Source organism: Osmia lignaria, chromosome 2, assembly GCF_051020975.1.
Source record: "Osmia lignaria lignaria isolate PbOS001 chromosome 2, iyOsmLign1, whole genome shotgun sequence".
In the NCBI taxonomy this organism is placed as follows: domain Eukaryota; kingdom Metazoa; phylum Arthropoda; class Insecta; order Hymenoptera; family Megachilidae; genus Osmia; species Osmia lignaria.
The window spans coordinates 1,388,774-1,460,862 of NC_135033.1; the positions used below are offsets into that span (position 1 = coordinate 1,388,774).

The 72,089-nt window shown below is 35.3% G+C and overlaps 5 long non-coding RNA genes across 9 annotated transcripts; 4 read left to right on the forward strand and 1 right to left on the reverse strand.

Annotated features, from left to right (window-relative positions):
* The first annotated feature begins 12,430 nt into the window (after positions 1–12,430).
* On the forward strand, positions 12,431–13,956 carry LOC117611338 (uncharacterized). Of its 4 annotated transcripts, none has more exons than XR_004583156.2 (6): positions 12,431–12,618; positions 12,688–12,866; positions 12,962–13,020; positions 13,086–13,241; positions 13,365–13,543; positions 13,653–13,956. It is a non-coding gene; the product is annotated as an uncharacterized LOC117611338 (long non-coding RNA). The 4 variants fall into 4 exon arrangements; XR_004583159.2 differs by having other exon boundaries at positions 12,962–12,997; XR_004583155.2 differs by lacking the exon at positions 12,962–13,020.
* Positions 13,957–15,414: 1,458 nt separating this feature from the next.
* LOC117611339 (uncharacterized) lies at positions 15,415–17,831 on the reverse strand. The gene is made up of 5 exons (XR_004583160.2): positions 17,133–17,831; positions 16,298–16,448; positions 15,993–16,180; positions 15,732–15,909; positions 15,415–15,618 (listed from the first exon to the last, which is right to left on the reverse strand). It is a non-coding gene; the product is annotated as an uncharacterized LOC117611339 (long non-coding RNA).
* Positions 17,832–21,058: 3,227 nt separating this feature from the next.
* Positions 21,059–25,498, forward strand: LOC143305584 (uncharacterized). The gene is made up of 10 exons (XR_013062617.1): positions 21,059–22,968; positions 23,047–23,092; positions 23,181–23,281; positions 23,448–23,679; positions 23,798–24,006; positions 24,074–24,123; positions 24,205–24,412; positions 24,947–25,114; positions 25,175–25,250; positions 25,335–25,498. It is a non-coding gene; the product is annotated as an uncharacterized LOC143305584 (long non-coding RNA).
* A 268-nt stretch (positions 25,499–25,766) lies between these two features.
* Positions 25,767–29,985, forward strand: LOC117611340 (uncharacterized). Its single transcript, XR_004583161.2, has 9 exons — positions 25,767–26,114; positions 26,186–26,325; positions 26,440–26,607; positions 26,695–27,018; positions 27,084–27,334; positions 27,937–28,095; positions 28,186–28,443; positions 28,698–28,836; positions 28,906–29,985. It is a non-coding gene; the product is annotated as an uncharacterized LOC117611340 (long non-coding RNA).
* A 25,467-nt stretch (positions 29,986–55,452) lies between these two features.
* On the forward strand, positions 55,453–57,302 carry LOC143305841 (uncharacterized). Of its 2 annotated transcripts, XR_013063043.1 has the most exons (4): positions 55,453–55,588; positions 55,919–56,145; positions 56,830–56,980; positions 57,098–57,302. It is a non-coding gene; the product is annotated as an uncharacterized LOC143305841 (long non-coding RNA). The 2 variants fall into 2 exon arrangements; XR_013063042.1 differs by having other exon boundaries at positions 55,453–56,145.
* Positions 57,303–72,089: the final 14,787 nt, after the last annotated feature.

Here is a 72,089-nt window from a genome sequence, read left to right on the forward strand (position 1 = left end):
CATATGACATTACATATCGAATGTGGATATAGTACCAATGATATTGTTATTAAATGTACATTGATCTGTGGGAAGGAATCAGTATATTACATTATATCTAATGTAGATATGGTAATCATGATATTGTCATTAAATGTACATTGATCTGTGGGAATGAATCTGTATATTTCATTATATCGAATGTAGATGTGGTGCTAATGATATTGTTATTATATGTACATTGACCTGTGGGATCGAATCAGTATATTACGTTATATCTAGTGTAGATATGGTAACAATCACATTGGTACTAAATGTAGGTACATTGATCTGTTGGAATGTATCTGCATATGACATTACATATCGAATGTAGATACAGTACTACTGATATTGTTATTAAATGTACATTGATCTGTGGGTAGTAATCAGTATATTGCAATATATCTAATGTAGATATGGTAATAATGATTTTGTTGTTAAATGTACATTACATATCTAATGTAAATATAGTAATAATGATATTGTTACTAAATGCACATTGATCTGTGGGAATGAATCAGTATATTACATTGTCTCTAATGTAGATATGGTAATAATGATATTGATACGAAATGTACATTACATATCTAATGTAGATATAGTACTAATGATATTGTTATTATATGTTCATAGATCTGTGGGAGTGAATCAGTATATCACATTATATGGAGCGTACAAATAGTGCTAATGATATTGTTATTAAATGTACATTGATCTGTGGGTAGCAATCAGTATATGACATTATATCTAATGTAGATATAGTAATAATGATATTGTTAATAATGTACATTGATCTGTTGGAATGAATCTATAAATTACATTGTATCGAATGTAGATATAGTGCTAATGATAATGTTATTAAATGTACATTGATCTGTGGGTAGCAATCAGTATATTACATTATGTCCCATGCAGATATAGTAACAAGATATTGTTATTAAATGTACATTGATCTGTGGGAATGAATCAGTATATTACGTTATATCAAATGTACATATAGCACTAGTGATATTGTTATTATATGTACATTGATCTGTGGGATCGAATCAGTATATTACGTTATATCTAGTGTAGATATGGTAACAATCACATTGGTACTATATGTAGGTACGTAGATCTGTTGGAATGTATCACTATACGACATTATGTCTAATGTAGATATAGTAATAATGATATTGTTATTAAATGTACATCGATCTGTGGGAATGAGTCAGTATATTACATTATATCGAATGTAGATATAGTACTAATGATATTGTTATTAAATGTACATTGATCTGTTGGAATGTATCTGCATATGACATTACATATCGAATGTGGATATAGTACCAATGATATTGTTATTAAATGTACATTGATCTGCGGGAAGGAATCAGTATATTACATTATATCTAATGTAGATATGGTAATAATGATATTGTCATTAAATGTACATTGATCTGTGGGAATGAATCTGTATATTTCATTATATCGAATGTAGATATAGTGGTAATGATATTGTTACTAAATGTACATTGACCTGTGGGTAGCAATCAGTATATTACATTATATCTATTGTATATATGGTAATAATGACATTGGTACTAAATGTAGGTACATTGATCTGCTGGAATGTATTACTATATGACATTATATCTAATGTAGATATAGTACTAATGATATTGTTATTAAATGTACATTGATCTGTTGGAATGTATTTGCATATGACATTACATATCGAATGTGGATATAGTACCAATGATATTGTTATTAAATGTACATTGACCTGTGGGAATGAATCAGTATATTACGTTATATCAAAAGTACATATAGCACTAATGATATTGTTATTATATGTACATTGATCTGTGGGATCGAATCAGTATATTACGTTATATCTAGTGTAGATATGGTAACAATCACATTGGTACTAAATGTAGGTACATAGATCTGTTGGAATGTATCACTATACGACATTATGTCTAATGTGGATATAGTAATAATGATATTGTTATTAAATGTACATTCATCTGTGGGAATGAATCAGTATATTACATTATATCGAATGTAGATATAGTGCTAATGATATTGTTACTAAATGTACATTGACCTGTGGGTAGCAATCAGTATATTACATTATATCTATTGTAGATATGGTAATAATGACATTGGTACTAAATGTAGGTACATTGATCTGCTGGAATGTATTACTATATGACATTATATCTAATGTAGATATAGTAATAACGATATTGTTATTAAATGTACCTTGATCTGTGCGAATCAGTCAGTATATTACATTATATCGAATGTAGATATAGTACTAATGATATTTTTATTACATGTACATTGATCTGTTGGAATGTATCTGCATATGACATTACATATCGAATGTGGATCTAGTACCAATGATATTGTTATTAAATGTACATTGATCTGCGGGAAGGAATCAGTATATTACATTATATCTAATGTAGATACGGTAATAATGATATTGTCATTAAATGTACATTGATCTGTGGGAATGAATCTGTATATGGCATTACACCTAATGTAGATATGGTAATAATGATATTGTTATTGAATGTACACTACATATCTAATGTAGATATAGTACCAATGATATTGTTATTACATGTACCTTGATCTGTGGGAATGAATCAGTATATTACATTATATGGAACGTTGATATGGTAATAATGATTTTGTTGTTAAATATACATTACATATCTAATGTAAATATAGTAATAATGATATTGTTATTAAATGCACATTGATCTGTGGGAATGAATCAGTATATTACATTGTCTCTAATGTAGATATGGTAATAATGATATTGATACGAAATGTACATTACGTATCTAATGTAGATATAGTACTAATGATATTGTTATTATATGTACATAGATCTGTGGGTAGCAATCAGTATATGACATTATATCTAACGTAGATATAGTAATAATGATATGGTCAATAATGTACATTGATCTGTGGGAATGAATCTATAAATTATATTGTATCGAATGTAGATATAGTGCTAATGATATTGTTATTAAATGTACATTGATCTGTGGGATCGAATCAGTATATTACGTTATATCTAGTGTAGATATGGTAACAATCACATTGGTACTAAATGTAGGTACATAGATCTGTTGGAATGTATCACTATACGACATTATGTCTAATGTAGATATAGTAATAATGATATTGTTATTAAATGTACATTGATCTGTGGGAATGAGTCAGTATATTACATTATATCGAATGCAGATATAGTACTAATGATATTGTTATTAAATGTACATTGATCTGTTGGAATGTATCTGCATATGACATTACATATCGAATGTGGATATAGTACCAATGATATTGTTGTTAAATGTACATTGATCTGTGGGTAGTAATCAGTATATTACATTATATCTAATGTAGATATGGTGATAATGATATTGTTATTAAATGTACATTACATACCGAATGTAGATACAGTACTACTGATATTGTTATTAAATGTACATTGATCTGTGGGTAGTAATCAGTATATTGCAATATATCTAATGTAGATATGGTAATAATGATTTTGTTGTTAAATGTACATTACATATCTAATGTAAATATAGTAATAATGATATTGTTACTAAATGCACATTGATCTGTGGGAATGAATCAGGATATTACATTGTCTCTAATGTAGATATGGTAATAATGATATTGATACGAAATGTACATTACATATCTAATGTAGATATAGTACTAATGATATTGTTATTATATGTTCATAGATCTGTGGGAGTGAATCAGTATATCACATTATATGGAGTGTACAAATAGTGCTAATGATATTGTTATTAAATGTACATTGATCTGTGGGTAGCAATCAGTATATGACATTATATCTAATGTAGATATAGTAATAATGATATTGTTAATAATGTACATTGATCTGTTGGAATGAATCTATAAATTACATTGTATCGAATGTAGATATAGTGCTAATGATAATGTTATTAAATGTACATTGATCTGTGGGTAGCAATCAGTATATTACATTATGTCCCATGCAGATATAGTAACAAGATATTGTTATTAAATGTACATTGATCTGTGGGAATGAATCAGTATATTACGTTATATCAAATGTACATATAGCACTAGTGATATTGTTATTATATGTACATTGATCTGTGGGATCGAATCAGTATATTACGTTATATCTAGTGTAGATATGGTAACAATCACATTGGTACTATATGTAGGTACGTAGATCTGTTGGAATGTATCACTATACGACATTATGTCTAATGTAGATATAGTAATAATGATATTGTTATTAAATGTACATTGATCTGTGGGAATGAGTCAGTATATTACATTATATCGAATGTAGATATAGTACTAATGATATTGTTATTAAATGTACATTGATCTGTTGGAATGTATCTGCATATGACATTACATATCGAATGTGGATATAGTACCAATGATATTGTTATTAAATGTACATTGATCTGCGGGAAGGAATCAGTATATTACATTATATCTAATGTAGATATGGTAATAATGATATTGTCATTAAATGTACATTGATCTGTGGGAATGAATCTGTATATTTCATTATATCGAATGTAGATATAGTGGTAATGATATTGTTACTAAATGTACATTGACCTGTGGGTCGCAATCAGTATATTACATTATATCTATTGTATATATGGTAATAATGACATTGGTACTAAATGTAGGTACATTGATCTGCTGGAATGTATTACTATATGACATTATATCTAATGTAGATATAGTACTAATGATATTGTTATTAAATGTACATTGATCTGTTGGAATGTATTTGCATATGACATTACATATCGAATGTGGATATAGTACCAATGATATTGTTATTAAATGTACATTGACCTGTGGGAATGAATCAGTATATTACGTTATATCAAAAGTACATATAGCACTAATGATATTGTTATTATATGTACATTGATCTGTGGGATCGAATCAGTATATTACGTTATATCTAGTGTAGATATGGTAACAATCACATTGGTACTAAATGTAGGTACATAGATCTGTTGGAATGTATCACTATACGACATTATGTCTAATGTGGATATAGTAATAATGATATTGTTATTAAATGTACATTCATCTGTGGGAATGAATCAGTATATTACATTATATCGAATGTAGATATAGTGCTAATGATATTGTTACTAAATGTACATTGACCTGTGGGTAGCAATCAGTATATTACATTATATCTATTGTAGATATGGTAATAATGACATTGGTACTAAATGTAGGTACATTGATCTGCTGGAATGTATTACTATATGACATTATATCTAATGTAGATATAGTAATAACGATATTGTTATTAAATGTACCTTGATCTGTGCGAATCAGTCAGTATATTACATTATATCGAATGTAGATATAGTACTAATGATATTTTTATTACATGTACATTGATCTGTTGGAATGTATCTGCATATGACATTACATATCGAATGTGGATCTAGTACCAATGATATTGTTATTAAATGTACATTGATCTGCGGGAAGGAATCAGTATATTACATTATATCTAATGTAGATACGGTAATAATGATATTGTCATTAAATGTACATTGATCTGTGGGAATGAATCTGTATATGGCATTACACCTAATGTAGATATGGTAATAATGATATTGTTATTGAATGTACACTACATATCTAATGTAGATATAGTACCAATGATATTGTTATTACATGTACCTTGATCTGTGGGAATGAATCAGTATATTACATTATATGGAACGTTGATATGGTAATAATGATTTTGTTGTTAAATGTACATTACATATCTAATGTAAATATAGTAATAATGATATTGTTATTAAATGCACATTGATCTGTGGGAATGAATCAGTATATTACATTGTCTCTAATGTAGATACGGTAATAATGATATTGATACGAAATGTACATTACATATCTAATGTAGATATAGTACTAATGATATTGTTATTATATGTTCATAGATCTGTGGGAATGAATCAGTATATCACATTATATGGAGTGTACAAATAGTGCTAATGATATTGTTATTAAATGTACATTGATCTGTGGGTAGCAATCAGTATATGACATTATATCTAATGTAGATATAGTAATAATGATATTGTTAATAATGTACATTGATCTGTTGGAATGAATCTATAAATTACATTGTATCGAATGTAGATATAGTGCTAATGATAATGTTATTAAATTTACATTGATCTGTGGGTAGCAATCAGTATATTACATTATGTCCCATGCAGATATAGTAACAAGATATTGTTATTAAATGTACATTGATCTGTGGGAATGAATCAGTATATTACGTTATATCAAATGTACATATAGCACTAGTGATATTGTTATTATATGTACATTGATCTGTGGGATCGAATCAGTATATTACGTTATATCTAGTGTAGATATGGTAACAATCACATTGGTACTATATGTAGGTACGTAGATCTGTTGGAATGTATCACTATACGACATTATGTCTAATGTAGATATAGTAATAATGATATTGTTATTAAATGTACATTGATCTGTGGGAATGAGTCAGTATATTACATTATATCGAATGTAGATATAGTACTAATGATATTGTTATTAAATGTACATTGATCTGTTGGAATGTATCTGCATATGACATTACATATCGAATGTGGATATAGTACCAATGATATTGTTATTAAATGTACATTGATCTGCGGGAAGGAATCAGTATATTACATTATATCTAATGTAGATATGGTAATAATGATATTGTCATTAAATGTACATTGATCTGTGGGAATGAATCTGTATATTTCATTATATCGAATGTAGATATAGTGGTAATGATATTGTTACTAAATGTACATTGACCTGTGGGTAGCAATCAGTATATTACATTATATCTATTGTAGATATGGTAATAATGACATTGGTACTAAATGTAGGTACATTGATCTGCTGGAATGTATTACTATATGACATTATATCTAATGTAGATATAGTACTAATGATATTGTTATTAAATGTACATTGATCTGTTGGAATGTATTTGCATATGACATTACATATCGAATGTGGATATAGTACCAATGATATTGCTATTAAATGTACATTGACCTGTGGGAATGAATCAGTATATTACGTTATATCAAAAGTACATATAGCACTAATGATATTATTATTATATGTACATTGATCTGTGGGATCGAATCAGTATATTACGTTATATCTAGTGTAGATATGGTAACAATCACATTGGTACTAAATGTAGGTACATAGATCTGTTGGAATGTATCACTATACGACATTATGTCTAATGTGGATATAGTAATAATGATATTGTTATTAAATGTACATTCATCTGTGGGAATGAATCAGTATATTACATTATATCGAATGTAGATGTAGTGCTAATGATATTGTTACTAAATGTACATTGACCTGTGGGTAGCAATCAGTATATTACATTATATCTATTGTAGATATGGTAATAATGACATTGGTACTAAATGTCGGTACATTGATCTGCTGGAATGTATTACTATATGACATTATATCTAATGTAGATATAGTAATAACGATATTGTTATTAACTGTACCTTGATCTGTGCGAATCAGTCAGTATATTACATTATATCGAATGTAGATATAGTACTAATGATATTGTTATTACATGTACATTGATCTGTTGGAATGTATCTGCATATGACATTACATATCGAATGTGGATCTAGTACCAATGATATTGTTATTAAATGTACATTGATCTGTGGGAATGAATCTGTATATGGCATTACACCTAATGTAGATATGGTAATAATGATATTGTTATTGAATGTACACTACATATCTAATGTAGATATAGTACCAATGATATTGTTATTACATGTACCTTGATCTGTGGGAATGAATCAGTATATTACATTATATGGAACGTTGATATGGTAATAATGATTTTGTTGTTAAATGTACATTACATATCTAATGTAAATATAGTAATAATGATATTGTTATTAAATGCACATTGATCTGTGGGAATGAATCAGTATATTACATTGTCTCTAATGTAGATACGGTAATAATGATATTGATACGAAATGTACATTACATATCTAATGTAGATATAGTACTAATGATATTGTTATTATATGTTCATAGATCTGTGGGAATGAATCAGTATATCACATTATATGGAGTGTACAAATAGTGCTAATGATATTGTTATTAAATGTACATTGATCTGTGGGTAGCAATCAGTATATGACATTATATCTAATGTAGATATAGTAATAATGATATTGTTAATAATGTACATTGATCTGTTGGAATGAATCTATAAATTACATTGTATCGAATGTAGATATAGTGCTAATGATAATGTTATTAAATTTACATTGATCTGTGGGTAGCAATCAGTATATTACATTATGTCCCATGCAGATATAGTAACAAGATATTGTTATTAAATGTACATTGATCTGTGGGAATGAATCAGTATATTACGTTATATCAAATGTACATATAGCACTAGTGATATTGTTATTATATGTACATTGATCTGTGGGATCGAATCAGTATATTACGTTATATCTAGTGTAGATATGGTAACAATCACATTGGTACTATATGTAGGTACGTAGATCTGTTGGAATGTATCACTATACGACATTATGTCTAATGTAGATATAGTAATAATGATATTGTTATTAAATGTACATTGATCTGTGGGAATGAGTCAGTATATTACATTATATCGAATGTAGATATAGTACTAATGATATTGTTATTAAATGTACATTGATCTGTTGGAATGTATCTGCATATGACATTACATATCGAATGTGGATATAGTACCAATGATATTGTTATTAAATGTACATTGATCTGCGGGAAGGAATCAGTATATTACATTATATCTAATGTAGATATGGTAATAATGATATTGTCATTAAATGTACATTGATCTGTGGGAATGAATCTGTATATTTCATTATATCGAATGTAGATATAGTGGTAATGATATTGTTACTAAATGTACATTGACCTGTGGGTAGCAATCAGTATATTACATTATATCTATTGTAGATATGGTAATAATGACATTGGTACTAAATGTAGGTACATTGATCTGCTGGAATGTATTACTATATGACATTATATCTAATGTAGATATAGTACTAATGATATTGTTATTAAATGTACATTGATCTGTTGGAATGTATTTGCATATGACATTACATATCGAATGTGGATATAGTACCAATGATATTGTTATTAAATGTACATTGACCTGTGGGAATGAATCAGTATATTACGTTATATCAAAAGTACATATAGCACTAATGATATTATTATTATATGTACATTGATCTGTGGGATCGAATCAGTATATTACGTTATATCTAGTGTAGATATGGTAACAATCACATTGGTACTAAATGTAGGTACATAGATCTGTTGGAATGTATCACTATACGACATTATGTCTAATGTGGATATAGTAATAATGATATTGTTATTAAATGTACATTCATCTGTGGGAATGAATCAGTATATTACATTATATCGAATGTAGATGTAGTGCTAATGATATTGTTACTAAATGTACATTGACCTGTGGGTAGCAATCAGTATATTACATTATATCTATTGTAGATATGGTAATAATGACATTGGTACTAAATGTCGGTACATTGATCTGCTGGAATGTATTACTATATGACATTATATCTAATGTAGATATAGTAATAACGATATTGTTATTAACTGTACCTTGATCTGTGCGAATCAGTCAGTATATTACATTATATCGAATGTAGATATAGTACTAATGATATTGTTATTACATGTACATTGATCTGTTGGAATGTATCTGCATATGACATTACATATCGAATGTGGATCTAGTACCAATGATATTGTTATTAAATGTACATTGATCTGCGGGAAGGAATCAGTATATTACATTATATCTAATGTAGATACGGTAATAATGATATTGTCGTTAAATGTACATTGATCTGTGGGAATGAATCTGTATATGGCATTACACCTAATGTAGATATGGTAATAATGATATTGTTATTGAATGTACACTACATATCTAATGTAGATATAGTACCAATGATATTGTTATTACATGTACCTTGATCTGTGGGAATGAATCAGTATATTACATTATATGGAACGTTGATATGGTAATAATGATTTTGTTGTTAAATGTACATTACATATCTAATGTAAATATAGTAATAATGATATTGTTATTAAATGCACATTGATCTGTGGGAATGAATCAGTATATTACATTGTCTCTAATGTAGATATGGTAATAATGATATTGATACGAAATGTACATTACATATCTAATGTAGATATAGTACTAATGATATTGTTATTATATGTACATAGATCTGTGGGTAGCAATCAGTATATGACATTATATCTAACGTAGATATAGTAATAATGATATTGTTAATAATGTACATTGATCTGTGGGAATGAATCTATAAATTATATTGTATCGAATGTAGATATAGTGCTAATGATATTGTTATTAAATGTACATTGATCTGTGGGAATGAATCTATAAATTATATTGTATCGAATGTAGATATAGTGCTAATGATATTGTTATTAAATGTACATTGATCTGTGGGATCGAATCAGTATATTACGTTATATCTAGTGTAGATATGGTAATAATGACATTGGTACTAACTGTAGGTACATTGATCTGCTGGAATGTATTACTATATGACATTATATCTAATGTAGATATAGTAATAACGATATTGTTATTAAATGTACATTGATCTGTGGGAATGAGTCAGTATATTACATTATATCGAATGTAGATATAGTACTAATGATATTGTTATTAAATGTACATTGATCTGTTGGAATGTATCTGCATATGATATTACATATCGAATGTGGATATAGTACCAATGATATTGTTATTAAATGTACATTGATCTGCGGGAAGGAATCAGTATATTACATTATATCTAATGTAAATATGGTAATAATGATATTGTTGTTAAATGTACATTGATCTGTGGGTAGTAATCAGTATATTACATTATATCTAATGTAGATATGGTGATAATGATATTGTTATTAAATGTACATTACATATCGAATGTAGATACAGTACTACTGATATTGCTATTAAATGTACATTGATCTGTGGGTAGTAATCAGTATATTGCAATATATCTAATGTAGATATGGTAATAATGATATTGATATGAAATGTACATTACATATCTAATGTAGATATAGTACTAATGATATTGTTATTATATGTTCATAGATCTGTGGGAATGAATCAGTATATCACATTATATGGAATGTACAAATAGTGCTCATGATATTGTTATTAAATGTACATTGATCTGTGGGTAGCAATCAGTATATGACATTATATCTAATTTAGATATAGTAATAACGATATTGCTATTATATGTACATTGAACTGTGGGAAGGGATTAGTATATTACATGGTATGCGATGTAGATATAGTATGAATGATGTTGCTATTAAGTGTTCATTGATCTGGGGGAAGGAATCAGCATATTACATTATATATAATGTGGATAGAGTACTAATGATGTTGTTATTGAATGTAGGTACATTGATCTGTGGGCAGGGATCAATGTATTACATTATATGTAATGTAGATATAGTATGAACGATGTTGGTTTAAATGTATATTGATCTGTGGGAAGGAATCTGTATATTACATTATATGTAAGGTGGATATAGTACTAATGATATTGTTATTAAATGTAGGTACATTGATCTGTGGGCAGGGATCAGTATATTACCTTATATCTAATGTAGATATAGTAATAATGATATTGTTATTAAATGTAGGTACCTTGATCTGTGGGGGGGTGTCGCACTTGGTCGTAGACCGATTGGACGCGTCCCGACTGGACGCGTCCCGATTGGACGCGTTCCTTTTCGATGCCGTGCCTTTTGGACGCGGTGCCGTTTGTACGTCGTCCCATTTGGATTCGTGCCATTTGGACGCCGCATGTTTTAAAATCGTTGCTTATAAGAGTCGACAGATGGTGGTATTGTTCGTCGATATGTGGGTGCTAGGTCCCACGGGAAAGGAATAATGAAATAAGAGCGACACAAATGTACGATAAAAATGTATCTTTTAATTGCACTGCTCCTACGCCGTATTTGTACTCTGGCAGTTACGCTTTGTGAATGCGTGGGACGCTTGCCTTTTTGCGTCTTGCTAAAACGTACAACAAGCTTACCAAACTAACTATATACTAGAAACTAAAACTAACCTAACTTAACCTAGTGACATTCAGAGGGCGCATAAGAGCGCGCCGATGGTCGCTACAGATACAAATTCCTATGCTATTTGAATGAATATGCATGCTTAAGTATGTGATTACATTCATGGTCAAAAATATTAAATTTAGAGGTATTTTAATGTATATGTGCAATTTTTATTGAGTCTTGTGCGCTACATTTTTATATTTTTTAACAAAATAGTGCAAGAAACGAGATGTCCAGTTTTTGACAATCCGACTTAGCACGGTGCGTAGAAAACTTGTTTCATAAAACAACTAATTGTAAGATTCGTAAATTATGTATATCGTTTGACAGGTATAGGTTAGAGTAGAGGAATATTTACAAGGTGGTCATTAAGATACCAGGGGATCATTCATCCACGTATTGCATGTAATAGGACTAAAGATACAATAATATTGCCTAATTACGCAAATGTACTGGTTTGCTTTGTTTCATTAGTAGTGCATGAGTGCTTGACAATACGGCATGACATGGTGCGTATCATTCTCATTGCAAAGTAATATCTATCTATTTACCGCTGTAAGAGGAGCATATAATACAGTTTTATTAATAAATAATTAAATTGCAGCCAAAATCAAATGTTTGATATACTTAACATTATTTGGTAAATAGTTTTGTGTATTAAAGGTATATTACTATCGCTGTGAAATCTATTTACATCTACCATTTCTACAGCCTCCAATTGATTTCAGCGGTTCTCATCACCTTAATTGAATGAAACGAAACAACAATACGCTTGTCTCATAACTAAGGTCAAATAGTTATTTGTAACATTTGACAGGTGATGGTTAGAGAGAAAAATATTTGGAAATTGAATGCAGTTACTTTCTTACAAGACATATCTGGAAGTATGTTTAATGTAACGAAATATTACACCTTATTATCTTCAGTACATTCTTTATTCCAAATTAATGTTATTGAGTACAATGTATCAATATAAAATAATATTATTTCTTTTTCTTTATTTTCAGCATTTATTCAGACATTCATGAGGAAATTAGAAGCAAAAAATTATGGAGCAGAAAAGTTGAATAGATACATTAAAGATATTTTCCAGCATGGAATGAAATAGTAGGACATATAACAAAAACGTACTGTGCAAACAGATACAATTATTTTCTTGCATGATATATCTGGAAATATGTTTAAGGTAAAGAAATATTAAATCTTATGTTCTTGAATACATCCTTTATTTCAAATTAATGTTGTGGCGGTCAATGTATCAATATATAATAATACATCTTTTTCATTATTTTCAGCATTTATTCAGAATGAGGAAATTACAACAAAGAATTTATGGAGTAGAAGAATTTGATAGATATAGTGAACAAATTATCCAAAGAGGATTATAAAATTAGATAAGTTTGTTTTCCAAATCATCGACTATAAAAACAATGTAATGCCAGCATATTTTAAGTAAATAAATTAATAGGATAAAATGAAACTCTTAAATTGTAATTTCCTGTTCCATTTTCCTATAGAATTTAATTCATGGTTCATATTGCCTTTTTGTACTTACAAATAAATACTTTTGTCGTGTCAAAATTCATGAATAAAAAAAAAGTTGTAATATCGCAGTTGTTACTTTACTATTCACTTTCAACTATTTTGTATCACTTGTGTTTACAAATCTCAAATTCAACTCCTACGACTACAACAGTCCAATTGAAATATTCTATTGTTCAGACCAATTGCAAAGTATATTGAAACATATAGAAACAATCTTTTTCAGAGAAGACTTATGAAGAAAAGATAGAAAAGGATATTTAATTACTATCAATTAGTTTTAATTCACCATAGGCAAATATAACCTAAAATCTTAAAATACGCAATTCACTAAATTTCCTGAACAATTGTACTAGATAATATTAATCACATATAGTCCGACAATATATTGTGTCAATTATATTTCCTTTTCCTGGTAATCGCTGATACTTTACAATTTTTTGGTGAAAGATGGACTACATGACAGAATGTAACGCGTTATACAGCTGACGCGATAAGACTATAGAAGTCGATAGAAATCAATGTTCCACTTGTTTTCCACGCATTTTCATGATCAACACTATTTTTGTTGAAAGTCACGAGTGCTTATCAATTTTTTAACGAGGGAAGGTGCTTCTCATGAAAAATAAGTTGCTTTAAATACGATGCAATAAATTAGTAAAAAATCGAAACATCATTATTTCCACTAATTTTCCATGTATTTGCGTGATCGACCACTCTTTTAAAAATTGAAAACCTTTCGCGATTTCCAGTACAAAGTGTGGTCGATCATTCAAATACATGGAAAAATAGTGGAAATAATGATTTTTGCAATTTCTTACTATTTTAATGCGTCGTATTTAAAACAACTTATTTTTCATGATAAGCACCTTTTTTCGCTGAAAAATTGAAAAGTACTCGTGATTTTCGACAGAAAAAAGGGGTTGATCATGAAAATGCGTGGAAAAATAGTGGAATTATCGATTTCGATCGATTTCTACAGTCTTATCGCATCAGCTGTATAACGCGTTACATTCTGTCACGTGCTCCGTGTTTCGCCAAAAAACTGTAAAGTATCGGTGATTGCCAGGAAAAAGAAATGTAATTGACACCATATATTGTCGGACTACATGTGATTAATATTATCTAGTACAATTGTTCAAGAAATTTAGTGAATTGCGCATTGTAAGATTTTAGGTTATATTTGCCTATGGTGACATAAAACTAATTCATAGTAATTAGATATCATTTTCTATCTTTTCCCCATAAGTCTTCGTTGAACAAGATTGTTTCTAAAAGTTTTAATATATTTTCTAATTGGTCTGAACAATAGAATATTTCAATTGGACTGTTGTAGTCGGAGAAGATGAGTTTGAGATTTGTAAACACAAGTGATACAAAGTAACAACTGCGATATTACAACTTTTTTTTTTATTTATGAATTTGGACAAAACAAAAGTATTTATTTGTAAGTAGCAAAAGACAATGTGAACCATGAATTAAATTCTACATTAAGGAAATTGGAACAGGAAATTACAATTTAAGAGTTTCATTTTATCCTATTAATTTATTTACTTAAAATATGCTCGCATTACATTGTTTTTATAGTCCATGATTTGGAAGACAAACTTATCTAATTTTATAATCCTCTTCTTTGGATAATTTGTTCACTGTATCTATCAAATTGTTCTCCTCCATAATTCCTTTATTGTAATTTCCACATCAATGTCTAAATAAATGCTGAAAATAAAGAAAAAGATATTATATTATTATATATTGATACATTGACCGCCACAACATTAATTTGAATTGAAGGATGTATTGAAGAAAATAAGATTCTATATTCCTTTTACCTTAAACATATTTCCAGATATATCTTGCGACAAAGTAATTGCATTTCTTTTCAGAGTATGTTCTTGTTATTTATCTTAGTATTTCACTCTACGCTGGTTAATTTCTTTAATGTATTTATTCAATTTTTGTACTTCATAATTTTTGGTGGTAATTTTCCCATCAATGTCTGAACAGATTCTGAAAATATAGAAAAAGAACAAGAAGTCATATTATTATATATTGATACATTATATTCGACTGCATCTATATTTGGAATCTACCAAATTAATTGCCAAATAATGGCAAATATATCCCCAATTTGATTTTGATTGTCATATTCAATTAGTGAAAAGCTTCTATTATATGCTCTTTTTCTTAATGTGAAAAGCTACATGTATGAAGATATATATATATATATATACTCCATAATATCTCTGTTGCAATTTTCCCCTCCGTGTCTGATCAAACGCTGAAAATAAAGAAGAAGAAATCATATTATTATATATTGATACATTGTACTCAACAACATTAATTTGAAATAAAGGATGTACATATTGAACAAAATAAGGTTTAATATTTCTTTTACCTTCATCATATTTCCAGATATATCTTGCAAGAAAGTAACTGCATTTCTGTTTCGAGAACATACTTCTGTTATTTGTCCTGGTATTTTATTGGAAATTCTGTACATTCTCTCTATCTTCTTTGATTGTAATTTGATTAGATCATGATGATCCCTGTAAAAGTATATAATTACATAGAAATAAGATTACTCACTTCAACGAATTTAATTCCACAGTTACTTTAGTGGTCAACATCGAAAGTAAATACATACATTGTTAAATTGTACAAAACATTTTCAACAAATAGATTGAATTGTAGTCAAAACTATGATTCTAAACGAAGAAATATAAAGCTAATTGAAGCATAAAATAAGTAAAAAGATTCATTAAATGCATGCTATGAACGTGGATCAAAGTAGGAGTTTACTTCTTTTTTAATCAGATTGTGGGTGACCATCAATGACATGTCGCAGGACTCAACTTATGGGTACTTCAAACATTAAATCCGATTAAAAAAAGTCCCGTTCCATGTTCATTGATTTCTCTTCAAATCTCCTTATCCTTCCTTACGAGATAAAAAATCTTCTTCATGTTTATAACGCATTTTCCTTACTATATACGTACTTACATTCAAATTAATAATTAAAATATATGATACATAATATTAATATAAAAAACCTATTCTGTCAAATATTCAATTCTTTGTGTAAAATTTCACATTCTAACCTATACCTGTCAAACGTTACACATAACTTTTTGACCTTACTTATTAGCAGATATTGATATCTTAATAACAACCTTGTAATTATTCCTCTACTCTAACCTATACCTGTCAAACGATATGCACAATATACTGACCGTAGTTGTTTTATGGAACAAGCGTATTGGCGATTCGTTTCCCTCAATTAATGTGACGATAGCAGCTGCATTCAATTAGAGACTGTGGAAATGGAAAACCCACAAGAAAACACAGCAATATCGGATTGTCAAAAACTGGACATCTTGTTTCTTACACCATTTTATCATAATATATTAGAATGTTGCACACAAGCGTCGATAAAAACTCCAGATACATATTAAATTCACTTCCGAATTTAAGGGGGTAGACACGGGTAATAGTAGCGCGTTGACATTACCGGCAAAAATGGGTATAAAGATGGGTTTACGCGCTTCCGTTATTCGTCCTTGTATGAGAACATTTAGGGCTGGGTGAGGGCTTATTCGAAAGAGGAAGGTCCAATGCACACCGCTGAACTCATGTTTCAGTGGGATTATGATGATGTTTAGTAATATAAGCGTGCAAAGTAGAGGTAAAAAATCGACAAAATGCATTCGCGGAATCGAAGCATTTTTAGGCCACTAAAAGAGTGCTGTGATTGAAATCATGAGTTGAGCGGCCTAGCCACAACCCTTACCTGTAAATTAAGATGTATTTTGTCTTCATTTGTTGCGAAATAAGGACGAATAACGGATGCCCGTAAAAGCATTCTCACAGACCAGTTCCGCCATTTTGTGGATAATACAGAGCAATTCATATGACAAATTCAGTTCAGCTAGTAGTTATAAGGTGGCGTCTAACTAAGAGGGCTGCCGATTTGGAATCGTAGTCAAAATCAGGCGTTAGCTTGGTTACGTCACTCGACTGAAGGCAAGCGAAAGCAAGCGAAAAAGGCAACAACGCCGAGTGAGACGCACTACAGTCATGTTGTCCTTCTCTCATTCTGAATGTTGAGATTGTCCCTTTTCGCTAGATTTTGACTGACGCCCGGCTGGATTTTTCACAGCACCCCATAACAAACCTCGCTCACAGAGGAGGTATAACAAGAGAAGAATATACCTCCTCTTTGCAATAATTCTACAAACGTTTATATAAGTTGTATACGGGATATTTATTTATTTAAATTATTTGCATTCACTCAGAATATTGACTCTTTTGTATTTTTTATTAGTTTCGTAAAAACAAAGTTACTATAGGTTTCTCAAAATATAAGCGTCACGCAATTGGGACGAGTTATATCTTAAATTTGGTAAGAGATAGGAAAAAGCTATTGATGTAAAAGTTGAATGATGAGACATATGAAAAGTATGAGATATCTCACGAAATATTAGTTTTTTAAATATTGTACTGTTAGATATAGGCGCGTCAGCAAAATAGTGAGAGGGAATAGTAGTGAGGGAAGAGGAGAGAAAGAGCCGAGGCCTCTCCATTTATTAGTTCTAATAGTACTTTTTTATGCAGAATGTTTCAAGGAGTTGATACGAGTAAAGAAAAAAATGCAATTCCATTTAAATAAAAAGGGCATCTGCATTTTTTTAGTGCATCGTTGCATTCACGAAGAAAATGAGGTCATAGAAAAATAAACATTATCATACCATTGAACTTTTACATGAACAGCTTTTTCCTACCTCTTACCAAATTCAAGATATAACCCGTCAGAAATTGCATGACGTACCCTGTATATTTTTATTAATTAAAAAACATTTATTTAAAGAAGTTAATAACTTTTTCTAAAAAATTTCTCAGATTGCACGTTCTTTCGGTTCTTCAGAGTAGGCATATATTTTTCAGCAGCGAAGGGTGCTACGGTGCGCTATATAAAATCCACGCGTTCAGTCGGTCAGAATTTATCGGAGCGGGACAATTCTATCATTTAGGTTCAGAGAAGGATAGCATGATCACCGTACATCTCACTCTAAACACGCGTCAATGTTTCGATTTTGTTCTTCAGCCGTATTGTCGCGATGCCTCTGGCGAGATGAGCGTTTGAATGTGTTTGTGAAAATACTTGAGGCGCTGTTGCCTTCCAAGATCGTGTTGCGCGCACGCTAGCTGAGAATTAAACCTTTCAAATTCGTAACAGACCACGCAAGTGGCTCCACCAGGCCCAACGAAAAAACTGCTGTAATACCGACGTCCCGAATCGGAGAGGTCACGTGCCGTGTCTACCCCCTTAAGGCCACAATGCAGGGCGGTCAACTCACCGTTTGAGAGACAAAACTCGTTTAGTTGCCTAAAAATACTTCGATTTCGCAACTGCATTTTGTCGATTTTTTCTTCTACTTTCGACACTGATATTATTAAATATGGACATAATCTCGTTAAACCATGAGTTGACCGCCCTGCATTGGACCTTCCTCTTTCGAATGAGCCCTCACCCAGTCCTATGTGTTCTCATATAAGGACAAATAACCGATTCCCGTAAACCCATTAATAGGCCCATATTTGCCGGTAATGTCACCGCGCTGCAGTACCCGTGTCTACCCCCTTAAGGCCACTTGCGTGGTCTGTTACGAATTTGAAAGGTTTAATTCTCAGCTAGCGTGCGCGCAACACGATCTTGGAAGGCAACAGCGCGTCAAGTATTTTCACAAACACATTCAAACGCTCATCTCGCCAGAGGCATCGCGACAATACGGCTGAAGAACAAAATCGAAACATTGACGCGTGTTTAGAGTGAGATGTACGGTGATCATGCTATCCTTCTCTGAACCTAAATGATAGAATTGTCCCGCTCCGATAAATTCTGACCGACTGAACGCGTGGATTTTATATAGCGCACCGTAGCACCCTTCGCTGCTGAAAAATATATGCCTACTCTGAAGAACCGAAAGAACGTGCAATCTGAGAAATTTTTTAGAAAAAGTTATTAACTTCTTTAAATAAATGTTTTTTAATTAATAAAAATATACAGGGTACGTCATGCAATTTCTGACGGGTTATATCTTGAATTTGGTAAGAGGTAGGAAAAAGCTGTTCGTGTAAAAGTTCAATGATAATATCTATCTTTCTGTGATTTCATTTTCTTCGTGAATGCAACGATGCACTCAAAAAATGCAAATCCACTTTTTATTTAAATGGAATTGCATTTTTTTTTACTTGTGTCAACTCCTTGAAAAATTCTGCATAAAAAAGTACTATGGTACTATTAGAACTAATAAATGGAGGGACCTCGCGTCTACATATACAGTAAAAGCTGAATATATGCAACAGAGATTGGGAACCAGACGTTGCATACATCCAGCCGAGATGTCGAATCTCGAATTAGATGCGACGACCAGCCAAGCATGAACGTAGAAAGGGACAGACAGTGGAGGACAGAGAGAGAGGTCTAATGATCAAAGGAAAGAGCCGAAACGTATCGGTGTGACTAATACTACTTCAATTATAAAACTTTTTTATTTTTTATTTTTTTTTACTAAAACTTTTACTAGCGCATTGGTGACATTTTTCTGATTAAAATGATACCAAACACAATATAGTTTGAATGGGGCGAGGTTATGGGGCGCTGTGTAAAATCCAGGCGGGCCGCAGTCAAAACTTAGTGAAAAGGGACAATCTCAACATTCAGAATGAGAGAAGGACAGAATGACTGTAGTGCGTCTCACTCAGCGTTCGGGCGATGTTGCCTTTTTCGCTTGCCTTCGCAGCACAGTTCAAGTGACATAATCAAGCTAACGCTTGATTCTGACTACAATTCCAACTCGGCAACCTTTCTACTTAGACGCCACCTTATAACTACTAGCTTAACTAAATTTGTCACGTAACTTGCTCTGTAGTATCCAGATAATGGCGGAACTCGTCTTTGGGAATGCTTTTACGGGAGTCGGTTATTCGTCCTTATATGAAAAGATCTTGAGCTGAATAAGGGCTCATTTGAAAGAGGAAGGTTCAATGCAGGGCGGTCAACTCACCGTTTGAGTGACAAAACTCGTTTAGTTGCCTAAAAATACTTCGATTTCGCAACTGCATTTTGTCGATTTTTTCTTCTACTTTCGACACTGATATTATTAAATATGGACATAATCTCGTTAAACCATGAGTTGACCGCCCTGCATTGGACCTTCCTCTTTCGAATGAGCCCTCACCCAGTCCTATGTGTTCTCATATAAGGACAAATAACCGATTCCCGTAAACCCATTAATAGGCCCATATTTGCCGGTAATGTCACCGCGCTGCAGTACCCGTGTCTACCCCCTTAATATGTAATCACATACTTCAGCATGCATACGCATTCAAATAGTATAGGAATTTGAATCGACGAACAATAACACTATCTACAGACTCCCAAAAGGAATGATATTGAAATATATGGCGTCCAAATGACACGGCGTCCAAAAGGAACGCGTCAGAACGCGTCCAATCGGACTGGCGTCCAAAAGGAACACGTCAGAGCGCGTCCAATCGGCACGGCGTCCAATAGAAACGCGTCAAATCCCGTCCAATCGGACCGGCGTTCAAAAGGATCGCATCCAATCGGCACGGCGTCTAAAAGAAATGCGTCCCGCGGTGACGTACTGGAGATTATCAAGAAAAAGAAATATAATTTGAACAATATATTGTCGGACTAAATAATTAATATTATTTAGTACAATTGTCAAGAAATTTAGTGAATTCCGTTGTTGCGTGTCCGTTCGCGGAAGGTAGAGAAATTAGGGGAATTAAGGCGCAGGTGTGACAATCCGTAGAACGCGGAGGCGCTCCGCTCGAAAGGCGCAGATGTGAAAATAACAAGCTATTATTATCGCTTATTGTACTTTAATATTTTAAAGTTTTATTTAGGCTGACTTTGTAACTTGTTTTTACAATGCGATAAATTTAGCGCGTGAGAAGGACTTGTCTAAATCGAGTGACAAATTCAATCTGACGATTCTGCGCTTGGTGGAGGAGATCTTCGCGCGTTGTCGGTCGATGCCCCTTCCTTGGCGGATCCTGCATCCTCCCTCAGGATCATCCCTCGTCCAATGGTGGAGGAGTCCACTCCGTCCTGCGCAGGCCCCTTCTCCTGGCTGTGGTTCACCCTCAGGCGCGTGGAAGTGGAGGCGCTCTGCCAAGACGCTAGAACGTTGCAGCGCACATGCGCTACGAGAAAGCGTGGGACCCAGAGAAATTAGGAAACGACAAGACCTTGTACTTGCCAAAGTAACTCTTGAGGAAATTTACGACCCTCTCAGAGTGCATGAATAGACAGGATATCGAAAAAGACTTCGTAACTTTTAAGGACCGTTCCTGACTTGGTCGAAAACAACGAATTGGCTATGGTCTATCATAAATTAGTCTTTTAGGAATTTTCGAAGTGAAACTATTCCATTCTCTCGATTTCCGGCCTTCTCTCAGCTCGATCACCCACGTCGAGGGTTTACAATGTAGTCTTTGTCTATTTATATAAGTGTACGCACAGATGATGTTTGAATTTCGCTCTTAATTTATGACGGTCGATACAAAAGGTCCTCGAAGAACATTCAAGACATATCGATACAACAGACTATCTATAAATATTCCCATGGCAGTGTCGCCATAACACTCTAACCATATTCACGTGATAACATTTCACGTTACACCTTCCCCCTTATACAAAAAGGTGTTTACATAAAACAGCTTTTTCATTCATAACATTTCTCTCTCTAATAACGTGAAAGAAAGTCTGTATCAACTAATTCATTCCAAAGTCACGTGCCGTACAACTTCAATAGCCCATTCAATAGTTCGTAATTTCGCACACATCATGATCCGTATATGTAAACATACAACAAATAGTAATTCTTCCATATATTATCAATTGTCTCTGGATTATTCGTAAGCCTTAATATTAGTAGAATATAAGCACAAGCTTACAAGGCATCAACGATTCGCAGAAATCTAATTCAGTCTTCGGTTGGATCGTCCAGCCATATACACGCCACTTTTAGTTTATTGGTATGTACTATTTTACACTTATTTTCTTTTAATTCCAATTTCGCTGTTAAGTCACCAAACATTCAACTTATTTTATAGGGACCCAGCCAGTCGCAGTCAAATTTGAAAGTTCTAGGCTCTTTGAGTAAGTATCCCATGTCGCCTACATTAAATTTACATGGGTTTAACCTTTGATCGTAGTAACTCTTACTCCTCTATTTCGCTTTTTCCAGATTTCGTGCAGCCATAGCCTGTGTGGTGGTGATTTTAGTAAAAAGCTCATTAAAATGCTGTGCAAAAGTTCGAGGCGTTTGCCCCTTGTCAAATTCGGAAGGTATGTTGGCTTTAACACCAAAAACTAATTGATGAGGGGTAAACCCAGTGCCCTCATGTACAGAAGTATTGCACGAAAAAATACAAAAACGTATCCAATCATCCCAATCCGTCTTTGTGCAGTAGTGTTTGAGATAATTAATAAAACTACGGTGTGCCCTTTCAAGAGAACCCAACGACTGAGGATGAAAAGCCGTGGATGTTATTCGCTGTATTTTGAAAATCCTACAGAAATTCTTCATTACCTGATTAATGAAGTTCCTCCCTTGATCAGTATGGATAACCCGTGGGCATCCAAATCTACTGATAAACTGTTCGGCAAGAGCATGAGCAACGGTTACTGTATCTATGGTTTTTAATGGAATTGCATCAGAATATTTAGTCAAATTATCTTGCAGAGTGAGTAAATACTGATTTCCTTCATTAGTTACGGGTAGAGGTCCAACTATATCCATTTGTATTTTTTCAAAAGCTTGACAAGGTGTATCGGTGATTTGCATTGGTTGTTTAATTGCAGCAGTATAATTTTTATTTTTCTGACAAAGAGGACAGGTGCGATCGAATTCTGTAATCTACTTTGCCATACCCGGCCAATAAAACCGTTCGTGAATAAGTTGGTGCAATTTAAAAACACCCCTATGACCTCCAATTGCAGATTCATGATGCTCCTGAATGATTTGAGAATGACTAGATTCCGGTGGAACTACAATTTCTCCAGTGCACAAGGTAATGATATATTCAGAATTATCAAAAATCTGGTTGATTAAATTTATTATATTGCTTCGTTCCGTAGGGTTGAATCTGTCCGGATCTATCAAGATACTAAACGTTTTCGTATCCAAGGTGTCTAAAAGAGGTTTAAGTGATTTTAATGAGGTTTCGACGTAATCGAGATTAAACTCACTTTGATGTTCATTTTTATAGAACAAAAAGAAGACGGAGTGTTTATCGTGCGGAAAAGCCATGGCATTGCCGATTTCAAATTGATATTGTTGCACTTCCTCTACTGAGAATCCAATTCGGTTTAACAAACCCATAGTGGTTTGAGATGTGTCCATACAATTTAAAGGAATAAAATGAACGAGATTGTCTTGCCACATGAAAAGGTTGTCCTTTACATCGTGAATAGTAGGTAAGAAAGAAGGATATTCTTCAGGTCTGTTTACTGTGTCGTCTGTATTATTAATTAAGACTCTACTTTGACTATTGTCCGTATTTTTATTATTTATCAAAATTATCTTTTTACATAGAGACTATATTTAAAGTTGTTTTTTCCCCAGGTTTTACCTGTGCAATCTTGCCCTCTACCTGTCTGATCCTTTCGCCAGTGCAGTTCCTAACGCATTCATTCTCACCCAGCTGAATTGGCCGTATCGGTGTTGTTTCACATTCAATGCCATGCAAGCGCGTATCCATGTTCACCAAACGTTGGGAATCGCGTAAAGACACACTAGTCCATCCCAACGAGTGTGAACCATGGCGCGCTGGACACAATGGCGTTCCCATTCTATCACCTGGATTTCTTATCCTAGGCAACAATTCCTTACATTAACTTTATTTATAGTCTCATTAAAATCGACCGCTGCGTTCCCGCGCGCCAGGAAAGCAGAGGCCACAAGAATTTTATTTCCAACAAATAACATTTCATCTGCTCTATCTGTTTCAGTATCTGAAGGCGGCACCCCACCTGTACAGGCGAGCACCCCTTCCAAACGTTGTAAATCCAAATTAGAATCAGTGTCAGACCGTATGGGTTTTGGTTGAGGAACAGGATTTATGCAGGTTTCTACGGGGTTTCGTGATAGTACATCGGCGTTGACGTTAACCTTTCCAGGTTTGTATACCACAGTATAGTCGTATTCATTCAACCTAATCCGCCATCTCATAATTTTAGATGTTGGATCCTTGACATTGTGTAACCATACTAAGGGTCTATGGTCAGTGAGCAATGTAAATTGTCGGCCATAAAGGTAAGGTCGAAAATGTTCTACACCAAAAAGAACTGCTAACAATTGTTTTTGAATCGTTGAATAATTAACTCGTGCGTCATTTAGTGATCTGGAGGCATACGCGACTGGGAGATCTTTTCCCACTGATCCCTCGCTAAGGATGACGCCAATAGCATAATTAGAAGCATCCGTAGCAACGAGGAATGACTGTGAAAAATTCGGGAACTGCAATAGAGGCTCCGCACAGATAATATCTCTTAAGGTTTCGAAGGAAGTTTGCACGTCACCTGTCCAACGAAAAGGTACCTCCTTTTTCAAAAGTCTAGTCAAGGGTTTGGCAATCCGAGCCATGTTGGGAATGAACCGCCTATAATACCCTATAAGACCCAGGAACTGTTTAATATTCTTCCCAGTCTTGGGTATGGGAAACTGTTTTACTGCCTGAATTTTCCCGGGATCCGGTTTTACACCCTCGCTCGTGATTACATGCCCTAAATATACTATTTCCTTTTGTAAAAAGCGACATTTTTCAGGCTGAAGGGTCAATCCAGCGTTTTGTAACCGAGCTAAAAGGGTTCTCAACTTACGCCCATGCTCTTCGATGGAGGCTGCATAAATGACAATATCGTCCATATAAACCAGAAGCTCGATGCCCTGCAACCCGGATAGTATCAAGTCCATAACCCTTTGAAAAGTGGCTGGAGCATTCTTAAAACCAAAGGGCATTCTGTTGAACTCATAATGACCGTGAGGGGTAGAAAAGGCCGTTTTAGACTTCGATGCAGGATCTACAGGAATCTGGTGGAAACCAGAAGCTAAATCGAGAGTGCTGAAATATTTCGCCCCTCCTAACTGATTCAAAATTTCGGTAAAATTTGGAAGAGGGTACGCATCAGCCACAGTTTTTTCATTCAATTTTCTATAATCAATGACCATCCTCCATCGTGGTTTTCCAGAAGAACCAGGTTTTTTCGGGACTACCCATACAGGTGAATTGTAAGGGGATACCGACGGCTGGATAATTTTGTCCTTAAGCAAGGAATCTACCTGAGTTTCTATTTCATTTTTATGGATCGGAGGGTACCTATACTGCTTGGTATGTATGGGTATTTCGTCGGTTGTAGTAATTGTATGAGAAGGAACATTAGCTGTCTTCAGTTTATCTGAAGGAAGGTGGAACTGATACGAAAATTCATTTATAATTTCCAAGATACTGGCCTTTTCCCCTTCTTGAAGGTGACTCAGATCCAAGTAATTAAGCAGTGCACTAAATCTTTGAGCCTGATCTGCTGATCTATTTGCGTTCGGATTTCCCGTTCGAGAAGAACGCGATGCAGGATGTTTCAGTTCAAAATCTTCCAATTTAACCTGCGGTATTGTAAGCGTAACGTAATCCGATGTAGTATTAATAACAAATAATTTGACCAAACCGTTTTGTTGATTAACAAATACCTCTCCCAAAAAGATACCAGGACCAGCATCAATTCTCCTAACGTAACCCGATGTAATATCACCCTTCGTTGGGACAGAAATCAAAACTTTATTCCGAGGAGGCAACTCATATGATGAGAAAATGGGAGTGCGCAAATTTTCATCACCAAATTCCACAAGACATGGAAAATTTTCTCCAACCCTCAGTGTAGCCCTTTGCTTTTCCAAAAATGACGTCCCTAAAATTCCGGCCTCCCTAACAGGAAAGTCATCTTCCACCACCTAAAAATGTACAGGGATGCCATGCACAGTAAGAACTACATCACCCCATGTCTTGACTATACCTGCACTAATGCCGGTAAGATGATAAACTACATTTTCGTCGATCGATAAATCAGGATTTAATGCCCTTCGTTTAATTAGGTTAAGTTGCGAGCCGGTGTCTACAAGGAATTTAGCGAGACCATTCCGAAAATGTTCGTGTTCTAAAGAAATATATGGCGATTGTCTGATCTGCTTTAAACTGGTTTCGCGGCCAACGCGGTGGATCCGGCGCGAGAGATAAGGGGTTCCCTCCGTGCTGTACCCGTCGACGAAACTCCCTTTGAGTTTAAAGGATTTTCCTGCTGCCTAGAAGTTGAAGGAATTGGTGATTGCGGTTTCCTCCAAACACGGTCAGTATTTTCCTGAACGCGGTTAACATTTCCCCTCCGGCATTGGAAATCCGTGTGACCAAGTTTCCCACACCTTCGGCACCTAGAAACGTCGCGACTTGGCCCCCCGCGTTGATGATCCCTTCGCGCATAACATTGCCTGGAAAGATGACCCGGTCTTCCACAATTATAACATATGTTTCCACGCACTTCTGCCGTCAAAACTCTGGAATTAATATCGAGCGGTTTAGGATTTCGAGATGTCCGCGGAGGGTCGATCTGGGCTTCTATTCGCGACGCTAATTTTGCAGCAGATACTACGTCACTCACACGATCCCTAGAAACGATACCCGCGAAGATATCATTCCGTAATCCTCTCAGGAAACCATGTACCGCACTCTCTGTGAGTAAAGTTTGAATTCCCAAAAATTTTTCCAAATCGTAACTCTCTAGAGCTGCCTGTAACCCGTGATCTAAAATTCCATTTACCCTAAATCCGAATTCCTCTATCGTTTCACGCTCATTACGACGTACAGCTTTTAATTCATTTAATATGTCGTTTAAATTAAAAGTCCTAGCACAAGCGCATTTAATCAAAGTAATCAACATCTCTACGGTTTTAGGACTTGCATTACCTGCTATACTTCTATAAATGTGCTGCTGCGTCCGACTTTGGATCAGCACGAGCAAATAGACTTTATCACCCAGTTTGACCAAAGAATCAGCGAGTCGACACTGTGCAATAAAGTGATTTACTGAGGACGATTTACCATCAAAATGAGGTACGAATTTGCTTAACAAATCGTATGGAGCATGCGACGAAGTCGAAGACTCAGGTAGCGTCATTACCGGATTTTCGGGTATATTTCCAGCCGAAGGTTGCGATGAAGGTTGAGCAGGTGCTACGTTGGAAACATTTAATTGATTGCCAACACCGGGTGAAGAGAAAAGAATCGCATTAGAAGTTGTTGCCCCAAATGAAACTGGCGTATTATTTACCGTGCTACTAGCAGGATTTGGCACACCACCCGTCGCACCCCAGCTCTATATAGTAGATTGTTCGGGGACAAGAAGTGACTCCTGCAACTGAGTTTCAGTATTATGCAAGGAAAAAGAAGACCCTATGCTAGGTGATTCTCCCTTAACATCCTCTACATACATAACATTAACACCACGCAGACTATTTTTGCGACTCCTTTTCCTTCTGGCTCTTACTAATTTCCTTGCTAACGGCGGCATTTTGTCGAATCAAATATACTGGCTATAACTAATATTCTATAATCTAATCGGTTATAATTTGGACTTACAGTTTTGTTGCACGATAAATTTATAATCCGCAAGAAGTCACTTAACGTTTTTGTTTAACTTGTTGCTTCTTTCACAGGTGTACGACTCCGTCCGTCGACGACCCGTTGATCCGGTTGACCTCGGCTTACGAGAAGAACCCTCAGTACTCCGGCTCGATGGTCCCCAATTCAGCAGCAGGTACTCCAGTAAAATTTGTCCGCAGTCAGCTGCTTCAGGTAGGCCTCAACTCCGTGAGAAATCCGCTCAAATCTCCTGATTTTATTTTGTCCTCTCTTATGCTCCAGGAATAATGCAACGATGACGTGGACGAGGTGCGCGTGATTTCGGTGGATGGCTTGCACGGCAGCCGAAATCACCTGCCTCCGGTATTTACCCTTCTGTAACGACCCAGTGATAGGTACGTCACTGCACCGACGTATAGGGAGAGCGGTTCCCCAAGAAGGCGACTCGTATGAATGAGAATAGGGATTATAGGTTCGTGTGGTGTGCGGTTAAGGAGTGAAATCCAACATTAATGTATCAATCTAAAATTATCTTTTATTCAAGTAAGTAAATTAACTATAATTGCTCTAAGTATAATATTAAGTATAACAATAGGTACGGCTATAATATGAAATACAATAAGAAATTATAATAGGTACGCCATAGATAATGAAATACAGTGGAAAATATATGATTAGTGGTTAGTAAGTAATAACGCGACTTGATCTTCGAATACAGCCAATACTCTGTACAATTTGCCAAGTTACACTAAGTACTGGAAAACTACATTCTAGTAGCTTGTATGATACCTTCGGACACGAGCGGACTATACCTACAGGTCGCAATCGGTTTCTGGTCTAGCCAGAGCTATGCTAATACAGGCCTGCTCAAGGAGCTCCGCTCCTCGCTAGCTCTTTACACTTGAACATGTGGCTTAGTATTAGCACGTGTTCAACACGTTGCGTACCATGAGTAGGGTGTCCACAGATCCTAACTCTCGTATGTCACTACTGAAAGAGAAGGATAGAGCTAATCTCGCGCTCTATAGTTGCCTAAGCAATTCAGCGCAAGCTTTTCCTCTACTTCCAGAGTATTGTCTGCATCTGACCGAAGCCAGGGAAGATCTGATCTGACTCTGCGTGGAACGCCTCTATTTATAGTCAGATTCTGCTGATTTAGCGCTTTTTTTTATCATAGGGTTCCTCTGAATTTCTGGAATTCCCCATCACGTGACGGCCGAGCACCCCTGTTCCTTAGTCTACGCGATCACCCTACTCTAGAATCTCACCCTACCGCGAGATCATCGGGGTTGCGCTGGCGCGTATGCATTCGTTTGTCGATCATTTATCGATAATCTACTTACCGACCGACTTAGCGACTAATCGCTTATCGACTTATTCAAACAGACTATATTATCGATTAATGAAAATTATTTATTATAAGAAATATAATACAAATTAAACTAATTATTATTTTTTTTTTATAAACTCTATTAAACATAAAAATTAAATTAACCATTTTGTACTAAAAATAAATTATAATAATAAAAACGAAATGAAAAAGGTGCTGGGTCTCCTTAGCGGGTCGTTACACTTCGCTCTTGGGGAAACCGTGCCAAAACCCAAGAGGGAGAAGTTGCACTAAACTTTGTCCACTTATTTATAACGTAACAGTTCAATAAAATAGTTTGTAGAATGTTTAATTGACTGTTTAATACACACCCGCGAGCTGATAAAGTAATTTAAGTGTACATAAGTTTGTCACAATCACTTTATTCAACTATTCAGTTATTTCACTGTTTTAAATTGTTTTCTCCGAATTATAATCTTTTAAATGTTTATCCCCACTTTTAAACTATCCCTTTTTAAAATATCCCACCGCTGTCACCAAATATGTTGCGTGTCCGTTCGCGGAAGATAGGGAAATTTGGGGAATTAAGGCGCAGGTGTGACAATTCGTAGAGCGCGGAGACGCTCCGCTCGAAAGGTGCAGATGTGAAAATAACAAACTATTATTATCGTTTAGTGTACTTTAATATTTTAAAGTTTTATTTAGGCTGACTAACTTGGTTTTACAATGCGATAAATTTAGCGCGTGAGAAGGACTTGTCTAAATCGAGTGACAAATTCAATCTGACGATTCTGCGCTTGGCGGAGGAGCTCTTCGCGCGTTGTCGGTCGATGCCCCTTCCTTGGCGGATTCTGGATCCTCCCTCAGGATCATCCCTCGTCCAATGGTGGAGGAGTCCACTCCGTCCTGCGTAGGCTCCTTCTCGTGGCTGTGGTCCACCCTCAAGCGCGTGGAAGTGGAGGCGCTCCGCCAAGACGCTAGAACGTTGCAGCGCACATGTGCAACAGAGAAATTAGGAAACGACAAGACCTTGTACTTGCCAAAGCAACTCTTGAGGAAATTTACGACCCTCTTAGAGTGCATGAATAGACAGGATATCGAAAAAGACATCGTAACTTTTAAGGACCGTTCGTGACTTGGTCGAAAACAACGAATTGGCTATGGTCTATCATAAATTAGTCTTTTAAGAATTTTCAAAGTGAAACTATTCCATTCTCTGGATTTTCGGCCTTCTCTCAGCTCGATCACCCACGTCGAGGGTTCACAATGTAGTCTTTGTCTATTTATATAAGTGTACGCACAGATGATGTTTGAATTTCGCTCTTAATTTATGACCGTCGATACAAAAGGTCCTCGACGAACATTTAAGAAATATCGATACAACAGACTATCGATAAGTATTCCCATGGCAGTGTCGCCATAACACTCTAAACATAATCACGATAACATTTCACGTCACACCGTTTTGTAAGATTTTAGGTTATATTTGGATATGGCAAAATAAAACTAATTCATAGTAATTGAAGTTCCTTTTCTATCTTTCCTCCATAAGTCTTCTTTGAACAAGATCGTTTCTAAATGTTTTAATACTTTTTCTGATTGGTCTTGTTGGCGGAATTCCCCAAATGTGTCAGCCCACGAAGTTGCCAACGAAAGTATTTCGTTGTTCACTTTGTCCACGCGGTCCCCTCTCCACGCGGAACCGGTACGATCGACGCCATGATCGATTCTCTCCATGATCGTGTTGCTCTCTGTACACGCATCTCGTTCAAGTACGGGTTGCAGTTTAGAATATGGGATACGCCCCCTGATGACGTCACATATTTTTTTGTAGCTTGTCACACAAGGTGTTCATATATGTAGACCATAAGTGCCAGAAATTTTTTTTAAGCGTCACAATACTTTTTTGTAAAAAGTAAATTTCCAGCCCTTTCTCATCTGTCCCGCTTAAGAGGGGGGTGCCTCCTACTGTAAATAAAGAGAGGGTCCTGGGGGACACATTGGTGGTGATTTCATTTGTAGGAGGCGTGGGAGTCGGGAGTTATGGAAGGTCAAAGATCAGGACATTCAAAATTTGTGAATGAAGCGTTGATTTTTTTTTCAACATAATAAGCAATCTTTCTTTCAACTTTTTCACAACCCCCCCCCTTTTTTTTTTTTTTTGAGAGGGGGAAATGCCTTACGCACACCGGGCATGTAATGCTAAGCCCGGTAGTGTGGGACTCCCAGGATAACCCGGTATACCCACTAAAACCCAACCTCTTATCATGTCCCTATTCGAATTCTCGAACGGGATATACAGTTTTTATATCTTTCCATAATTGTTCGAATGGATCTAATTTCCTCTGTCGCACATCTCTATGCCACAGATAGGTGCACAAATGCATTGCCAAATCGTCCTGCTTGTACCCTCTGTTAATGAGGTCATGTTTTAAGTGCTTCCAGCTGCCTTCAATCGCTTGGGTGTGGGCTCCGGTCGCAGGATTGACAAATCTTCCCTCACCTTGAGTGCTGTGATTTACGGTCTTGAGTATATAATTCATGTTCGGTGTATTGGGCAGATCTTTGTATGCTGCCCACTCATCAGTATGAATTTCAGATCCGGGGGCCACATGTTTCACGATGAGGAGGAAGAGGGTCTCCCTATCTCGTTTATTCTCTTTACATATCTCCAGACGATAGGAACCTTTCTCATCTATCATACCCAATACCCAGTTACCTTCACGCAATCGACCTATATTGTACTTCCTTCTCCCTACTTTTGTTTCGTCGATCTGTACAATATGCCCTGGTCCTCCGATTTGTTCTTCTGCTTCGTAACGCTCGTCCAGTGCTCTCATGCACACCTCACGGCAGTAGCTATGCCAGTCGGTAACTGTAGCTGACGAAGTGGCCACATCAGTAATTGATGACTCCCTTATAGCACTATTCTGGCTCATTTTATTCGCAAAAGCATACGTTAGGATAAGCATTCCGAATGCGGTCCGAATGTACCGTGAGATGCTTCAAATTCCATTTTTACTGTTCTCGGACATCTTGGGCACGATTGCTCTATTTCGGGAATTATTTCATTATCCCTAAGCCACTGTAGACAAGTGTTCCTGTCTTTAATAATGCCAGTGGTAAGCTTGAGCAGGTTCATGGCGAAAATACAAAAAACACAAAGCACATTACAATAAAAAAAAAGAAACAAGTATCGTAATCGTAATCTAAATCATTTCCCGTGTCGTGTACGTGTGCAAAGCCGTAATCGTGGTCGTTATCGTAATCGTATTCCGTAAATCGTAAGCCGTGAGTCAAAATCTGTAAGTCGACAATTCGTAAAGTTCGTGTATCGTTTCGTGGTTCGCGTTATTATAAACCGTAATCGCTCTCGTGAGCTCTCCCTATCCGTTAGCGCCGGCTTCCTACATTACCAAACAATGAAATGCTTACTCCTTCAAATTCAAATCAATTTCTGTTATGATAACAATTTCGAAACGGTGTTGACGTTTACAAAATAGATATGAGGCGATTAAACGTATTTTTCATAAGTAAATACTACCTTTGAGGAAGTTGAAGATCCAAACGCGTGGGCGGGGGAGGAACTTCGCCCCTCCCCCTGCACCTCCTCCCCATAGATTATACCGTAACCTAACACAATTATCCTTGTGAATAATTGTGGAAAGATGTAAAGATTGTATATCCCGTTCGAGAAATCGAGTAGGGACATCATAAGAGGTTGGGATTTAGTGGGCATACCGGGTTATCCTGGGAGTCCCACACTACCGGGCTTAGCATTACATGCCCGGTGTGCGTAAGGTATTTCCCCTTCTCAAAAAGAAAAAAAAAAAAGGGGGGGGGGTTGTGAAAAAGTTGTAAGAAAGGTTGCTTATTATGTTGAAAAAAAAGATCAATGCTTCATTCACAAATTTTGAATGTCCTGATCTTTGACCTCCCATAACTCCCGACTCCCACGCCTCCTACAAATGAAATCATCACCAATGTGTCCCCCAGGACCATCTCTATTGTTTACAATAGGAGGCATCCCCCTCTTAAGCGGGATAGATGAGAAAGGGCAGGAATTTTACTTTTTACAAAAAAGTATTGTGACGCTTAAAAAAAATGTCTGGCACTTATGGTCTACATACATGAACACCTTGTGTGATAAGCTACAAAAATATATAGGTGACGTGATCAGGGGTCGTGTCCCATATTCTAAACTTGAGCCCAAGTACGTTATCGGAACACGCGTAGTTATATTTCAGCCCGCGCATTAGTATAGTTTATAGTTTGTGTTACGCGATTCCTTAGTTTAAGCTGCGTTAGTTTCGTGTAAATTTAAGTGAACTCTCTGTCCTCTTACACGTATATTCGTGTGACTTTTGTAAATATTTTAAGTGTTAATTAAACATAAGTGTTACGTCAAAGCGTGTCTCATTCATGCTCAGACGTCGCAGACCTCGTGATATCACAAACAGGTCTGAATAGTGGAATATTTGAGTTGGACTGTTGTAGTCGGTTGAAATGAATTTGGGATTTGTAAATACAATATAATTGATACAAGATAGATGAAAGTGAAGAGTGAAGTAACTACAACAATATTACAACTTCTTCTTTTTATTTATGAATTTTTACTCGACAACAGTATTTATTTGCAGCTAGAAGAAGACAATGCGAAGCGTAAATTAAATACTATAATAAGGAAATTGGAACAGGAAATTACAAATTAAGTCTCATTTTCTTTTATGAATTTATTTATTTAAAATATTCTGACATTATGATTTACAAGACAAACTTACCAAATTTCATAATCCTCTTCTTTGGAAAATATGTTCACTGTATCTATCAAATTTTTCTACTCCAAAAATTGATTGTTATAATTTCCTCATCAATCAATGTCTGAATAAATGTTGAAAATAAAGAAAAAGAAATCATATTATTATATATTGATACATTTTACTCAACAACATTAATTTGGAATATAGAATGTATTGAAGAAAGTAAGGATTAATATCTCTTTTACCTTAAACATACTTCCAGATATATCTTGTAAGAAAGTAACTGCATTCAATTTCCACATGTTTTTCACTATAACCTATACCTGTCAAACGTTACACATAACTATTTGACCTTAGATATATGTAATCATATACTTCAGCATGCATACGCATTCAAATAGCATAGGAATTTAAATCGACGAACAATACCACCATCTGCGGATTTCCAAAAGCAATGATTTTAAAACATATGGCGTCCAAATGGCACGAATCCAAATGACACGACGTACAAACGGCGCGGCGTCCAAACGGCACGACGTACAAAAGGAACGCGTCCAATCGGTCCGGCGTCCAAAAGGAACGCGTCCAATCGGCACGGCGTCCAAAAGAAACGCGTCCAATCGGGACCGCCCAATCGGGACGCGTCCAATCGGTAGACGTCCGAGTGGGCATCACTTCATGAAATGTAGGTTCATTAATGCATGAGAAGGGATCAATATATTACACTAGATCCAATGTAGATATAGTACTAATGATACTGTTATTAATTGCTCATTGATCTCTGGGAATAGATGAGTATACTACATTATATGTAATGTAAATATTGTACTATTAACAGTGTTATTAAATGGCAATTGGTCTGGGGGAATGGATCAGTATATTGCATTATATCCAATGTAGATACACTAATAATGATATTGTTATTAAATGTACATTGGTCTCCGGGAATAAATCAGTATGTTACATTACATCTAATGTAGATATAGCAATAATGATATCGCTAGTAAATGTACATTGATCTGTGGGAAGGAATCAGTATATTACATTATATCTAATGTAGATATAATAATAATGATACTGTTATTAAATGTACATTGATCTGTGGGAACGCATCAGTATATTACATTATATCTAATGTAGATATAGTAATATTGATGTTGTTATTAGATGTACATTGATCTGTGGGAAGGAATCAGTATATTGCATTATACCTAATGTAGATATAATAATAATAATATTGTTATTAAACGTAGGTACCTTGATCTGTGGGCGGGGATCAGTATATTACATTACATCTAATGCAGATATAGTAATAATGATATCGCTTGTAAATGTACATTGATCTGTGGGAAGGAATCAGTATATTACATTATATGTAATGTAGATATAGTACTAATGATATTGTTATAATATGTACATTGATCCTTGGGAAGAAATCTGTATATTACGTTATAACCGATGTAGATATAGTAATAATGATTCGTTATTACATGTATATTATATATCTAATGAAGATATAGTAATAACGATATTGCTATTACATATACATTGATCTGTGGGAAGGGATTAGTATATTACGTTATATCCGATGTTGATATAGTATGAATGATGCTGTTATTAAATGTACATTGATCTGTGGGAAGTAATCACTATATTACATTATACCTAATTTAGATATAGTAATAATCATATCGTTTTTAAATGTACATTGATCTGTGGGAAGGGATTAGTATATTGCATTATATCTAATGTAGATATAGTAATAATGATATCGCTATTAAATGTACATTGATCTATGGGAAGTAATCAGTATATTACGTTATATCCAATATAGATATGGTATGAATGGTGTTGTTATTAAATGTACAATGATCTGTGGGATGTAGTCACTATATTACATTATATCCAATGTAGATATAGTATGAGTGATATTTTTATTAAATGTACATTGATCTGTGGGAAGGTATCGGTATATTACATTATATGTAATGTAGATATGGTACTAATGATATTGTTATTACATGTACAATGATCTGTGGGAAGGGATCAGTATATTACATTATATGTCATGTGGATATAGTACTAATGATATTGTTATTAAATGTAGGCACATTGATCTGTGGGCAGGGATCAGTATATTACATTATATCTAATGTAGATATAGTAATAATGTTATCGCTATTAAATGTACATTGCTCTGCGGGAAGTAATGACTATATTACATTATACCTAATGTAGATAAAATAATAATGATATTGTTATTAAATATACATTGATCTGTGGGAAGTAATCAGTATATTACATTATATCCAATGTAGATATAGTATGAATGATGTTGTTATTAAATGTACATTGATCTGTGGGAAGTAATCACTATATTACATTATACCTAATTTAGATATAGTAATAATGATATCGCTATTAAATGTACATTGATCTGTGGGAAGGGATCAGTATATTACTTTATATCCAATGTAGATATAGTATGAATGATATTGTTATTATATGTATATTGATCCTTGAGAAGGAATCAGTATATTACGTTATAACCGATATAGATATAGTAATAATGATAGGTTATTAAATGTATATTACATATGTAATGTAGATATAGTAATAACGATATTGCTGTTTTTTGTACATTGATCTGTGGGCAGGGATCAGTATATTACATTATATCCAATTACATTATATCCGACTTCGAAAAGGAGGAGGATACTCAATTCGATGTGTATGTATTTTTTTTTTTTTTTTTATGTATGTTCACCGATTACGTCGAGGCGGATGGACCAATCGGAAGGAAACCTTTTGCGTTTTATAGAGTATAACTCCCTAATAGTCCCATGAAAAATTTTTATTTCAAGAAAACGTACGGCTTCATTTATATTTTTTTCTTTCGGCGTTTACTCCACAGGGAATATACCGATTGCGACTTTTCAACATTATCCGTGAAATGATATGAAATGAAAAAAAAAAAAAATAGACTTCGTCATTTTCTCTACCAGTTGGTCGCTAAAAGATGGGTTGGCTTCCTTCTCCAGGTATCAGTCGCTGGAAGCTAATTTGGACTGTTTCTTTGCAAAAGTATCCGTCGTAATCTTTGCATTTCTGCGAGTGCTCTTTCGTCATGCGGTTTAACGGGGACTTTGTTTGGTGCTAAATCAGATAGAGCTAAACCATCTAAACTGTTGACACGATTAAGAGCGACGTAAATTTGGCCTTTTGCAAAATTCTTTTTGCCAAGATCAATTACAGCTTTGTTTAATGTAGTCCCTTGTAATTTATGCACCGTTACTGCCCAACTTAGAATAAGTGGTAACATTCTGCGCTCGACGTCCCCATAACCTTTCGTCGCCTGAAACGTTGCTACAACTGGAGATATTGGGATGTAACCGTCGATATCTTTAAATCTATTTCCAATGGACTCGTCGTCAAATTTTATAAGTACCGCGTCTAGCAACTCTCCCTGTTCTAGTTGATCTCTTCGAAGTGCCGGCCATGTAAATTTCTTCACTATTCCCATTGCGCCGTTTATCAAACCATCAGAAATTGATATATTTCGTCGCAGCATGATTCGCGATCCTTCAGTTAACGTTATTGTATGTAACAGTCCGCCACAATTATTTACATTTGCAGGTATGACATTTTCTGGTGGCCTTTTTCCATATGTAGCTGCCTCACGGGATTCGTCTATTGCATCAATGACGTACATTCGGTGTGGTTTTGCTAATTCATCAGCCATTTTTGAATTATATTCATCCACTAATTTTATCGTTGGGAATATTCTTACTGCTGCACCATCCTCGAACTCTCCGGTTATAGGAACTCTTCTTCGTTCGCATAATATTTCCAGTTGAGAAGTTGTTACTTCCCCAAACCGAAGGTTATTCAATAAATCGATGAACTCAACGTCATCTCTTTGTCGCATATTGATGGTGAGTTCGCAGAATGAAAATTGGTGTACTGCAGAAATTAATTTATGGCATCAATGTGGCTGTACAAAACACCAGTGTTCTTTTACTGGGGGCAACTGCATGATATCGCCAAAGAGAAGTACATTTACGCCACCAAATAGTTTATCATTTGTTTTGAATTCTTGCAATCTTAAATGAATTATTCGCAAATTCTCATAAGATACCATTGATATCTCGTCGATAATCAACCACCTTGTATGACGCCACTTTCGGCTCTCCTGTTCGAGCCTCTGTCGTGTCAGACGTCGATAGGTCATTGCAGTACCTTTTTCAATAGGCAACGAGAACAAGGAATGCAGAGTTTTTCCGAATATTTGACGGGCAGCGATGCCAGTCAAAGAAGCTACTTCAATGAAAGATGGTTTTATCATCGTATCAACTGTAGGATTATGGCAGCGTTTAACGTGTTCAACAAGTAATTTTAAAATAAACGACTTGCCACTACCAGCTCCTCCGGTAATAAAAAGCAATATTTGTTCCGTATTTTCATCATCATTTTTTTAAATATATTTCTCAATTACTGCGGAAACTGATTTTAATAAGTCTTTCTGTTGAATATTAAGACTTCGAATACTATTACGGAACACGTCTTCTGGCATTGCTATTGTTTCTTGCTGTTGATCTTCATATAAATCACCTTGATCATAATATATTGTTTCGTCGGCATGAATTCCGACTGGATCTCTTAAATGTTCATTAGTTTCTTCTTCATGTACAATATTCAAAGCAACAGCCTGGGCGAGCGCCGCTTCAATAATTTGCTCTGCGTGAGTAAATTGTTCGACGGTTGCGTTACCCAACCTAGGTTTCAACTCGTGTTGCCGTCGAAGAAAACATTATTCTGAAGATTCGTTTTCGGACATAAGTGTACTTTCATCACGAAATGGAATGTGACACACTACAGTATAGACTCGTTATAAGCTAAAAAGATCTGTACGATATTTGCAAAGAAACCATCCCCACCACTGGGGGGTATACCCCTCGAGACGTCATGAAGCTTGCTCGCCGAGTAACGTAACATGATCTTGGATCAGATATCGGTGAGGCAACACTAATGCAACAACCTAACTTTGCTATTTTTCATTTTTTTTTTGTAAAACTTTTTCCATGATATTTCTGACATTTTTCTAATTAAAATGATACCAAACACGATATAATTCGGACCATATTTACCGTGTAAACTAGTTACAACCAAACGCACGGGACCGGACATTTGCCTATAACGAGTAGTTCCACTATTGTTTGATGTTAGCCGACTGCTTCGAACGTAGAAAAGGACCTTGAGTGCAAAAGAGGACGGAGCGAAAACAAACCGTTCTATGTCGATGAGGCAAATTAACTTTGTTATTTTTCATTTTTTTTTTTATAAAACTTTTCATGATATTTCTGACATTTTTCTTATTAAAATGATACCAAACACGATATAATTCGGACCATACTTACCGTGTATATTTGTTCGGTCCGATGCAAAACACAATGTGCGAGGATTTCGAAAGACAGTTCCGTGCGTTTGGTTGTAACTAGTTTACACAGTAAATATGGTCCGAATTATATCGTGTTTGGTATCATTTTAATTACAAAAATGTCAGAAATATCATGGAAAAAGTTTTATAGAAAAAAAATGATAAATAACAAACTTACGTTGTTGCCTCACTGACATAGAACGGTTTGTTTTCGCTCCGTCCTCTTTTTCACTCGCTGTCCTTTTCTACGTTCGAAGCAGTCGGCAAATATCAAACAATGGTGGAACTACACGTTATAAGCAAAAGTCCGGTCCCGAGCGTTTTGCTTATAACGAGTCTATACTGTATTAAGTTATAGAAGTATCCTTCTCTATCACTGTTCAGGGTATAATATCGGTGGCGGAGTACAGCTGGTTTATTTCTTATTCGCATTCGGGTATTGTCCTTCAATTTTATAAACTTCGATCTCGAAATTTCTTCATCGTCAGTTCTAAGTTCAGCGTCGCCATCTTCTTCTGTCCATATTTCACTTGAAACTGTTTCATATCGGACAGCAAATTCGGCTAAACTCAAGTTTTCTAGGTTGTCTGGCCTCTTTACGTAACGATCGAATATGTTATTGAAAAATGATGTTCCATTTACTTCAAATCGCAGAATTCTATATCTCTGCTCAGGCCGACAGCTGTTTATAAATACAGCTTTTCGCGAGCTCATTTTAAGAGGCAGATGGCATAATCGATAAGCACATTCTATGGCATTGACCATACGTTGAGATAGAATTGCCATAGATACCGAAAATAATTGATTTCGGATGGTATCGTTTCGGCGTTTCGCTCGTAAAACGGCTTCTTTAATAATATTTCCTGTGTCCTGCGGCTCGCATTTACTTGCGTATTTAGCAATATAATATGCGACGGCTGTAACATTTCCGCATGGTTGAATGTCCATGTTTGCTTTCCAAAGCTTTAAAAGATTTGGGTTGTAATTATTCACCATAACTTCATTTGCGGTTCTCTTAAGTGCGCAGAAACGCCCGTTGTTGGCAAGTGTGTCATCTGAGCCTAAGCACATCGTTCTTTCACTTATCGGTCTGGGGAATCCAAATCAACAAGAACGATTATTACGATCTTTGTAACATGTATGAGAATGTTTATGAATTTGGACTTTTTGAACGATATCGTTCATATCGTGGTTTTCGACTTCCAATGAACAAGATACAATTTTCTCAATAACGTTTTGGCCTTCGTTGGTTAGGAAATCAGGTACGTTTGCACACCAAATAAGCATGTGCAAATGTGGACTTCCTCTATTTTGAAATTCAATTCTGTACCAAAAATCGGTAACAACGCCGCCTAAGCAATGCGAGTTTTTTAAATACTGCATTAACGCGTTTACGCGTAACGTAAATTGTCTTGCAATAACTACAGGGTGTCTCTGAACCAACTGTAGTCGATCTGCAAACGTTAGGTTTTCAAGTTCAGTCGTTGATTGACCTTCGGATAGTAGTAATGCCTTCAACATATCTGGCCAGTTTAGATCATTACAAGAGAACGTAGCAAACCATGTGGGCGGTCCTAGACTTCGGACCATGGCGATTAATTCCGAACAGCATCGTTTCCAGTATGATACCGATCCTCTTATGTTTCTCATTGTGAGATGTATGTTGTCTACTAATCCCTCTGGAGTATATTCACCTTGGCGCATTCTACATGACATTGAAATGCTAACTTTTTCGCGGTAATATTCAACCACAGATAATGCGAAGAACAGATAACCTGTTCGTTGGAACCGTTTGTCATTGCTCAGAATACGTGCTTGGAAGTAATCTAATGGTGTTATTGGGATGTCACGATGCTCTCTGAATCCATTTTTTCCATCTGGAAACAGGAAGTACCAACACAGTTCTTCAATTCTTCTCTCCCTCTCTAGGTTCAAAGGAGGCGCTGTTTTTCTATGTATATTTGCCAGTTGTATCGGGTCATTTTCTGCGTTATTATTATTATTATTACTGATAGAGACGATATTATCAATGTTGGGAACACCTTCGTCAATCAAACGTAACATGCTTGTTTCGAAAATAATTCGTGTTGCGTCGGATTCATTTCGTGGGGTCACAACTGATAGATGTTGCCTTCTTTCTACCAGTGAAGATCTATTTCTCTCGGATGCAATTGTTACAGGTGTTAATGAGTAGATATTTAATACATTACTGTTGCCATGTTTCGTATACAAATTACGACGCAAAGTGGCGTGTAAAACATCAATAGTAGTAAATTTCATACAGCATGAGGTGCCCCGTAACGGTGCTTTATATCCTTTTGGACCTCTTGCATGGGAATCAAACAACCAATAACAGGTGGTCTCCGACTGGTTGCTGCATCATACGGCTATTGATGTAAGATTCGCAGTAAGAATTCCGTACATATACCGTTGAAAAAATATAATCAAACCATTTTTTAAATTTGGAAATCCATCATCACCGTTATCAATATCAATGTGACCATTTACCGACATTTCATAGTCAACGTTAATACTGACTCGCCTATTATTAAATGTTACATGTGGCAATAATTCAGTTGCGGCTAAATAGTCTACATTGATTTCGTTGGGGTTAGGAATACTTCGCGCTTCAATGCAATCACGATATTATTTATCTCCTACTATAACCACATAATCGACATCACTAGTACACCACGTACTAGGATCAAGGGAATGAAACGCAACACATGCAACTGCAGCTATGCCAGTACACTGCTTGCCACGAGATTCGATACTGAAGCGATCGCTAGCTTGATGAAACGTGCCTCGTAAAATAGCTACATTCTGACCAACGTCTACAAATCTACTGTTTGGTTCAGTATTTCTTTGTGCACTTTCAATTTCCTCTGTTACAATAGCCGGCTGTTCAATGACATGAGCTATTTCGAAAATATTACTGGTAATGTTTGAAAAACATGGTTGTACGTCTTTGTACAAAGCATTATTTTGTAATAGCCATTGTAAGGCTACCCGAAGCTTTCTAACATCTATTTTAAATTGTCGCTGTCGCTCCAAATTTTCGTAACTTTCCATTAAACGGCACTATTCTGCACAACATTTGTTTCTCGATTTCCGATAAATCTGCTATCTCCTGAGGTACAGACATTAGTTCCATTTTATTCCAAAATGCCTGTGATGGAACTTTGTGCTTTTTAAGATGATTTAGACAACGAGAACATGTTGTTATCTCCTCTGATTCCATTAGATTTGCAGGAATTAGATCAGACAAAGGCTGCGTGTGTAAAGCGTAACGTTGCTGCGGATATAAAGTCTTGCAACACACCGCACACGGTACATCAGCAAAAATATTAATAGCCGATTCAAAGTAATCTTTCTGGAGGAAACGTACTTTCCTTTGGTTTTTAGCTCGTTCGCGCATATCTCTTAAACGTGTGGTTTTTGATTCGGTACTTTCCCTTAAAAATACTTTACGATTACGATTTTTCACGAGCATTAGACGATGTGAACGTTCTTCGATACATTGATTGGATAAACGTCCGTGGATTTACCTCAATCTACGTGATCGTTCCTCAGCAGATTCGTTCGCTAAACGTCTGCGGATTAATCTCAATCTACGTGATCGTTCCTCAGCAGATTGGTTCGCTAAGCGTCTATGGATTAATCTCAATCTAGGTGACCGTTCCTCAGCAGATTCGTTCGCTAAGCGTCTATGGATTAATCTCAATCTACGTGACCGTTCCTCAGCAGATTCGTTTGCTAGGCGCCTACTGATTAATCTAAGCCTATGTGATCGTTCTTCGACAGATTCGTTCTTTAAACGATCATAAATTATGGTTAGGCGACGTTTTTTCTCCTCTATCGTTTCACGCAATAATTTTGAACGCATATATTTTGGCATTGCAGATAATCTCAAATGGCGTTCGTTAATAGTTTCATGACATCGTGTTTCTGTATTTCTTTTGCAATTTTTGTACAGACGTAATTGCGTGGCGTCGTTTGATTCATTCGCACGATACTTCCTTATACGGGATGCATGTTTTGTAGGTCTACCCATCGCTTCAAGCAAACGTGGTTGGTTTGTTTTTTATTTATTTTAGAAACAATTGGTCGCTCCAAGCAGACGTGGTCGGTTTGTCTTTTTTTACAAACAATTATTTGTCGTTCCAAGCAGACGTGGTCGGTTTGTTTTTATTTATTACAAACAATTATTGGTCGCTCCAAGCAGACGCGGTTGGTTTGTTTTTACAAACAATTATTTGTCGCTCCAAGCAGACGTGGTCAGTTTGTTTTTTATTACAAACAATTATTGGTCGCTCCAAGCAGACGTGGTCAGTTTGTTTTTTATTACAAACAATTATTGGTCGCTCCAAGCAGACGCGGTTGGTTTGTTTTTACAAATAATTATTTGTCGCTCCAAGCAGACGCGGTCAATTTTGGATTTTGGAAACAATTGCCAGTCGCTCCAAGCAGACGTGGCCGGTTTTGGATTTTCGAAAATTCAATATTATTAGTTAAAAACGACTACCTTCGAGCAATTTTCAAATGATTCAATCAAGTATCAATTAATTGAAGATGTAACGTTTCCATGTATTCGTTTCAACTGAGTACGCGATCTGTCTATGAGTTCTACCTATGTTTGTTTATGTTGTGTGGACGATCGCAATAATAGGCCAACTTATAGTAGATTTCCGTTACATTGAATGATAAGTGGAAAATAATGAATTTTGCGGCAATAATAAGTTTTTCATTCATTGAATACGACGGTACGATGTCAGCGCTGAACATCAACGTTTTCCATACGTAAAGCAATGCGGTATAAGTACAAAACTCATGACAATGTTAAATGGATCTAATGTAACATAAATTCTGAAATACTTGCAATTTAATTAAAATCTGCATTACTTAATATTCAATTACATTTCCACGCGTCGTTTTATGCGTCTTGGCACTGATTCGTATATTTATATCGTTATGATTTTATCTCACGTTGCCTTATTTGTTTCACGAAGCTCATTTTTTTTTGTTTACAGGTTTTCTTATGTAAATTAAATTTTTCAATATTGCCAATAAATTCTTCATTGGGTTCAAATGAAGATTGTTTAATGTCCAGTGTATAATTTTATAATTATTACATTATTCTTCGAACTGAATAATGTTCAACTTTTTTACCAGAGTCGGATTGTAAAAGTACGTCGCGACATATTACGTTTTATCGAAGAAAACGTATTCCGACAGGTTGTATACTGAGTGTAATAAAACAGTGTTCGGTTACCGTTTAAAACAGATAACCGCATTTAAAATTGGACCAAATGACTTGAGGTTTTTTTTGAGAACTTATACACATTCATTTACTAAGATATGTGCTTTTGTCGTTTTAAAAAATTGCAATTTGTTGAAATCGTGAAAGAAAATAGTAGAAGCCAATTTTTTATTAACTTTTTTATGTGAGTTTGCAATGAAAATTTAAAATATGACATTTGTAAATTTAAGTGTGTTATGTGTATGATGAAAATTTCATCGAGATCGGTCAATGTATTTAGTACTACCAAGTAATTAAAATTTTCGAAAATCGCGACTTTTTATTCATCTAAGAATATAAATAGTCACATTTTATCAGAAATTTTAATTATTTGTAACTTCTAAGTGTATTGGCAGATCTCGACGAAATTTTCTGCATACCCACAACTTATTTGAATTTACGAAAGACATATTTCAAATTCTTATTATAGGCTCACATGAAAAGAGATGAAAAAAATTGCCTTTTACTATTTTTTTTCACAATTTCAACAAATTGTAATTTTTTTAAACGACAAAAACACATATCTTAATAAATAAATTTGTATCTTCTCATTAAAAAAAACCTCAAGTTATTTGGTCCAATTTTAAATGAGGTATTCTGTTTTAAACGTTGACTAGACACTTTTTATTACACTTACTGTACTTATACTTTGTACATTTCTTGGCTACATTAAGAGGGTATGAATATTTCGATCATTGACTGTACGCCGTTCGGTTTTTGCACATTTGAGGTGAATAGAATATTTACGAATATTTATGTTCAATATAAGCTACTACGTACATACCAACAGGAATGTAAACATAGAGAACAATTTGTGCGATCCTGGAATGTGCCCCACCACCTCTCTCCCTTTGGAAGTCAGAGATTCCTGCTCAGTTTCATACGATCAGTGAATCGAACAAGTGGTAAGTACGAAACGAGCAATATTTTATTTATTTTTGTTTACGTTGTATATAATAATATATATTAATAATTCTTAATGGCTGGTGGTACGGTTTATTTAGTTGGTGTATTATTATAGTTACTTTGAACAAAAATATTTTTATTACATCAAAGAATAACTTATTATTTTCATTATTTAACTTTAGATTTTGAATTGTTAACAAATTTTTATTACAATTATTATAATAAAAAAGTAATACAAATATGTTAACAAATATGAATAGACATTTTCTTTTTTTTTTATTATCAATAAAACCTTTTATTTCTATTTAAAATGTTTATATTCAATATTGCTTTCTAACGGTTGAATGTGCGCTGAATACGAATGTAGGAACCGTTTATCGCTATTAGAAACGTTGTTCGGGTGTTAAATAACGAACGCAATTAAATGGGGGAACAAACGAATAATTTTTTTTTATATATATTTATACTAGTCGACAGTAAACTTGGTATGAAATCGCACATGCATATAATAATTAGAATTTCTTTTTTTACAACTTGAATTTAAAGAAAAAAAATATTTGAGTACTACTGCATTTCGAATGTCATTTTTATCACTTTTATCGACGTTTAAACATACGTAGCTCATAATATTTTATATATTTCGCAATTGAAATAATCAAAAATTTTAGCCACTGTTGAAAATAGTTTCCGGATTCGTATTCAATGATTATAATAAAAAAATATATAAGAAGTACATATTGAATGTTAGTTATCCTAATACGCTTTAAAAAGTATTGATGTGTTTCGATATATACGGTCTTGTCGCCGTTCGTGTGACTTTCGTTCTATACAACATGAACACTATACCACTGTAATCGATAATCTTCCACCGCTGGTCATTAATTAATATTAATGTAACTGTTATTACTTATATCTTTTTTTGCAAATATTACATCTACATATTTTTGTTTCAGAACATAAACGTAATAATAAAAAATAATAAAAATAAAATTTAAAAAAAAATGGAGCAGTCTGAAAACGATTGTAAGTATTATTTCAACTTTAATAATGGTAAAAGAGTTCAAGTAAAATTAAAAGACACTCTGGAAAATGCATATATTGCATGATTCAGAAACATGCCTGTAATATATATATATATTTTTTTTATTTCTCTTTCAGATCAAAAATTCGTGCGGGACGTGCAGCTGTTGCTGCAGCAGCAGAACGAGCAGCATCAGCGGCAAATGCAGCAACAGCTGCAGCAACAACAAGAGCAACAATTGCTACAACTGAGGGAGGAGCTCCTCCCTCAGCATGGACAGGGCGACCAACCGAGGGAGGAGCCCCTCCCTCAGGAGGAGGAGAAGAAGGAGGCGGGTAGGCCACCGCGAAGTATGTATTACAGATTATTTTTTATTATACTATGAATTCTTGCCTCGTACAGAGGAATACAATATTGCCCTTATCAGAACATCTCTGTTGCTCAATATAAGGGCGAATATTTATAATAATAATATTCTGCGAAAAAAAAATACATATCTAATAATTTCAATTTTTACATTACAGAGAGAGGAGTAGCGGCTGGGAGGTCGCGGCGCTTGAGGGGGTACAGGGGTGGATGGGAAGGGGGGGTAGGGAAAATATAGTTCAGTTAAGTTTTTATTAATTACATGATGAAGTTAGTCACTTATAAAAAAAAATGGTACTCGTTGTACTTCCTTTTTTTATTATTAATCACCTGTATTTGATCCTTACTTAACTATTAAGAACGGAAAACCATCTAACGGCATCCTACAAATATTTTTCGTTCATCTAATTCCACTAAAAAGTGTGAAATAAAATAATTTTTAACAAAAAAAACATCCGACTTAGAAATGCACTAAAAAGTGTCAAATAATTTCTATTTCATTTACACCAATATTCCATAGCTATTAATAATATCTACTTAGTTAATCGTTAAATAGGATACCAAATACGTTTCAGTTTTCGGAGGCGGCGCAAAATTATGAACTTTTCTTCTACTAGGAAGATCGTCGTTCAGGGGTCGGCAACATATGACAAATGACCCATTTGATAATTTCAAGTAAACAACATTCAACGGGAATCAACATACTCATTGCGGATTAACTATACTGCAGTTCACGAGAGACCATACTTAACTCGCGTAGCTCAGTAGGTTTGGGGACATTTCTAATAATGTGTCTAATATAATCTTTTTCTTTGAAAAATAATAGAAACTTCGTTGTATCGTGTATCTTTACCATATCGCCATCGTGTATCAGTTATCGTACATCATATATTTCTGTCCACCATTTAAATGATCGCAAAGTAAAAAGCAAGCTGAAGAGAGGAATGACACACGTTATTAAAAATGTCCCTAGACCTAGTGAGCTGCGCGAGTTAAGTGTGATCTCTCGAGAATTGCAGTATACATGTACATCAGAAGTGCTACCAACTTGTAATACAATCGTTACAAATACGAATGTTTTCTGACGTATCTATTAATTACCAGGTTTCCCATACCGCAGTCAAATCGTTATTGGCAGCATCGTATATCGGGTATTTTTAATTTTGCGCTGCCTCCGAAAACTGAAATGTATTTGGTATCCTATTTAACGATTAAGTAGATATTATCAATAGCTATGGAATATTGGTATAAATGAAATAGAATATAGAAATATACTGATCCCGTCCCACAGATCAATGTACATGTAATAACAATATCATTATTATTACATCTACATTAGGTATAATGTAATATAGTGATTACATCCCAGAGATCAATGTACATTTAATAACAACATCATTCATACTATATCTACATTGGATATAATGTAATATTCTGATTACTTCCCACAGATCAATGTACATTCAATATCGATATCATTATTACTATATCTACATTAGATATAATGTAATATACTGATTCCTTCCCACAGATCAATGTACATTTAATAACCACATCATTCATACTATATCTACATTGGATATAATGTAATATACTGATCCGTTCCCACAGATCAAGGTACCTACATTTAATAACAAATCATTATTACTATATCTACATCGGTTATAACGTAATATACTGATTCCTTCCCACGGATCAATGTACATATAATAACAATATCATTAGTACTATATCTACATTACATATAATGTAATATACTGATTCTTTTCCACAGATCAATGTACATTTAATAACAACATCATTCATACTATATCTACATTGCATATAATGTAATATACTGATCCCTTCCCACAAATCAATGTACATTTAAACCAACATCGTTCATACTATATCTACATTACATATAATGTAATATACTGATTCCTTCCCAAGGATCAATGTACATATAATAACAACATCAGTCATACTATATCTAAATTAGATATAATGTAGTATACTGATCCCTTCCCACAGATCAAGGTACCTACAATTAATAACAATATCATTATTACTATATCTACATTAGATATAATGTAATATACTGATTCCTTCCCACAGATCAATGTACATTTACTAGCGATATCATTATTACTATATCTGCATTAGATGTAATGTAATATACTGACCCCGCCCACAGATCAAGGTACCTACGATTAATAACAATATTATTATTATTATATCTACATTAGGTATATTGCAATATACTGATTCCTTCCCACAGATCAATGTACATCTAATAACAACATCAATATTACTATATCTACATTAGATATAATGTAATATACTGATGCGTTCCCACAGATCAATGTACATTTAATAACAGTATCATTATTATTATATCTACATTAGATATAATGTAATATACTGATTCCTTCCCACATATCAATGTACATTTACTAGCGATATCATTATTGCTATATCTACATTAGATGTAATGTAACATACTGATTTATTCCCGGAGACCAATGTACATTTAATAACAATATCATTATTAGTGTATCTACATTGGATATAATGCAATATACTGATCCATTCCCCCAGACCAATTGCCATTTAATAACACTGTTAATAGTACAATATTTACATTACATATAATGTAGTATACTCATCTATTCCCAGAGATCAATGAGCAATTAATAACAGTATCATTAGTACTATATCTACATTGGATCTAGTGTAATATATTGATCCCTTCTCATGCATTAATGAACCTACATTTCATGAAGTGATGCCCACTCGGACGTCGACCGATTGGACGCGTCCCGATTGGACGGTCCCGATTGGACGCGTTTCTTTTGGACGCCGTGCCGATTGGACGCGTTCCTTTTGGACGCCGGACCGATTGGACGCGTTCCTTTTGTACGTCGTGCCGTTTGGACGCCGCGCCGTTTGTACGTCGTGTCATTTGGATTCGTGCCATTTGGACGCCATATGTTTTAAAATCATTGCTTTTGGAAATCCGCAGATGGTGGTATTGTTCGTCGATTTAAATTCCTATGCTATTTGAATGCGTATGCATGCTGAAGTATATGATTACATATATCTAAGGTCAAATAGTTATGTGTAACGTTTGACAGGTATAGGTTATAGTGAAAAACATGTGGAAATTGAATGCAGTTACTTTCTTACAAGATATATCTGGAAGTATGTTTAAGGTAAAAGAAATATTAATCCTTACTTTCTTCAATACATTCTATATTCCAAATTAATGTTGTTGAGTAAAATGTATCAATATATAATAATATGATTTCTTTTTCTTTATTTTCAGCATTTATTCAGACATTGATTGATGAGGAAACTATAACAATCAATTTTTGGAGTAGAAAAATTTGATAGATACAGTGAACATATTTTCCAAAGAAGAGGATTATTAAATTTGATAAGTTTGTCTTGTAAATCATAATGTCAGAATATTTTAAATAAATAAATTCATAAAAGAAAATGAGACTTAATTTGTAATTTCCTGTTCCAATTTCCTTATTATAGTATTTAATTTACGCTTCGCATTGTCTTCTTCTAGCTGCAAATAAATACTGTTGTCGAGTAAAAATTCATAAATAAAAAGAAGAAGTTGTAATATTGTTGTAGTTACTTCACTCTTCACTTTCATCTATCTTGTATCAATTATATTGTATTTACAAATCCCAAATTCATTTCAACCGACTACAACAGTCCAACTCAAATATTCCACTATTCAGACCTGTTTGTGATATCACGAGGTCTGCGACGTCTGAGCATGAATGAGACACGCTTTGACGTAACACTTATGTTTAATTAACACTTAAAATATTTACAAAAGTCACACGAATATACGTGTAAGAGGACAGAGAGTTCACTTAAATTTACACGAAACTAACGCAGCTTAAACTAAGGAATCGCGTAACACAAACTATAAACTATACTAATGCGCGGGCTGAAATATAACTACGCGTGTTCCGATAACGTACTTGGGCTCAAGTTTAGAATATGGGACACGACCCCTGATCGCGTCACCTATATATTTTTGTAGCTTATCACACAAGGTGTTCATGTATGTAGACCATAAGTGCCAGACATTTTTTTTAAGCGTCACAATACTTTTTTGTAAAAAGTAAAATTCCTGCCCTTTCTCATCTATCCCGCTTAAGAGGGGGATGCCTCCTATTGTAAACAATAGAGATGGTCCTGGGGGACACATTGGTGATGATTTCATTTGTAGGAGGCGTGGGAGTCGGGAGTTATGGGAGGTCAAAGATCAGGACATTCAAAATTTGTGAATGAAGCATTGATCTTTTTTTTCAACATAATAAGCAACCTTTCTTACAACTTTTTCACAACCCCCCCCCCTTTTTTTTTTTCTTTTTGAGAAGGGGAAATACCTTACGCACACCGGGCATGTAATGCTAAGCCCGGTAGTGTGGGAGTCACAGGATAACCCGGTATGCCCACTAAATCCCAACCTCTTATCATGTCCCTACTCGATTTCTCGAACGGGATATACAATCTTTACATCTTTCCACAATTATTCACAAGGATAATTGTGTTAGGTTACGGTATAATCTATGGGGAGGAGGTGCAGGGGGAGGGGCGAAGTTCCTCCCCCGCCCACGCGTTTGGATCTTCAACTTCCTCAAAGGTAGTATTTACTTATGAAAAATACGTTTAATCGCCTCATATCTATTTTGTAAACGTCAACACCGTTTCGAAATTGTTATCATAACAGAAATTGATTTGAATTTGAAGGAGTAAGCATTTCATTGTTTGGTAATGTAGGAAGCCGGCGCTAACGGATAGGGAGAGCTCACGAGAGCGATTACGGTTTATAATAACGCGAACCACGAAACGATACACGAACTTTACGAATTGTCGACTTACAGATTTTGACTCACGGCTTACGATTTACGGAATACGATTACGATAACGACCACGATTACGGCTTTGCACACGGACACGACACGGGAAATGATTTAGATTACGATTACGATACTTGTCTATTCATGCACTCTAAGAGGGTCGTAAATTTCCTCAAGAGTTGCTTTGGCAAGTACAAGGTCTTGTCGTTTCCTAATTTCTCTGTTGCACATGTGCGCTGCAACGTTCTAGCGTCTTGGCGGAGCGCCTCCACTTCCACGCGCCTGAGGGTGGACCACAGCCACGAGAAGGAGCCTACGCAGGACGGAGTGGACTCCTCCACCATTGGACGAGGGATGATCCTGAGGGAGGATCCAGAATCCGCCAAGGAAGGGGCATCGACCGACAACGCGCGAAGATCTCCTCCGCCAAGCGCAGAATCGTCAGATTGAATTTGTCACTCGATTTAGACAAGTCCTTCTCACGCGCTAAATTTATCGCATTGTAAAACCAAGTTAGTCAGCCTAAATAAATCTTTAAAATATTAAAGTACAATAAGCGATAATAATAGCTTGTTATTTTCACATCCGCGCCTTTCGAGCGGAGCCCCTCCGCGTTCTACGGATTGTCACACCTGCGCCTTAATTCCCCTAATTTCTCTACCTTCCGCGAACGGACACGCAACAACGGAATTCACTAAATTTCTTGACAATTGTACTAAATAATATTAATTACATGTAGTCCGACAATATATTGTTCAAATTATATTTCTTTTTCTTGATAATCTCCAGTACGTCACCGTAGGACGCATTTCTTTTAGACGCCGTGCCGATTGGATGCGATCCTTTTGAACGCCGGTCCGATTGAACGGGATTTGACGCGTTTCTATTGGACGCCGTGCCGATTGGACGCGCTCTGACGTGTTCCTTTTGGACGCCAGTCCGATTGGACGCGTTCTGACGCGTTCCTTTTGGACGCCGTGTCGTTTGGATGCCGTGTCATTTGGACGCCATATATTTCAATATCATTCCTTTTGGGAGTCTGTAGATAGTGGTATTGTTCGTCGATTCAAATTCCTATGCTATTTGAATGCGTATGCATGCTGAAGTATGTGATTACATATTAAGGGGGTAGACACGGGTACTGCAGCGCGGTGACATTACCGGCAAATATGGGCCTATTAATGGGTTTACGGGAATCGGTTATTTGTCCTTATATGAGAACACATAGGACTGGGTGAGGGCTCATTCGAAAGAGGAAGGTCCAATGCAGGGCGGTCAACTCATGGTTTAACGAGATTATGTCCATATTTAATAATATCAGTGTCGAAAGTAGAAGAAAAAATCGACAAAATGCAGTTGCGAAATCGAAGTATTTTTAGGCAACTAAACGAGTTTTGTCACTCAAACGGTGAGTTGACCGCCCTGCATTGTCGCCTTAAGGGGGTAGACACGGCATGTGACCTCTCCGATTCGGGACGTCGGTATTACAGCAGTTTTTTCGTTGGGCCTGGTGGAGCCACTTGCGTGGTCTGTTACGAATTTGAAAGGTTTAATTCTCAGCTAGCGTGCGCGCAACACGATCTTGGAAGGCAACAGCGCCTCAAGTATTTTCACAAACACATTCAAACGCTCATCTCGCCAGAGGCATCGCGACAATACGGCTGAAGAACAAAATCGAAACATTGACGCGTGTTTAGAGTGAGATGTACGGTGATCATGCTATCCTTCTTTGAACCTAAATGATAGAATTGTCCCGCTCCGATAAATTCTGACCGACTGAACGCGTGGATTTTATATAGCGCACCGTAGCACCCTTCGCTGCTGAAAAATATATGCCTACTCTGAAGAACCGAAAGAACGTGCAATCTGAGAAATTTTTTAGAAAAAGTTATTAACTTCTTTAAATAAATGTTTTTTAATTAATAAAAATATACAGGGTACGTCATGCAATTTCTGACGGGTTATATCTTGAATTTGGTAAGAGATAGGAAAAAGCTGTTCATGTAAAAGTTCAATGGTATGATAATGTTTATTTTTCTATGAGCTCATTTTCTTCGTGAATGCAACGATGCACTAAAAAAATGCAGATGCCCTTTTTATTTAAAAGGAATTGCATTTTTTTCTTTACTCGTATCAACTCCTTGAAACATTCTGCATAAAAAAGTACTATTAGAACTAATAAATGGAGAGGCCTCGGCTCTTTTTCTCCTCTTCCCTCGCTACTACTCCCTCTCACTATTTTGCTGACGCGCCTATATCTAACAGTACAATATTTAAAAAACTAATATTTCGTGAGATATCTCATACTTTTCATATGTCTCATCATTCAACTTTTACATCAATAGCTTTTTCCTATCTCTTACCAAATTTAAGATATAACTCGTCCCAATTGCGTGACGCTTATATTTTGAGAAACCTATAGTAACTTTGTTTTTACGAAACTAATAAAAAATACAAAAGAGTCAATATTCTGAGTGAATGCAAATAATTTAAATAAATAAATATCCCGTATACAACTTATATAAACGTTTGTAGAATTATTGCAAAGAGGAGGTATATTCTTCTCTTGTTATACCTCCTCTGTGAGCGAGGTTTGTTATGGGGTGCTGTGAAAAATCCAGCCGGGCGTCAGTCAAAATCTAGCGAAAAGGGACAATCTCAACATTCAGAATGAGAGAAGGACAACATGACTGTAGTGCGTCTCACTCGGCGTTGTTGCCTTTTTCGCTTGCTTTCGCTTGCCTTCAGTCGAGTGACGTAACCAAGCTAACGCCTGATTTTGACTACGATTCCAAATCGGCAGCCCTCTTAGTTAGACGCCACCTTATAACTACTAGCTGAACTGAATTTGTCATATGAATTGCTCTGTATTATCCACAAAATGGCGGAACTGGTCTGTGAGAATGCTTTTACGGGCATCCGTTATTCGTCCTTATTTCGCAACAAATGAAGACAAAATACATCTTAATTTACAGGTAAGGGTTGTGGCTAGGCCGCTCAACTCATGATTTCAATCACAGCACTCTTTTAGTGGCCTAAAAATGCTTCGATTCCGCGAATGCATTTTGTCGATTTTTTACCTCTACTTTGCACGCTTATATTACTAAACATCATCATAATCCCACTGAAACATGAGTTCAGCGGTGTGCATTGGACCTTCCTCTTTCGAATAAGCCCTCACCCAGCCCTAAATGTTCTCATACAAGGACGAATAACGGAAGCGCGTAAACCCATCTTTATACCCATTTTTGCCGGTAATGTCAACGCGCTACTATTACCCGTGTCTACCCCCTTAAATTCGGAAGTGAATTTAATATGTATCTGGAGTTTTTATCGACGCTTGTGTGCAACATTCTAATATATTATGATAAAATGGTGTAAGAAACAAGATGTCCAGTTTTTGACAATCCGATATTGCTGTGTTTTCTTGTGGGTTTTCCATTTCCACAGTCTCTAATTGAATGCAGCTGCTATCGTCACATTAATTGAGGGAAACGAATCGCCAATACGCTTGTTCCATAAAACAACTACGGTCAGTATATTGTGCATATCGTTTGACAGGTATAGGTTAGAGTAGAGGAATAATTACAAGGTTGTTATTAAGATATCAATATCTGCTAATAAGTAAGGTCAAAAAGTTATGTGTAACGTTTGACAGGTATAGGTTAGAATGTGAAATTTTACACAAAGAATTGAATATTTGACAGAATAGGTTTTTTATATTAATATTATGTATCATATATTTTAATTATTAATTTGAATGTAAGTACGTATATAGTAAGGAAAATGCGTTATAAACATGAAGATGATTTTTTATCTCGTAAGGAAGGATAAGGAGATTTGAAGAGAAATCAATGAACATGGAACGGGACTTTTTTTAATCGGATTTAATGTTTGAAGTACCCATAAGTTGAGTCCTGCGACATGTCATTGATGGTCACCCACAATCTGATTAAAAAAGAAGTAAACTCCTACTTTGATCCACGTTCATAGCATGCATTTAATGAATCTTTTTACTTATTTTATGCTTCAATTAGCTTTATATTTCTTCGTTTAGAATCATAGTTTTGACTACAATTCAATCTATTTGTTGAAAATGTTTTGTACAATTTAACAATGTATGTATTTACTTTCGATGTTGACCACTAAAGTAACTGTGGAATTAAATTCGTTGAAGTGAGTAATCTTATTTCTATGTAATTATATACTTTTACAGGGATCATCATGATCTAACCAAATTACAATCAAAGAAGATAGAGAGAATGTACAGAATTTCCAATAAAATACCAGGACAAATAACAGAAGTATGTTCTCGAAACAGAAATGCAGTTACTTTCTTGCAAGATATATCTGGAAATATGATGAAGGTAAAAGAAATATTAAACCTTATTTTGTTCAATATGTACATCCTTTATTTCAAATTAATGTTGTTGAGTACAATGTATCAATATATAATAATATGATTTCTTCTTCTTTATTTTCAGCGTTTGATCAGACACGGAGGGGAAAATTACAACAGAGATATTATGGAGTACATATATATATATATATCTTCATACATGTAGCTTTTCACATTAAGAAAAAGAGCATATAATAGAAGCTTTTCACTAATTGAATATGACAATCAAAATCAAATTGGGGATATATTTGCCATTATTTGGCAATTAATTTGGTAGATTCCAAATATAGATGCAGTTAAATACAATGTATCAATATATAATAATACTACTTCTTGTTCTCTTTTTATATTTTCAGAATCTGTACAAACATTGATGGGAAAATCACCACCAAAAATTATGAAGTACAAAAATTGAATAAATACATTAAAGAAATTAACCAGGGTAGAGTGAAATACTAAGATAAATAACAAGAACATACTCTGAAAAGAAATGCAATTACTTTGTCGCAAGATATATCTGGACATATGTTTAAGGTAAAAGGAATATAGGATCTTATTTTCTTCAATACATCCTTTATTTCAAATTAATGTTGTGGCGGTCAATGTATCAATATGTAATAATATAACATCTTTTTCTTTATTTTCAGCATTTATTTAGACATTGATGTGGAAATTACAATAAAGGAATTATGGAGTAGAATAATTTGATAGATACAGTGAACAAATTATCCAAAGAAGAGGATTATAAAATTAGATAAGTTTGTCTTCCAAATCATGGACTATAAAAACAATGTAATGCGAGCATATTTTAAGTAAATAAATTAATAGGAGAAAATGAAACTCTTAAATTGTAATTTCCTGTTCCAATTTCCTTAATGTAGAATTTAATTCATGGTTCACATTGTCTTTTGCTACTTACAAATAAATACTTTTGTCTTGTCCAAATTCATAAATAAAAAAAAAAGTTGTAATATCGCAGTTGTTACTTTGTATCACTTGTGTTTACAAATCTCAAACTCATCTTCTCCGACTACAACAGTCCAATTGAAATATTCTATTGTTCAGACCAATTAGAAAATATATTAAAACTTTTAGAAACAATCTTGTTCAACGAAGACTTATGGGGAAAAGATAGAAAATGATATCTAATTACTATGAATTAGTTTTATGTCACCATAGGCAAATATAACCTAAAATCTTACAATGCGCAATTCACTAAATTTCTTGAACAATTGTACTAGATAATATTAATCACATGTAGTCCGACAATATATGGTGTCAATTACATTTCTTTTTCCTGGCAATCACCGATACTTTACAGTTTTTTGGCGAAACACGGAGCACGTGACAGAATGTAACGCGTTATACAGCTGATGCGATAAGACTGTAGAAATCGATCGAAATCGATAATTCCACTATTTTTCCATGCATTTTCATGATCAACCCCTTTTTTTGTCGAAAATCACGAGTACTTCTCAATTTTTTAACGAGGGAAGGTGCTTATCATGGAAAATAAATTGTTCTAAATACGACGCAATAAAATAGTAAAAAATCGAAAAATCAATAATTCCACTATTTTTCCACATATTTGCATGAACGACCACTCGTTTTACTGGAAATCGCGAATAGTTTTCAATTTTTTAGTGAGGAAAGGTGCTTATCGTAGAAAATAAGTTGTTCTAAATACGACGCAATAAAATGGTAAAAAATCGAAAAAATCAATAATTCCACTATTTTTCCATATATTTGCATGATCGACCACTCTTTTTAGAATTGAAAACTATTCGCGATTTCCAGGAAAAAGAGTGGTCGATCATGCAAATATATGGAAAAATAGTGGAATTATTCATTTTTTCGATTTTTCACTATTTTATTGCGTCGTATTCAGAACAACTTATTTTCGACGATAAGCACCTTTTCTCACTAAAAAATTGAAAACTATTCGCGATTTCCAGTAAAAAGAGTGGTCGATCATGTAAATATATGGAAAAATAGTGGAATTATTAATTTTTTCGATTTTTTACTATTTTATTGCGTCGTATTCAGAACAGCTCATTTTCGACGATAAGCATCTTTTCTCACTAAAAAATTGAAAACTATTCGCGATTTCCAGTTAAAAGAGTGGTCGATCATGCAAATATATGGAAAAATAGTGGAATTATTAGTTTTTTCGATTTTTTACTATTTTATTGCGTCGTATTCAGAACAGCTCATTTTCGACGATAAGCACCTTTTCTCACTAAAAAATTGAAAACTATTCGAGATTTCCAGTAAAAAGAGTGGTCACAGCCGACTCTAGTACTAGCCGTGCTGAAGTAAAAATGGCAACACCGCGGGAGTCTGGTCTGAATATATCAACACCTAGCCTACTCTATCTGCCTCCCGGACTCCCGGACTCTCAGCCAATCCACGTCGTCAGACTCCCGACTACTCTCTGGACTTCACATAACCTCTTTGGTTTCGTTCCAATAATTTCGCTTGTTTCAAGGTTTTTATTAACTTATATACACGTTCATCAATTCTTAAATGTTTCAATTTGACCCAAGGTGGTTTCATTTTGTTTCATACCTAAATTTTCTTGAAACCACAGTAAATGTTTCAAATATCATGCTTCACAACACCAAACTACTTTGAGAGTACACAAAATATATATCACATTTATAACAATTTTATACTACCACATCACTTCTATTTGCCATAGTTGCAACGTTTATATATTGTTTATACATAATTAACACCAAATAGTGTATATTACTACAGCTTTTAATTAAAAAAGACGTTAATTACAATTCCGAGCACAGGACTCTGTTTTTGAAAATAGGACTCCCGATTGTCACGTGAGCGGTGTTGCCACGTTGTTCAGCATGGCTAGTACTCGAGTCGGCTGTGGAATGGTCGATCATGCAAATATATGGAAAAATAGTGGAATTATTAATTTTTTCGATTTTTTACTATTTTATTGCGTCGTATTTAGAACAATTTATTTTCCATGATAAGCACCTTCCTTCGTTAAAAAATGAAAAGTATTCGTGATTTTCGACAAAAAAAGGGGTTGATCATGAAAATGCGTGGAAAAATAGTGGAACTATCAATTTCTATCGATTTCCACCCTCTTATCGCGTCAGCTGTATAACGCGTTACATTCTGTCATGTGCTCCGTGTTTCGCCAAAAAACTGTAAAGTATCGGTGATTGCCAGGAAAAAGAAATGTAATTGACACCATATATTGTCGGACTACATGTGATTAAAATATTCTAGTACAATTGTTCAAGAAATGTAGTGAATTGTGCATTGTAAGATTTTAGGTTATATTTGCTTATGGTGACATAAAACTAATTCACAGTAATTGGATATCATTTTCTATCTTTTCTCCATAAGTCTTCGCTGAACAAGATTGTTTCTAAATGTTTTAATATATTTTCTAAATGGTCTGAACAATAGAATATTTTAATTGGACTGCTGTAGTCGGATGAGATAAGTTTGACATTTATAAACACAAGTGATACAAAATAGATGGATGTGAATAGTAAAGTAACAACTGTGATATTACAACTTTTTTTTTTATTTGTGGGATTGGAAGGTTTAGCAGAGAGCAAGTGGTCATGTAATTTGTCATTTATTATTCTAAGCTAAACTAAATTAAACTAAACTAGCTGTACTATATCTATCTGCTCTGACTACACTCATCCACACTGTCTTCGCTGATCCGCCCTTCTTCACTCTTTCAGATGTTCTGCCCGCTTTCTCCTCGATGCACACCCTCGGCATCGGTCACTCACTTCCTCATTCTCTCTCTCTCACTCATATCCTTACGCCTAAACAATAAACTTAAAACTAACTCCGACAACGTCGTCACCGGCCGCCTGCAAACCATCTGCGTCGGGTGGCTCAGCCATAAACCCGGCCTCGAGTGTCTCAGGTACTAGGCTGGGACCGTCGCATCCCACATATTTATGAATTTTTACACGACAAAAGTATTTATTTGTAAGTACAAAAAGGCAATATGAACCATGAATTAAATTCTATAGGAAAATGGAACAGGAAATTACAATTTAAGAGTTTCATTTTATCCTATTAATTTATTTACTTAAAATATGCTGGCATTACATTGTTTTTATAGTCTAATTTTATAATCCTCTTTGGATAATTTGTTCACTATATCTATCAAATTCTTCTACTCCATAAATTCTTTGTTGTAATTTCCTCATTCTGAATAAATGCTGAAAATAATGAAAAAGATGTATTATTATATATTGATACATTGACCGCCACAACATTAATTTGAAATAAAGGATGTATTGAAGAAAATAAGATGCTATATTTCTTTTACCTTTGTTACGTTGCGCGCGTGCGACGGCGCAACGTAAAAAGGAAAGATAACAATTGGAGATATAGGTAGTTAAATTTCAATTAATTGGTTGGAATTCAACCCCTAATTCCTGCTTCCCTATTTTAGCGCGATGGTTGGTATCGCTGCCACTAGTCTCGAGCGTGTTAACGCTCTCGACAAATTAAAAGACGAAAGACAAAATTGATAAGATGTTAAAAGATTATAATTATTAGCCTTTCGTTGGGTTCGTTCGACGCTTGGTCCCGTACGGGACTCTCCTTGAATCTGGGTATGTTGGTAGGTGTGTTTTGTAACGGGGTCGGTCGGTTCGGTGCGCACGGCGGTGCGCACCGCGGCGGTTTCCCCGTGCCAGGGTTCGCATGGGAACAGGTCGGTAAATAACGAGTCGGTGTTAGTAGAAAAATAAAGTATCATTTATTCAAAAAAAGAAAAGGGAGATGGTAGTAAAGGCGGCTATCCTAGCGGCGGCTCCCTTGCGCCGGGTGTTTGGGCGGTGCTCTCCTGCCTCGGGAGCTACAATCAGAATATCGTCTGGTGGTTAAACGCGTGGAGCCAATCTTAAGCCTAATGTACAGGACTTACGAACTACGGTCGGAACTCGGTTCGTCACAGAAAGTACGCGGCCTTAATTCTAGCGCAGGTCGTAGCCATCGCTACGCGGTCTTACAACTAACGGCGCGATGTCGGAGCGCGGAGTGAAAGCGCTGATCGGAGCGCAAACGGAAACAGACGCAAACGTACGCAAACGCAAAGAAGGTAGAGTCGGGATAGGATTGGCCCGGTTGGGCCGACGGTGTCTATTCAATCGCGCTGCGGTGGAGTTGCTGCCCGCTTGCCTCACGCGGCTCGTCTTCTCGTACGCCGAGGTAGAACCGAGCAGCGAACGAGTCGACGACCAATCCTGGCCAGCCTGGGCAACGCCACAAAGCTGGACGGAATCGGCTGACAAAGGCAATCTGCAGTGCCGAGTAAGCTAGCGTTCGGAATCCCCGCGGAAGCACCAGCAGAGATTATGAACGCGTACTAGCTTGGTCACCCCGGGTTAACCACGGGACTGACGAGGCTAGGCGCCTACGGCCGCTGGACATATGGGAGCGGCCAGGTCGTAGCGTAGTGCAATGCTGCGACCCGTTGGCCAGAGATCTCTTCGCCAGGTCAGCCATGGCGTCGAGAGCTCTGGTGCTCCGGTCCGGACCTCCGAGGAGGTCCCCTCGGGGCCGAAGCCCCGAGGCAACTCATCGATCCGCGCATCGATCGGTCCTACTTATACTCTAATTACTTGGGAGTGGGGATGCCGCCGCGGTGGGGGCCCGCGATGCGCGACGCCGATCCGCGGCTGTCGTCGCAGTTTTAACTGAAACGTGTGAGGTGTGTTCGAAATAAATGGAAACTGTTTAACTAAATGAAACTGGTTTAATCGTGAATGAAAAACAGATAATTGCCAAAATTATGAGTTCAATAATTTAGAAATTCCGTTAAATTGAAAATTACCAGTTTTGCAAAAATGTGTACAAGTGTAAAGATGCTTAAGATTAGTTAACAAGATATATATATATATATATGGGTATGAAAACACTCTGATATCACATTTGAAACATTAGACTAGTATACCGGTCGCGTGACTCGATTATTACGATTTCGTTTCCTGTGTTTAGCTGAAAAACCGGCGGTTTCCGCCCGCGGTACACCATAGCCTGAGAAATTCTCGTAACTCCCGAAGGAGCTGGACTAAGGTGGCCTTTAGATGATGGAAAGAAACTGGATTTCGAAATTGTAATAAACGGAAAATAATATTTAATATTGAATGATATCGATACCTCGTACGGTGGAACGATCTGACCTGAGGAATTCTCGTAACCTTGAAGGGCTGGACCAGATCGCTCGTTTTGCCAATCAATGAACGTCGTGATCGAAAAATGTAATTGAAACGACTTACCGTTACGCTGTATAATGCGAAACAAAATTATTGATATTCGTTAGCTAAATTTCTCTGTATTCGCCTGATGATCTGGAACACCAAAGAAACGGTAAGACGTTGATCACTGCACTTGTCGCGGCGGAAATGAATTAAAACGGACGAGTACGTCGACGAAAGACAAACGAATAACGATTTACGATTAATTACAATTTATTACGAAACCGATCAATATATGATTTACGCGAAGTGAAGTTAATACGAAATTACTACGCGAGCAAACGATTTAAAATCAGAAAGAAAAGATAGAAATTTAGGGAGAGAGAAGATTTTACGTGCGCGTCTATGAGTCCTTATCCAGAATTCCGATTATTTTAACTCGCACGGCACTCTGCCTCGCTACGCGGAGGACTTTACCGCAGAGAAAATATCGCGAACTTCCAAATAACTCTGTCTCTCGGACACACGGGCTCCCGATCACGTACTTACGATTGATCGATCAAGAGTGACAAATTTCGTGCGCGATCGACGGGCGAAGGGCCCGTCGCGCGAACATCGTCCTTGGAGGGGACGGTTTGGCGAATCGTAGCCGGTTTTAGGAAGTGTCGCGTGCCCGGTGATTGGCTAAGACGCGCGAGCTAGACGAAGATCTTTCATCCCCTTTCTTTGGTGTTCCTTCCTTTTCTCATTCGTCGCCATGATAGTTTCAACGGTTTTCAGAAACTACGCAGTATTTCTCTTTATACATATAATTAATTAACGGCATTTATTCGAGATATAACCATTAGTTCAGTTGGAATGCGAATTGAGATTTGAAATTGAAACATAGATCAAAATTGAAATATAGATTTTGATAGGAAACCGTCATCCGTATATCATGATCAAAATTATTCATTCCCGATTGCAAAAAGACAGTATGATTTAATATATTTAAAAGCGGATGACGCGCTTACGGTGGTTGTAACGCCGTGGCGAATTATGCAATCTATCGCGTATTAAAACTATCGCCTCGATATATTCGGCATTTCGCATTTTATAAATTTTAAACAATTCTAGATCTGGTGAACGTTCCTTCGAGAACGTTCCTTTGTTCAAAATTTGCCGTTATCGCTAGGCAGTTCTTAGAATTTCGATACAATAGTGTTTATTGCTTCGAACGACCCTTGATTTTCGAACGGCGGTCAAACGTTCGCCACGTTCGCTTTCGTAAGGGTTCTCAACTCTTACTTTCATTGTTTAAATTTGTTTCATCCATCCACTCTCTCATACCATTATTACAATCAGGTAACGATGATCCTTGTTGGACCGGCTGACGCTTTGTGCAACAGAGTGAGAAAGAGGTTTCTAACAAAAGAGTTATTACGATTTTCCCGTTTCTACGCAGTTACCAAGGGAAATTCCCGAAATGCGAAGCACTGGATAACTGCGTAGCGCTGGTGTTATTGCTACGGCTCTCTCTCTCTCTCACTCGAGCTAACCCGAGTTTTTGTGCGTATTAGTCTCTTATTACAATGGCTGGCGACGATAGTTTCAAGGAGGGTCACGTAAACTATTGAAAAGTAGAAAATAGAAACGGCCTTTCCTCGTGTACCTCGCATGAGAAATTCTCGTAACCCTCGAAAGGGCTTGACAAGATATACGATTCCAGGGTAGAGCAGGTAAAGAAGAGAAAGCGATAGAGGAAGTCAAAAATAGAAAAGAATTAACTCAAACTCTTCCCTGTACATCCCTGCATGAGAAATTCTCGTAACCTCGAAAGGCTTGACAAGAATGTACAAGGTCGAGGAGGAATGAAAAGATTGGCGGAAAACCGAAACACCCGCCTGTACGCCCCTTATATGAGAAATTCTCGTAACCCAAAAGGGCTTGATAAGGGACGCCAGGCGGATAAATTTCAAATCTTCCGCCGGGACGTAACACCTTAAACATATTTCCAGATATATCTTGCGACAAAGTAATTGCATTTCTTTTCAGAGTACGTTCTTGTTATTTGCCTTAGTATTTCACTTTACGCTGGTTAACTTCTTTAATGTATCCATTCAATTTTTCTACTTCATAATTTTTGGTGGTAATTTTCCCATCAATGTTTGAACAGGTTCTGAAAATATAGAAAAAGAACAAGAAATAGTATTATTATATATTGATACATTATATTCAACTGCATTTATACTTGGAATCCACCAAATTACTTACCAAATAATGGCAAATATACTCCCATTTTGATTTTGATTGTCATACTCAATTATTGAAAGACATCTGTTATATAATTTTTTTCTTTACGTAAAGAGATACATGCTACTTTAGAAGGAGTAGCAAGAGTATATATGAATGTACGTACCATGCCATGCCGTATTGTCAACAACATATAAAGTTCAAATAAAGTCAAAGAAACTTGCACGTATTTATTACTCAGCAACATTATTCCATCTTGCATTCCATTTCCTGCAATATATGGTTGATTCTGCTTGTAATTTGGTAAGTACTTTCAAGATGTGATTCACTCTGACCTGTATCTGTCAAAAGCTATACATAGTATTAAACTACACGTGGTCTGAATATCTTGGAAATCACTGATGGAATTTCTACAGTATTTTGTTCAGTAAGAATGCTTTATTATATGTATAATTAAGTATTATATATTAAACTACACGTGGTCTGAATATCTTTAGTCTAGATCCTTTTCGCACACAAAAGCGTTAATCGCGCGAGATTGAATTGCCTGACAACACGTGTATTACCAACTTAAGGATATGGTGTCTTTTTATTTCAATACCAACACATAGTTTGCCCGACTGTATTTGCTTCATGAAATAAGTGATTCATCCTTCAGTTTGCTCTTACTGGCAAGGGGTACCACCCAAGTATAACGCCCACTTATTAATGTAACTTTGCGACCTTGTGGAGCTCGTCGAGCTGAACACGCCTATACTCCATTTTGGGGGTAGACGGCTAATTGTTTAAAAGATATTAATAATTAAAGTTAGTAACTACTCACATTGAGAAGTATGACAAAATCATGTATACACACCGTTGGTTCCGTTGTAAAACGCATGACTTGCAATCCGAAGGTCCACGGTTCAAATCCATGGTTCCCCACTTTTTTTTTAAATTATAATTTCTCTCTTTCGAATAACTATTGCAGGTGTGCTATAATCATTGCATTTATTAATAATTAATTACATGCGCTGTAATTTTTATAGAATTTAAGTTATGATTTCTATCCAGTACATACATTTGCATCGTTACTGTATTCGAAATTTCCAAGCGTTTATTTGTTATTACAGACACACAATTATTGTAAATAGATACAAGTACTTGTACATAATTGTAAATAACTACATCTTACTGTAGCTACTTGTCAATACTTGTAAATATGAATTATAAAATGGTGCGGTAGTATAAATGAATGTACCCTTTTGGAGTATATTGAACTTGTAAAAAATAATTGTTTGTGTGTGTAATAACAAATAAACGGGTATAAATTTCGAATGGGGTAAAGATGTAAATGTAAATCCTTTAATTATTCTACGTTTTCACATATTAATGTATTTTTCCTTCCTGCCCATTTATTACCAAGTCCACCATACTCCAATCAAATCATATTCAGCAGCATCATTCATTCATAAAATTTTTCATTTTGCGCTGCCTCCGAAAAGATTGCACTGTGTTTAATATGCTATTTAATATTTAAATCAACTGAGCTGGTGAGAATTCATACAAATTAAATCAACATTACTTCATACTTTATAGTGCATTTTGTAGTCGGTTGTATTTTTTTTTATATTATTGTATTTCACACTTTTTAGTGGCGATCTGTATATTCTTTGCAGAGTAATAGCTACACACCGTACAACATTAGTATAACAATAGAGAATTGCAGCAAAAAGTTTATTGCAAATGGGATCATCGCGAAAACATCTTCTACTAAATACGAAAGGTTTCATCGCGATTGGTACATTCCCTGTAAAAAAAACGCCGAACATACACGAAACAGTACGCTTTTTTGCAACAAAGAATGGTAAACAATGAAAAAATGCAAGATGTTTTTTTATGGGATCAATCGGGAGACAGGTCCTACAAGATGCAAAAGGTTTCGTTCCGATTGGTCTATCCATCTCGGAGTAATCGATGAACATAAAAAAAAGGAAAGAAAAAGAAAAAAAGACTGATCGAATTGGGTAACCTTCTCCTTTTCAAAGTCGGTTAAAAAAAAATTTAGCTTAATCAGACAAACAGTTCCCGAGATGAAAATTCGTATCTGAAGCCCGTTTTCGCCAAAATGGGCAAAAATTGAAAACGTCGAAGGCCTGTAACTTCTAAACAAATTCTGAACTTGCAAAGTGATGACTTAATCCCTTCCGAATTTCACATGGACTACAACAAATTTCATTTAGAACAAAATCGCTGAAAAGTTATCGATTTGGCATGGAACCGTATATTAAAATTGAACCGTATATGGGCAGTTATAGCGACTGTCACGAAAACCACCATTATACCGCTATGGCTTTGACGACGGTCGTCAAATCTGCCAGATGTCGCCGAAACTGCCCATTCATTGGAAAAAATGTCACCAGAACTGCCTTACAACATACATATAATGTAATATTCTGGTTCCTTCCCACAGATCAATGTACATATAATAGCAATATCGTTATTACTATATCTACATTAGGTATAATGTAGTATGGTGGTTACATCTCACAGATCGATGTACATTTAATCACAACATCATTCATACTATATCTACATTGGATATAATGTAATATACTGATCCCTTCCCACAGATCAATGTACATGTAATAACAATATCATTATTATTATATCTACCTTAGGTATAATGTAACATAGTGATTACTTCCCACAGATCAATGTACATATAATAGCAATATCGTTATTACTATATCTACATTAGATATAACGTAATATGGTGATTACATCCCACAGATCAATGTACATTTAATAACAATATCATTATTATTATATCTACATTAGATATAATGTAATATAGTGATCCCTTCCCACAGATCAAAGTTCCAGCATTTAATAACAATAACATTGGTACTATATCTACATTAGACATAATGTAATATACTGATTACTTCCCACAGATCAATGTACACTTAATAACAATATCATTAGTACTACATCTACATTAGATATAATGTAATATACTGATCCCTTCCCACAGATCAATGTACATATAAAAGCAATGTCGTTATTACTATATCTATATTAGGTATAATGTGATATAGTTATTCCTTCCCACAGACCAATGTACATTTAATGACAACATCATTAATACTATATATACATTGGATATAATGTAATATACTGATCCCTTCACACGGATCAATGTACTTATAATAGCAATATCGTTATTAAAATATCTACATTAGGTATAATGTAATATAGTGATTACATGCCACAGATCAATGTACATTTAATAACAACATCATTCATACTATATCTACATCGGATATAATGTATTATACCAATACCTTCCCACAGATCAATGTACAGATAATAACAATATCATTGGTACTATATCTACATTAGATATAATGTAACATACTGATCCGGTCCCACAGATCAAATGTACATGTGATAACAATATCATTAAGACTATATGTACAGTACATATGATGTAATATACAGATTCCTTCCCGCAGATCCATGTACATATAATAGCAATTTTTTATCCGACTTCGAAAAGGAGGAGGATACTCAATTCGATGTGTTTGTATATATTTTTTTTTTTTTTTTTTTATGTAACATATGTTCACCGATTACGCCGAGACGGATGGACCAATCGGAACGAAACATTTTGCATCTGGTAGAGTACGTCTCCTGATTGGTCCCGTTAACAAAATATTTTGCATTTTTTCATTGTTAACGATTTTTTTGCAAAAAACGTCATGCTTGACTTATATTTTTCACCCACTACCGCGAGACAGATGGACCAATCGTATCAAAAATTTTGTGTCTTGTAGAGTATATTTTCCGATTGATCTCGCAAAAAAATGTTTGTATTTTTGCATTCCTAACGACTTATATCGCAAAAAACGTAATACTTCATTTATGTCTTCTGGCGTTTATGCTGCAGGGAATGTACCGATTGCGATGAAACCTTTCACATTTAGTAGGAGGTATATCCGCGATGATATCACTTGCAAAAATTTATTGAATTTATTAATAACTACTGTTATAGCAAGAAATCTACGTTCGTGTTACTCTGCAAGGAATGTATCGTTCGCGATGAAACCTTTCATATTTAGTAGGAGTTACAGGGTGTCAGGCGACTACCTCGACAGCCGTAGAGGGATGATTGCTAAGGGGATTCTAAACAACTTTTTCCTTTGCCAAATTGTTGGTTAAGGCTTGGTTTGCGAGTTAATAACAAAAAACATCGACCAATCCGAGCGCGGATAGCGCGCAGTCCCAGGGACTGCAGTGTCGGGTACGAAAACCGGGCCTGACGTAGGTCGCGAACGAACGGCTTGGCACTAGGGATGGGCGATGTTCGACAAAATATCGATGTTAAAATAATCGATTAGTTGAAAAATCGATAATTGAACATCGATGCTTTTTAAAAAATATCGAAGTATCGAATTCTTTTTTACTAGGGCTGATTTTGGAAACATCACCCTGAGCACATTTCCTAGAGTGTAGCTTAGAAAATGCATATACAGGTAAACAAAAAATATTACACTGTCTTTCTTATTTAAGTTTTCCTAAAAAATATAGTTAAATCAGAATCGTACATTCAATGTTAACTTCGAAGAATATTAATGAATATCCCCAAAGTAGTAATAGTATTTTGCGAGTTCTTGAGCTGTGAGTGCAACAGGGTTGACTTCGTGATTAGAAAAAATGTGTTTATTAAATCTAGGAAATGGGGTATTCTAAGGATAGATATGCATAAGCAGCATAAACATCAAAATATTATGCGTACTGTTACGTCGCAACACTTCCACACGTGTTCGTTTTATTAAATTAATAATTGAATTTCTGACAATGGTTCAAATCTCGCACAAGAACTAACTATTATTAAGCGATCGTGACCTTTGCTACGAAGTCGCCTGGCGCAGAATGGCCACCCGGGTGTGGCTTTTTATTATATATATGAATATGTTGCGCAGTTTCGTTCGCGAAGAAGTAGCCCAGTCGTCGAATTCTTATGTTTCTATGTGTCATCAGTTTCTGGGCTGCCGTACCGTGGGAATAGGGGATGCAGGGTGTTATCTCTGCTAGTCAAGCTAGCAGAGGTTCTCGCCTAACAGTACTTTATAAAAAGTCACTGTACCTGCAATAGTAGAACAGATGCAAAAGGATTGAGATGATAAAGAAAATTATAGATGGAGCATTCGGATAAGATAATTTAAATCTAAGATCATAGATTAAGAGTCACAAGAATATAATACCACAAATGCGTAAGGCGTTCTTATTTAGTCGCGTTCCGAAATTCACTGCCACTGCAGGAATCTAATTACGTATTACAGATTTTCAGTGCTGGCAATGAATTTCGGAACACGACTTATACCCAATGAGCATACAACATTTCTCGAAAATTATACGCTCATTGAATAGTGCGCGTCGAGTTATCATATCATGCTGTTCAGTTTTCTCAAAGAGATAAAAAATACCGATGTTATGTAAAAAAGTATCGATAATCGATTAATTGATTTGTAGAAACATCGACAAAAATAATCGATTATTAGGAAAAAAACTATCGATATTTAATTAATCGAAACATATTGCCCATCCCTACTTGGCACCCCGTTGGCATAGCACAATAAAAAAACTGAACTGGTAGAATATTTTTAGTCGCTGTTTAGAATGAATATGGAACCTAATCTCTTATTGCCTGTCATAATGTAAAAAAGGAAATTCTAAGGATTTTAAACAACAAATAAAAATGTTTGAAGTGGTATAATTAATAAACGTTTGAATTGAAGGCTACGGTAATGATGCAAAATTTGAAAACAATTTAAATGAAACTTACCCATTCGTTTCTAAATTAACTTGCTACGCTGAAAGCAAATAATTCCCACTAGATTACTGTGTCGATTCTGGACATTCGATGAGCAAACACCTCGCCTATTATTCACACCTAAGTGCAATAAATGAGGGTAGTTCACTGGCCCGATCATGAAAACTGCTGTTCTACCGAACGTGTTTCCTCGATTCCCAGTGACAATTATCTACTTTCAGCGTAGTAGGTTAATTTAAAAACGAATGCGAAAGTTTCATTTATATTGTTTTCAAATTTTTCATCATTAACGTGGCTTCCAATTCAAACGTTTATTAATTATTCCATTTCACTCATTTTCATTTGTTGTTTAGAATGCTTAGAATTTCATTTTTTACATTATGATAGGCGACAAGAGATTAGGTTCCGTATTCATTTTAAACAACGACTAAAAATGTTCTACCCGCCCAATTTTTTTATTGCGCTAGGCCAACGGGGTGCCGAGCCGTTCGTTCGCGACCTACGTCAGGACCAGTTTTCATAGCCGACATTGCAGTTCCTGAGCCCGCGCGCTGTACGGTGCTTTTTGTTAATAACCAGAAAAACAAGCCTTAACCAACATTTTGGAAAAGGGAAAAGTTGTTTAGAATCACCTTAGCAATCATCCCTCTTCGGCTGTAGACGTAGTCGCGTGACACTCTGTATATCCGTGGTGACCCCCCTTGCAAAAATTTATGAAATTTGTTGTTTATTAACCATTTAAATTTGGTCAATATTTTTTAGGTTTATGGTTACTTGCTAAGTAACAGAAACCCAAAATCACCTTGCACTATCCTAAAAAT